We start from the raw sequence: 65,558 nt of genomic DNA, 5'->3' as shown, positions 1-65,558 counted from the left end.
GTTATGCTGCAGCTGTACAAAGCTCTGGTACGACTACACTTGGAGTATTGTGTACAGTTCTGATCACCGCATTATAAAAAGGATGTGGAAGCTTTGGGGAGGGTGCAGAGGAGATTTACTAGGATGTTGCCTGGTATGGAGGGAATGTCTTACGAGGAAAGGCTGAGGGCCTTGAGGCTGTTCTCGTTAGAGAGAAGGAGGTTGAGAGGTGACTTAATAGAGACATATAAAATCATCAGGGGGTCAGATAGGGTGGACAGGGAGAGCCTTTTTCCAAGTACGGGAACGGCAAACACGAGGGGACACAACTTTAAAGTGAGGGGAGATAGGTATAAGACAGATGTCAGAGGTAGTTTCTTTACTCAGAGAGTAGTAAGGGTATGGAATGCTTTGCTTGCAACGGTAGTAGATTTGGCAAGTTTAAGTGCATTTAAGTCGTCATTGGACGGGCATACAGACGCACGTGGAATAGTGTAGGTGGGATGGGCTTCAGATTAGTATGACAGCGTGGCGCAACATCGAGGGCTGAAGGGCCTGTACTGCGCTGTGATGTTCTATGTTCTATGTTCTGTGTTCTATGTTTTATGTTCTATAAATATAGGATTCTTGCCAAGAAATCTAATGGGAACATTGAGAGAAACCACTTTATCAAGTGTGTTAGTAAAATGTGGAATTTTATGTCACTTGGGGTGATTGTGATGATTAAATTGGATGTATTTAAAGGGACACCAATGAGTTATGCTGTTAGGGAAGATATAAGAAAGGGCTTTTGTCCGAAATTCGATTTTACTTCAAAAAAAGTTTATTTGGAAGTACTTCCAAATCAACTTGTTGAACTGTAACCTGGTGTTGTGTGATTTGTAACCTTGTCCACCCCAGTCCAACGCTGGCACCTCCTCATTTTGGACTGATGCAAGAATGAGGTTTCGTTTGATTTTTCAAGTGTGCATAAAAGATGCAAAACCATATTTGATGAAGAGCAGGGGAGATATTTCTGTTGCTCTGGACAATATTTCTCCTCAAACAACATTCCTAAGTCAAATCATCTAGACATTTTCACTCTAGACATTGCTGTTCATATGTGCTTGCTGTGCACAAATTGGCCGCATGTTTTCTAAATTACAATAATGAGTATGATTCAAAAGTATTCACTTGGTTGCAAAGTGCTTTTTGGCCTTCTAAGGTCATAGAAGATGCTATTTAATACAAGACTGTCTTTATTTATTTCCATTAGGAAATAAATTATTAGAAAGAATTACATATCTTTTGCTGTAGCTCATTGAAGGTGTTTTGTTTGTGATTATGCAAAATAAATTGAGCAGAAACATAAACAGTAACCTAACTAGTCTAATTTCTGATGCGGGTCAGCACAACTTCCCAACACAATCTTGAGTGGACCTCCGCACTGTATATATGTGCATTGTTGCATGCTGTCTTATACGTACGGGGATAATGTCACATAGATGGGTGATGTTGTTAGAGCAGGTAAAACAGATTAAACGTTTATCTAAGCTTATTAGTTCTGAATGGATACAAGATTACTTTAAAGGATAGAGAAATGAAAGCAGAATGCGGGAATCTGCCAATAAGCATTTCAATGTGGTGCAGAACATTTGTTATTTTGCCTCAATTGATTTTTTTTTGCACTGTTTGAATCCTCCTGAGCCATGTACCATTTCAGAGATAAAACAACTTAGCTGGCGATCTGTTCAAGGACTGTTGTAATACTGCTCCGAATCCAACTCTAAGGAATTGCACTATTGTACCATGGGATCTTATGGCCTTCAATCTCCTTCTCCCAAACAGAGAAGTACTTTGTTCAAAACATGCCCAATTCTCTGAGATCATAAAGCTGCAGTGCAAGGAAAAGTGGATGTCGGATTTAATTTCCCATATTGAAGTGCTTGCCTGATGGCTGCTTTTGATCCTTTTGGAGTTTCCACTTTCTTGGTGATTAATGACCTTTATATTGGAATGCCCATTCTCTGGGTGCTGCATTCTGTCAATGATATCTTGTGGCTGTTCAGACTTGCTTGTTTTAACTTCTTTATCTTTCTTTCTATTTCTGTCTTGGCAATTCATCCAATTTCTTTAGTTATTTTTTCCCTTGTTCACAGTTTCTTTATTTTGACACTTCCATCTTTTTAACATCATGGAGAAAACTATAATAGTTTCAAGTTTTGGGCATTTGGTTGGGAGAAGAGCTGTATGTCACAGATATTTGATAAATAATAGAATTTAAGTGGAGGTCCATTTTCTGAGTTCTCCTGGGATATTCCATTGCACAATTTGAAAGTATATGTAGAGGAAGTGCACAGAGGACAGCTAGAAGACAATAAAATTCCCAAATTCTCGTGTCAGTTTTTCTTCTCGTGGTCTTCTTCATTACTTAGCTGCCCAAGTTCCCCAGAGATCATCAGCAATACAAAACTAAAGGATTTTCTGGGTTATTCGATCAATGCCCATGAAGGTGTGGTAACTGAAAATCATGCTAATTGGCAGAATAAGACCCAGATTTTCTCCATGAGTGAGGTAGTGAAAATGGCAGAAGTGTCTGGAAATCTTTGTTCTGCCCCAAACAGAGCACTGCAAGAGGAACAGGTGAAATCAAGCTGGGTTTTGCATGTTTGATGGTGGTAGCTGACCAGCATATTTGCCAGCTGCCTCAATTGAAGAGGGTTTTAGACATTCCTGTAGCTGACTGTGCATATTGGAACTGTTAAGAACAGGACTGAACCTTGTATGTGCATTTGGATAACCACAGTACCCATTTGGAGATATAGGGTACCTCTTTGGTTGTGGTCCTATGGCACATTTTGCTGAGGGGGGGGGGGGGGGAGCAGTCAGGTGCTCTTTGGGGTGTCTAGTACCTTTTTTGGGGGTGGGAGGTGCTTAGGTGCCTTTCAATGGAACATCAAATACTAGTTAGAAACCAAAAGCACATGAGTGTCTGCAAAATATCAGAAATCCACTGAAACTGTCAAAACTGTCAAAGAACTGACAAGACTATCAAGAAATTTATATCTGTGAGGCTTATTTTTAAAAAAATCTACATGGAGTTAAAATATTCATTGCTAGGTATTTCAGTGTATCCATTGATATAAACCATTATAGGATTTCTGCTGCACAACTGATTTCCTGCCCTATCATTTTCAAAGTGGGATGCCTATGAAGTGAACAGTTTGCTGTACTGCTTCAAGTGTTTGTACAATAAAAATGTTTATTTCCATAACAGTTTCATTGAAGAAGATTCATTTCAATGTAGTGCTTTTTCTTTTTATCAATTGGAATTTTTAAAACAGTAATAGCATTAATAGACATGTAATTTTATTTTATGTCTGATTGGCTCCAGAGATTTTCCCATTGCAAATAGTAAGGAAGTTGGCATGGAGAGGAAATGGTTAAAGGTGATGGGTGAGAGGTATGGATTGATTTGAGGGTTGAAGAGTGTGGTGCTGGAAATGCACATCCAGTCAGGCAGCATCCGAGGAGCAGGAGAGTCGACATTTTGAGCATAAGTTCTCATGCCTCTCGGATACTGCCTGACAGGCTGTGCTTTTCCACAACCACACTCTTTGACTCTGATCCCCAGCATCTGCCATCCTCACTTTCTCCTAATGGATTGGTATGAGTTGATCATGTTGGTATAGAAGGTATAAGGACCACAGAGATGAATATGGGGCATTGATTAGCATAGGGGGTATGAGGGTATACGGGTGATAGGTAAGAGTGGCAAGGAGTGGCATAGGGGCTCAAAAGAGCATGGACATGTGCAGGGGGCATACAGTAACACAGGGTATATGAGGGATACTGGAGGTAAATAGGAGCATACGTTTGCATTGTAGGTGGGGTGCAGTCATGGGTTTGGCATAGGTGTGAGATGGCATGGATTATCATGGAGGATCATCGGGAATGTGTGTGGAGAAAGGAGGGAATATGAAAGGTGCAATCTGGAAGATTTTGTTCAATTCTTATCTATCTTTCACAGATTCCAGGTACATGGGTGCAGGCCTAGCACTTAGGCCACATCCACAACGAGCAGTCCTGGGTGACCAGCTCGAGTCCCAGGGAACCATGACATGAATGAAATTCCAGGCAGCCAGGCCAGTTTTTCCAAGTTTGCTCCCTTCTCTGTGAATGGAAATTGAGGCTTTTGTCTCTGTTAAGTAGAAATTTAACATTATATTGAAAATAATTTATCTGTGTAAAATGGTCCACCGTGCATTTACACAGCACCTTTAATATAGTAAATTATCTCAAGTACTTTAAGGAGATATATTGAACAAAATTTGACACTGAGCCACAGGGTATTTGGACAGGTACCTTTTAAACGTGCACTTAATGGAGGTGAAAAGGCATTAATGTGTACAGAGGGAATTCCAGAATTCAGAGAATAGACAGCTAAAGGCATGGCCACCAATGAGGAATATGGGAATGCGCAAAAATTCAAAACTGAAGATGCACAGAGATCTCACACAATTGTAAGCTGGAGGAGGTTACTGAGAAGGCAGGGGTGGATGGCATCAGAACACAAGGAAGAAAAGTTTTAAATCAAAGCAATTCCTGATTTCGGTGCTACACAGCTCAGCAAACACAGAGTAACGGTGAGTGAAACTTGGTGACATTTAAGATGTGAGCAACAGAAATCTGGAGAGTGCACATTTACAGACGATGGGAGGCTGGGAGAATATTGCAACAATGTAAATTCCATGCTATAGTACATATAACATCCCTTTAAAACTTCCTCAAAGTTTTAACAAAAATCTTAAGCTCAAATATTTCATCACAGTTTGTCAGTTTTTCTCTCATTCCCACAAAAAATAATGTTAAAATTAGTTCATTATCCGTGTGAGATCTGATTTTAAACAAAGGCATTCACTATTTTTATTCTTTTTTTATGTATCAGTTCTGTGTGGCTTTTCTTCAAATAAATAAAACATAATTTTGTTTCTGACATGCTAAGGCTCACTAAAATCACCAAATTTGTAAGTTTAGCATTCAGATCATGATGTACAATTTACATAAACTGAAACTCTGATACAAAGATTCTGGAAAGTGGTGGTTACCCACAACCGAAAGGATCTATAAAGGAAGGCACAGTAACTGCTTACAGCTCAGTTCCTGGAACCGCCTATACTTCAAACTTCATCAGAATGTGACTTTGTGAAAGGTTAGATTGCTACCCTATTTATTCCAGTTTGAACCATTTTACAAATAATTTCTGTTCAGAAGTACCATGTTTAAAGTATTTTAACCTCTCTAACAATTGCATGCAGTGGAAGAAGGCAACCCACTTTAACCAGCCTTACCTACCAACCATAGGTAGAAAGGAACAGGAGTGGTCATTCAACTCTTCAAGACTGTTCCATCTCTCAATGAGATCTTAACTGATCTGTACCTTAACTCCATCTAGTAACTTGACATGATAACCCTTTGCCCTTGTCTAATAAAAGTCTATTGCATCTGCATTTTAACATCCTAGTAAGGAACATCAACCACTCTAGAGATGACAGTAAGGGGACCCAAATTGCAAATGAAAGCACCTGAGGAAACAAGAGTGAAAATTACGCTTCTCCATCCTTTTACAATTAATTTATAACTAAAGTGTTGATTAACTACAAATTTGGCAACAAATAACGAGGTTGAATTAGCTTTTAATTTGGAAAGCTTCTAATATCTGATCTATATTCATGGCACAAAAAGTACATAATTCTATGCAGAAGCAGCCAAAATATGTAAATTGAAATAGGAATGCACTGGTAACCAATTTTGTGATCTTGTTTCATTGCCCTAGCTTTTCATATCTGGAGCTAGGATTCTTTAACAGTTTGGAGGACAAGCAGGACTTTGGAAAAACATGCTTCATTGCAAATTGGATGCAACACTTCCCATTGCTCTCTGAGTTAGCAATCCCTCTCTGTCTTAGTTACCAATTACAGCTATACAACTGTGAGAAAATGTTCAGTAAATTCAAACAATTGCTCATTTAACTGATGAAAGAATCACTGTGGGCCATATAAAAGCACTTCTTGGTGGTTGGTTTCTCAGCTATGCTGTTAGAAACCTTTAGAGCAACTTCTCTGTCTGCCATCTAACCAAAGGTAACATGCAGAACGGGAAGGCTGATAGAAAAAGGAAGGGCAGAAACCCAAATGATTAATCAAAGAAGTGGCTCAGTGGCTATTACTGCTACCTCACAGTGCTAGGGACCTGAGTTTGATTCCAGCCTCTAGTGACTGTCTGTGTGGTGTTTGCATATTCTCCCTGTGTCTGCATGGGTTTCCTCCTGGTGCACCGGTTTCTACCCACAGTCCAAAGATGTGCAAGTATGTGATTGGTCATGCTAAATTGTCCGTTGTGTCTAGGAATGTGCAGGCAAGATGGGTTAGTCATGGGAAATGCAGGGTTACAGAGATGGGGTGGGTCTGGGTGGAATGCTTTTTGGAGGGCCAGTGTGCGCTCAATGAGCCAGATGGCCATTGTAGGGGTTGTATGCAATAGGAGCTCCCATTTTCAATAAATTATGGACATTGTCCATCATTTTAAGGACTTCACCCAGTAATTTCATTTTTGACAAATTAATACAATGGGACAATGCAGACTCCAGTATCAGGAAAGAAATCAAGAAGGAAAATGCTGTATAAACACCTGATTAAGGATTCGGATGATTTGTCAAATTAAACAAGCAATAGATACCTGGGAAAAAAACTGTCTGATAAACTGCAGCAACTAAGTCCAAGCAATTTTTATGCATCTTAACGACTGACTGTATGGAGTTTGCACATTCTCCCCGTATCTGCGTGGGTTTCCTCCGGGTGCTCTGGTTTCCTCCCACAGTCCCAAAGTGTGCAGGTTAGGTGAATTGGCCATGCTAAATTGCCCGTAGTGTTAGGTCAAGAGGTAAAATGTAGGGGAATGGGTCTGAGTGGATTGCGCTTCGGCAGGTCGGTTTGGACTTGTTGGGTCGAAGGGCCTGTTTCCACACTGTAAGTAATCTAATCTAAAAAAGTGTGCAACTTCAACCACAACATTTGTTCAGCTCTAAGAAATTACACAGCCCAAGCCATTTCCTCTTCCTCCAAAAAAAACATATGCTGTGTTAAACCCCCACCTTCTCCTTCAATGGGTAATTCATTATCCATCCGGCTGTAGCAGTCGCTTTGCCCCAGGTGAATAAAGATAGTGGGTGAATAAGTTTTCTTTTACAAAGGCGAGACCAATACTCCATGATGTGGAAGTTCCGGCGTTGGATTGGGATGGACAAAATCAGAGGTCACACGACACTAGGTGATAGTCCAACAGTTTTACTTGAAACCACAAGCTTTCAGAGCGTTGACGAAGGAGCAATGCTCCGAAAGCTTGCAATTTCAAATAAACCTATAACTTGGTGTCATGTGATTTCTGACTTTGAGACAAATAAGGGCTGAGCATTCCTCTCTGGATAAAGATTGGTACTGGAGATCTGTATTTTCATATCATTGACGAGCTGATAAGCCAGATTAAGGACTTAGTTATGATCGAGGTCAGGTTTTTAAAAATCTGTTGCACTTGAAAAGGCTCTTTGGGTTGTGCCGGTATTGAAATAATCGTTTGGGAAATCTCAAATGATTTGAGCATTGGCTGTGCTATGTTTATGCAATATTTCAAGTTCATCAAAGGTAATTGAATAAAGTTTTGCTACCCGCTAGTTTTTAATATCAACAACTTGCATTTTTATAACACTTTTAAAACTACAGAATGCTTCACAGAACAAAAAAAGTCACAGAATGAAATGAGCAGACATATGGACCGATGGTCAAAGAGGTAATTGTAAGAAACACCTTCATTCAAATGCTACCACCCAGAGGTTACGCAGGAACAGAGGAACCTTAAGGTACATATTCATAAATCGATGAAAGTAGCAGGACAAGATGATATGTCAAGTAAGAAAGGACATGGGCTACTTGCCTTTTCACTAAAGGCTATGAAGAAAAAAAATGAAATTAGAGGAAAGTTCTGTGAATTCTGGAGATATGAAATAAAAACAGCAAGGAAGGGAAAATCAGCAAGTCTGGCAGCATCTGTGCACGTAGAGAAAGAATTAACATTTTGAGTCCAAAGGAGAGACATACTGTGAAAGGGAGGTGGAGGTGATCGATCTGGACTCAACTCAACCCTTTCTCACTCAGCACGTCAATTTAACATTGGATGGGCTCGCTGAGATGGTTTTTTAATATGTCACATTCTTGACAATCCCATACAGGGTCCTGCCATTGATGGATTTCGCATCTAGATTTCAACTGGCTTTGGCCTCAAGATCTTGGAGCAATGATTCAGACAACATATAGCACTGAGTCTTCTCAGTTATAGATCAGCATGAGTGAAATGGTGATAAAATTGGGAGAATCGTGTGAGTTTGACAATAAGGAGATTCCAAATGATAAATGGACAAACTGCTATTTTCCAACCAACCATGAAGTGACGAGATGAGATTCTCATCTATGAACAGTAAGAGGTCAATTTGCAAGCATGAGCATATATTGACATCTCGTTATTACATCATCTCCCTTCACTTAGATATAGTTTCCCGTTCTCTCACCTGCTGGATGGAAACTAGATGTCAACCATTCATGACATGAAAATCATTCTGATTACCCCAGTTCCTCTAACCCTTCATCTTAGACACAAGTGTCACCAACATATGTATGTTCCAGAGACAATCAACTATAGGCACTCCCAATGCAGTCCAGCAGGACATCCAGATTCGTGTCAGCAAAGTGGAATGCCAATTACCTTCTGCTTGACATGTCTGGGGTAATTGACAGAGCCGTGCAGGGTAGTTCCAGACTGCTCAATTTGGTACGTGTCTGTGCTTTAAAGATGGCACTGATGCATTGGCCAGTACTTGGCGAGTGGGGACACACAACAGGGGTCAGGGTTGGGTGGGTGGGTGCGGTGGGGTACAGAGAGTCGAGATGCATTGGTATTGAGGTGAATTTGGGAAAATCACATGGGAAAACTAGCTAGACCTCACAGGGAGAAACCTTCCATGAAACTTGCTAAAAATAACATATAGCTGATTTTGCTAAAGTTCACCCCTTAATTCTGCTCCCCAAGGTGTTTCTATGACTCGTTTTAGCAAATAGGGCGTCCCTGAGGGTTCTGAAGAAAGATCACTGGGCTCCACATGTTAACTCTGCTTTATCTCCAAACCTGCAGAGTTTGTCCAGTCGTTTCTCATTTGTCACTCAGATTTCATTCATTCATTTGTCCATTGCATCAGCAGTACTTTTGTTTTTATTTTAGTCCCTGGAGATTATTGATCCTACTCTTAATCTGGTTTGGGTTTGACAATAAGTAGAGAAAACCCCAACTTCATATTCAAGAGTTTGTAAAAGAGACCTACGGGGCAAATATTTCACACAGAGAGTCGCGATGCATTGGTATTGAGGTGAATTTGGGAAAATCGCATGGGAAAACTAGCTAGACCTCACAGGAATGTATGGAATGAGCTGCCAGAGGATGTGGTGGAGGCTGGTACAACTGCAACATTTAAAAGGCATTTGGATGGGTATATGAATAGGAAGGGTTTGGAGGGATATGGGCCAGGTGCTGGCAGGTGGGACGAGATTGGGTTGGGATATCTTGTCAGCATGGATGGGTTGGACCGAAGGGTCTGTTTCCATGCTGTACATCTCTATGACTCTAAAAGTGCACAGTTTGGACTGCAGCCTGGTGCAGTTTGCAACTGAGCCTGAACAGCTTTGGTGTCGCTCCTTTGCAGCGGTTCCGCAGCTTTCTGTTGAGGCTGTGATTGGTTCTCTCGGGGTGATGTCGCTTGGATCTCCGTGTTTTGATGCCTGGCCACGGCTTGTGTGTTGCTAGAAATCTTGGAGGCGTTGAGCTGAATGAAACCTCAGCTCCCAGACGTTCATTGCGCCGCGGACAGAGGCTGTGCAATTTCCCCATCGCCTGAAATTACAAGTCAGCAGGACTCAGAAAGTAAAAGACAGAGAGAAAAAAAAGCAAGAAAAAAAAAACCAATTGTCAGCTCCCACCTAGTGCACGAGTTGAAAAAGTGGAAGCTACTTGTACCGAGAAAAAGAACTGAATTCCCCATCGTATTGGACTGTCTGCAAGCTTCACTTTGCTGTGACTGATACGTGGGAGGTTTTCTTTTTAATTTTGTATTTCGAGAGCCCGCGACCGGTGGTGAATGCCCGAGACTACAATGATGAACCGCAAAGGGATGGTGGCCAAGATTTTGTCCCGAATAAGGACCGACTCTTTCCACAGTAATTATACTCTCCTGGGAAAAGAACTGGGAAGGTAAGGGTCAAAGGGATCCACCCGTCGAAAGTTCAGGTCTATCGATATTTATTCCAGTCAGACCATTTAGTACGTACCTGTGGTGCCCGAAATTCGACCTGACCGATTGCTGTAAATAAATCGCTGGGATGTATAAATAAATATTAGCAAGATGTATCGATATTCACTTGTGGGGGAGGACAGGAGTTTATACCAAAGGGTTAATTAATGACGATTTTTTTGGGGGAGTGGGTATGGGTATGTTATGCAGGAGTGGGCATTGTTTCTGAATTAATGTTTTGGCTAACGCAAATGAAAGGGTTATTTTTCTAGGTTGGTCTTCAAAGGGTTAAAAAGAGACTGCAGTATGAGGCGCCTGGAGAAGTTGCACGGGGTTAACTTTGCAATGTAGTGCCAGTAAATGTAATCACCAGTTCAGAGTCTTAATTGTTGTTTAGCATTTTGCACAGCCGTAGGTAGTGAACATTTTTTTTTAACAAGTAAAGCACCACAGCTACATTTAATCATAGCTCAACATTGAACTAGGATGCAAGCAAGCATTGAGGAAAATAGAGACTCTGGTCACTTTATGACTGGATAAATGCACTTTTTGAGAACAACCTTTTACATAATCATCCCTGGTATTATCAGACTTCAGAGAATATGTATTTTTTTTTAGATTAAATGCAACGAAGAATATAAATGTAACTATTTTTGCTCATGGCAGACTTACCCCTTTCATCCTTAGCAATAGTCAGTCAGATTGTTTTCGGTGAAGGCAGTTTTTTAGATGGTGGTCAAGTCAGTGACATTAAGCCTGCAGTATTTAGGAGTACATTTTTATTGGTGTTATGTGTTTTGTATCTCTATTGTACAAGAATTGATGGCTATTTGATTTTAAATGCATAATGTTTTCTTTATATTTGCCTTTTTTAGGGAATAATTGCTGTGAATTTGGACATAATTCCTATTTTCTGCAGATATTTGCTCAGGTGCTGTTCTGTGCACTTGTAATTGCAGTAATTTTCCCATGATTTCAGTCTCTTTGCTGTAACCCCAAGGGTGTTGAATGCCAAAGTCATTTGAGTTCAAATTGATCGAAGTTCTCTGCAGGATATTTGAGTTCACCCAGGTCAGGCTGATTTATCTGCAGACATCCAGATGAAGCTAAACTGCTCCTTCAAGTACCTTGAATAATTGCGAGTTTTTAGATCATTCAATCTGAGATTTACTTTAGAAAATCAGGGAATGATGCTTGAGACATGATTTTGTGTATCCCCAAATTAGACACCAATGTTATAGCGTTAATAAATAGACAGCAACCTTTCCCGAAGAAAAAGTGTAAGTCAGCAGCACCTCAGATTCCAGTGGTCTGTCTTTTGTCCTGGGATCTGTAAACTAACAATGCAACATTGGTCAGTGTATACCTTATTAATTGTCAGTTTATCTATTGTCTCCTAACCCTTCATAATTAATAGCTGTATATGGATTGACAGCAATGTCTCAAGACTAACTCTGACAAGAAACCTGTTTGAGAATTGGAGAATAGTGATATGAAGCAAGCTTAGGCCATTCAGCCCTTTTGAGTCTGCCCTGCCATTCAATAAACTCAAGGCCGATCTGATAGTGGCAACATTGTATTCCCACCTACCCAGTAGCATTTGATCTGTTATTATGTTTATATATTATTATTGTGTGTTGGGGTAGGAAGGGATGGCTTTGTTGGAAGCCTTACAACAAGTAATGAAAGTTTCATGGTAACAGTTTATCTGGTTTTGTTAATATCTCTTCAAGATTTGATTGTCTGAAGTACTGAAACTGAATAGATAAATGATAATAGATAATTATGTAGCCCTGTTTGGAGGATGAGCATGCATTTCCCACTTATACATACTGGGATACATTTGTAGCTCAAAATAAACTGTGTTTGTGATGTCCTCATCTGAGCAAATCTACTCTCTAGTAGAACTTGCAACTCCTTCCCTTACGCTTTCTTCTCACGTTCACGGAAGGTCCGAAGTCTTGCTGGGACATTGTTGCAAATGTGGTGTTCGAACAGTGACCTAGTATCCCATCACATCATTGTTCTTCACCTCAGAGTTGAAGGAGTCAACTATCAGGAGCTGAAAGGCCATGGCATTGAGATTGTTTTCATTTTCACTGCCATCAGCAATCCAATTTGGCAACTTTTAAGACTCTAATCCTGTAAGACCTAGAAGCAGAAATAGGCCATTCAGCCCGTTGAGTCTGCTGCTACGTTCAATGAGATCATGGCTGATGTGATAATCCTCAACTCCACTTTCCTACCTTTTCTTTATGCTCCTCGACTCCCTTACTGTTTAAAATCTCTGTTTCAGCCTCAACTCAGCCTTGACAGCCCAATGTGGCAAAGAATTCATAACCAACTGAGAGAAGAAGTTCCTCCCTAATTCTGTTCATACATACCAATCAATATAGTCGGGAAATAGAAGCACAGATTCCTATTAGTATTCTGAACTATTTTGGGCTTTTTGAATAATTCAGTGGAAATAATTGTCCAGTTTAAAAAAAATTCCAACAACAATTATGCAGTATAAAAGATCTGTCTGCGCATGTCTCTGAAGTGTTAATGAGGTATAAATAATAACCAGGTAGATTGACAAAAATAATATGTGGAATAAAATGAGGAAATATCTTAAAATGCCACATAGACAATTTTTGATCTAAAATGTAATGGGAACGCACAGGCAAAACATGGATTCTGCACTTTGTTTTAAAAATGGTGTTGTATTACTTTAATAAAGATCTTCTCAAAATAAGAATTGCATAGCTGGGGTTATCCAGCAAGGTGGTTTTAGAGACACCAGTAGCTTTTACAATAACAAAGTATTTTGGAAAGTTTCAAAAATGCTGACCGTATTGCTCAGTTTTCCAGGATGACGCACCCTTTAAAACAATTTAAATTTGTATTAAAAAGCTGAAAGTATTCTACTTTTCTGTGCAAACTGAAAAGAAAAACTTAAATGTTATAAGGGTATATATCTCTCTGATTTAAAGTTATTTCCTTGTGGTCAGACTGATTTAATTGCTAATGTGACTGAGCTTGAAGTATAGATTGTCTGTCTATCTCCAAAGCGCAGTTTGGAACTAAATCTTTATCCTCCAGTGAATCTCTGCAGTGTTACTTTTGTTGATCTCATTAACGCTCTGAATAAATCTGAGAAAATCTTTCAGAACATCTTACCACAACTTTCTTGTAATTCAGTAAAACCAGAATGTTGCTAAACTAAATAGAGCTTTGACACTTTTTAACCTGAATGTTTGGTGAAGATTACTAATCTGCAGAAGAAATTTGCTGCTGAAGAAGGGAAGGCAGGTATATTTATGGAGAGTAGCCTCTTCACAATAACACAACCTAAGAAGTCTTGCATTGTGCGTCTACAGGATTCCTTCCCATTCTGTGATCCGTATTATCCTCTACACAAGTTCTCTCTGTTGGAGCAATCCCCAGATTGGAATCTGTGGTGACACTGCCAGCTGTCAGCTTAAGATCAGCCACAGATTTGCTGGTTAGATCTGGGCGTTGCGCCAGGACAGCTCCTGTATCTTCCTGCCTCTGACTGCAAAGGCAGATCCTTGTAGATGAAGATGTAAATCAATTAATCTAATTAAAGTAGAATTGTAGCCCTTTATTCAGTCATCTTAGGGATTAAAACAAATAGCTTATAAAGTTAAGTACAAATCTGTAATATTATCACCAGTACAGTCGACGATTGCTTGCACTAATGTATATTTTTATTAGCTCCCATAGCAGGAAATTAGATTTTCTGCTTTTAGTTAATTTCCCAAAAAATTGACATTTCATATTTTTAACTCCAGTCCTGTCTAGGAACTAAGTAACGCTTTCAAGAAGTGGATTAAATGTACTGCATGTGTATCATCTCTTCCTTTTACTTAATACAGATTTAATCTTGCACATTGTCACACTCTAGTTAGTCCTATTCAGGGCCAAACAAGAGGCACAGATTTTGCTCCTGAAAGCTTGCAGATAGGGAACAAAACCTGAAAGAGCCCTATTTAGGCCTTCATTGCAAAATTAGCATCTGTTTTGAAGTTTGCTGCTGCATGTTAGACAGAAGCTGTTTCTGAACATCCTGCTCTTATAAAGCAACCCCCCTCCCCAAATCTCTCCATATTGGGGCATGATGTAAGCATTTATTTGCATTTAGGTCTAGTACTGTGTTTGGAATTGCAAAAGAATGTGGAATTAGTTTTCTGGTTTGCTGAGTCTAACATCCTTTTGGAATGCTGAATAATCCAGTACAGTTGACCCATGAGTTGTTCAAGACCTAAAAGATCTGACTTGCCAAAGGGTATGCTGGAAAGTGGAGTTATTAATGAATCCCATGCATTTTAAAAAAAAAAGCAGATGCTATCTACTCAGACTGTGATCATGTATACATTTAGTGCTCAAATTTACATTGCCCTTTTCTATCTCCTCCCCCAATTTGGCTAAGCAAGGTACTTGAGATTTCAAGAAAACCAAAAACACTGTAAATGCACAATGCATTGTTAACTCATGCACAATGACCTTATGAGGAAAACCCCATGCAAAACCAATTGTTTTCCTGCTTAGTGAGGGAAAGCACTGGGAAAAAGCATGAGCTGACTGCAGAGTTGGTGGAATGGACCGAGGAGGAACTGCTATTTTCCATCCACCTTGTGAGCTCCCGAAACCACCCGCAGTAGAATTTGGTTCTTTCAGCCACAACGGTGAACAGGAAATCTGCTTGCTGTTTTTCAATGCAATGAACAGGAACATGACGATAATAAAGACGTAGAACTTATTACAAAATCGCAATTGAAATTAAATTGTGGACAGTTGGTACAAAGAGGACAAGATATATAATGATGTATTTATGTGTTAAGAATACAGATGCAATAAAGTTTCTTCTATACATGGTGGTCGGTTTATCGTGAAATTTCAGCTGAGAATCTGTTGACCACAATCTGTGGCTATGAGGGAGAAATTGATATGCTGACACCAGACCGACACACCGGCTCGATGCAGATAGTCTGTGGGGGAAAAAGAAATCTGCTCGATCCTGGCAGGCAAATCATTTAACACTTCCTCACTGCCCCAGAGCTGAGATCTAAGGAGATCTGTGTCCATATCCTGGGCAGTCTCTTTCATTGTAGCATGTTCATGTTTCGAGTTGAATGCACTCTTCACCAGGATTGCTGCTGGGACAAGTCAGCTGAATATTTACATTAAACACGAAGATTGAAATCCTCTGACAAATACGTTCTTCAGAGCAGTGCAAACTTCTCCACAGATGAACAAAACACGACAGAGAAATGTTTGAGCAATGTAGGAACTTAAAGAGCATTGTTGTTGGGCTGGGCCTTTTGCAAATTGACTTATTTTCTGACAGTGCCTGCCAGAGAGCTCATGGTGAGTGGTAGTGGAAGTAGTCTGCCTGTTTCCTGATATCTTCTGTCTTCTGTCAGCCCAGTATTTTCCCAAGGTGCTTTCATTTAAAACTCACCCTTTCATTCCTGTGGTGATGGCTCAAACTGAAGTGCAATTCCAAGGAGTTATCAGCTCCTTACATCTTTTCCAAAGCAATCATTTTTCCCCTGTCCCATTAGAGCATGAATCATAATTCTCTCATGCACATAAGATCTCCATCAGGAGTATTTGATTCGTGATTAGGAGTTGGAATATTGACCATTTTTCCCTTCCTCTGAGACATTGCGGCATTGCGACCAAGAGACAACTCCACAGCTGACCTGGCTCTGATTACTTACCCACTCAGAGGAAGTGAAATTAAACTTCAAGATTCAATCATTTTCAGGCTATGCAGTTTCCCATTGACCAGGATGTTGCAAATTGTATGTTGCTCCTAATTCTAGTGGAGTCCGCATGCGATTAGTAAACACAGTGTTGAATGCCAAGATTAGGATTCTTGTGGTGCAGTGGTAGTTACCTCTGAGCCAGAAGATCCAGGTTCAAGTCCCAACTGCTCCAGAGATGTCATCACAGCCCTGAACAGGTTAATTGGAAACTATCTTGAATGCAAAAATCATGCCAATCCTTCAGGGATTTTTCTAAGACTTCACATTGAGGGTTTTTCTTCTTAATATTTAAAACGTAGGTTATATGAGCTGTAAAGGTTGCCTCCATTAGTACTGTTTTGTGATAAATGCTGTGTCATTAGATCATTCTTTCTAATGGTATAAGAGGTCAGCCCATGATATGTTCCAGGATTGTAATGAAGTACCAAATGTTTTAGTAATGTTGCACTCATTCTCATTGCAAAACTGCAGTCGCTATGTCTTAAACATTATTGAGTCAGTTACTTAGCCAGTTTCCTGTAGAGGGAAATTAAGCAGCAGCTAATCTGTACATTTCAATCATTGACACATAGCTATCCCCACTCTTTGACCTTCTGCCAGCCACCTGCATTGAAAATGTCTTGAAGACTCTCTATTGTCGCAGTGTTTGCTCCCCTGCTTGTAATGGATATTTGAAGAGTAGTTGGGGGCTGTTTATCTTGAAGTAAGTTGCAAATACCCTCACAATGCTTCGGGAGAGCATGACCTGAAATAAAAAGGATTAGACTTTTAGTTTTGCCATTCCTGGCACCTTAGTTTTCTTTTGAGCGTTTAAACAATACTTCACTCAAATTGAACTCTTTGCATTGATGATCATGCTAGGGCTCCATGGTTAATGAATTAGGAGGTGTTTTGCTACTGAACTATTTTGATTCTGTTTAGGTCTCCACAACTGGCAATCTTGTCATTTTATGTCAAGTCTAATTTCTGCAACTGTTGATGACTTTAACAAGGTTATTAACAGTAAAAAAAAAGTCACAATTGATATTATTCTTCACCAGGTTTAAACCCCTTTGTTCAGCTTTTCCAAGGTTTTCAGTGATTTTTTTTCCATCAAAATTACAATCGAAAAAGAAAAATCCCTATGGAAAATTTCTCTCTAGAAATCGTAGTGGTGCAACTGGAATTATCAGTTGAAATGCAAAAGTAAAGTTTTGTCAAGAGTTTAATATTCCAGAATTCTGGAAGCTTTAAAATCATATTTAGTGTACAAGATTAAATTCTTTAACTGGTTGGATTAGGACATGTCAACTTTACTGCCTGCAGCTCTCACTAGGGCCTTTTATGCTCTAAGCTACATCAAAGAGAAAGTGCCTGTGTGTGTCAGCAGCAGAAGAGATGCACACGTGGAACACAATTATGTCAAACTGATCACTGTGCCTGTTCAACAGAATTGTGTCATGGCATTAGTGTGCAAGACATATGTATTATTAAACAATTGCCACCAGTGCAGTGGTTTCATAAGGCACAATCCGGTCGAGACCAGGCACTAGGACCCAAGAGGTAAAAGGAAGTGGGTATTCTTAGCCTAAGCCTGAGACTGCAGGTGGCCATCAGAGCCAGGAGCCAAAGGACAATATAAAAGCAGCTAAAGTTACATTGAGTGTCACTGACCAGTTTCCCTCATTAACCTTCTGACCTTCCTTCAAAAGGAGCCAGACCTTGTGTGCTCCCAATCCAGCTTTATATCTACCATCACCTTCTGTATTTAGTCCTAGGAAACAACTGCAAATTAATTGTGTAAAGCTGGCTGTAATTTAATAGCAATTGCCTTCTTGTAATGTACAACTTAGAGTGGTGCTTAATTTAACAAATTAGATAAAATAGTTCTAACCAGTCTGAAAATATGAATTATCATCACACATTTTCAATGGCAATGGAGGAAGTCCCTGCATCGACCTAGAACAGTCAACTCTGTAACCTCTGTTCAAAGTCTGTCATATGAACAGGCTGCAACTGTTATTTGTGTGTTGTAAAAGTTTTTTGTTCATGTATGTCAGGAGGACTATTCCAAAGGCAAAATAGATTCTTAATCTTTGAAAGGGGGGGAACAGGCAGATGAATGAGCCTAACTGAAGAGGTCTTTCAAAGAGCTGTCACAGATATGATGGTTGAATGGCCTCCTTTGTGCTGTCATTTCTATGATCCCAACCTTGCCTCTGTATAGGAAAACACCATTGGTGATCCTGATATTTAACTTCGATTGTCACATTAAATTTCTGTGTATGTTATAAATGAATTTTTTAAAAATGTTTTTGGACAGGTTATGATACACCTCTGGGCTGGTGAGACTTTAGCTCAGATGTTCTGGCCCAGAGGCAGGGTATTGCCACTGCAGCATAAGACCCTCTGTTTGCATATTATATCCAATCATGGTAATTGTATTTTAATTTGTCTCAGTAGTATAAATGTGATGTTTTTAAAATTTCACCCCATTGAATCCTGATTGACTCGCTAATAAGTTGTGCAGGAACCTTTTCCCAACACTGGGGAAGATACTGGCTTCCTAGAGTTAATCAAACAAATATTCAAACAAAGCTGCTTTAACTATAGGACTATGATATGCTCAGAACATAAGCAATTCAACTTAGCAAATGTACCCTTTCTTGCTCTTGTTAATGAAGCAGGGAGGTGATGGCCTAGTGGTATTATCACTAGACTCTTCATCCAGAAATTCAGCTAATGTTCAGGGGACCCAAGTTTAATTCCTGTCACGGCACATATCTGATGACCTTTAAACCGTTGTCAGAAAAACCCATCTGGCTCACTAATGTCCTTTTGGGAAGGAAATCTGACATCCTTGTCTGGTCTACTTGTGACTCCAGACCCATAGCAACATGGTTGACTCTCACCTCCCCTCTGAAGTAGCTTAGCAGGCCCCTCAGCTGCATTAATCACTACAAAGTCTCAAAAGAGAAATTAAACCAAAAGGACCACTAGCATCGACCTAGACATTGGAAAAGACAATGATGGCAGAAATAGCACCTCCTTACCAATATTTGGAGGTTAGTGCCAGAATTGGGAGAGCTGTCTTACAGACGAGTCAAGCAACAGCCTGACATTGTCTGTAATGTATAATTCAATGAGTATGATCATGTCCCAGACACCATTAACACCATCCCTGGATATGTCCTGTCCCACTGACAGGACAGATCCAGCAGAGGTGGTGACACAATGATATGTTTTCGGGAGGGAGATGCCCTGGGAGTTGTGAACATTGACTCTGGATCCCATGAAGTCCAATGGCTTCAGGTTATACATGAGCAAGGAAACCTTCTGCTGATTATCATGTACTGTCCTCCCTTGCCTACAACACTCGAAGGATGTACTGGTGGCAAGGGTGCAGAATGTACTCTCAGTGGGGATTTCAGTGTTCATCATCAAGAGTAGCTCAACAGCAGGGCTACTGATTGAGCTGGTCAGATCTTAAGGGGCATAGCTGCTAGACTAGGTCTCCGGCAAGTGCTGAGGGAACCAACAAGAGGGAAAATTTACTCAATCTTATCTGTCTGTGATAGTATTGGTAAAAGTGAACACTGTACGCCTTCGCATTGAGAATATCTTCCATTGTGTTGTGTTATCACTGTGCTAAATGGGAAAGACTTCAGACAGGAGAAAGTGAGGACTGCAGATGCTGGAGATCAGAGCTGAAAATGTGTTGCTGGAAAAGCGCAGCAGGTCAGGCAGCATCCAAGGAACAGGAGAATCGACGTTTCGGGCATAAGCCCGAAGTGCTGAAGAAGGGCTTATGCCCGAAAAGTCTATTCTCCTGTTCCTTGGATGCTATCTGACCTGCAAAGACTTCAGACCGATCTAGTAACTCAAGTTTGGGCATCCTTGAGATGCTATGGGCTATCAACAGCAGCAGATTTGTACTCTAGCACAATTTGCAACCTCATGCTCCAGATATTCCCCACTCAACCATTACCATCAAGTCAGGGCAACAACCCTGGTTCAATAGACAGTGCAGAAGGGCATGCCAGCAGCAGCACCAGGTTTTTCTAAAAATGTGGTGTCAACCTGATGAAGCTACCAAACAGGAATACTTGTGTGCCAAACAGCACAAGCAGCAAGTGATAGACAGAGCTAAGTGACCAGTGGATCAGAGCTAATCTCTGTAATCCTGCGACATTCAGTCTTAAATGGTAAGTGGACAATTTAAACAACTCACTGGGTGAGGCTCCATAAACCACCTCATCCTCAATGATGGAAGAGTCCAACATATTAGTGCAAAAAATCATGCCAAAGCATTTGTAGCAGTCTTCAGTCAGAAGTGCCAAGTGGATGATCCATCTCTGCCTTCTCCACTGGTCCCCAGCATCATAGATACCAGTCTTCAGCCAGTTTGATTCACTCCACATATTATCAAGAAAATGTTGAAGGCACTGGATACTGTAAAGCTTTTGAGCCCTGGCGACATTTTGGCAATGGTACTGAAGACATGCTCCAGAACTTGCCCCTCCCCTAGCCAAGCAAATCCAGTACAAATCCAACACTGGCATCTACCTGACAATGTGGAAAATTGCCCAGATGGGTCCTGTACACACAATACAGTAGAAATCCACCCAGCCACTTACCGTCCCATTAGTTACTCTCAATCATCAATAAAGTGTGATGGAAGGTATCATCAGCAGTGCTATCAAGCAGCACCTGCTCAGCAATAACCTGCTCAGTGACGCCCAGTTTGGCTTCCACCAGGGCTATCAGCTCCTGACCTCATTACAGCCTTGATTCAAACTCAAACAAAAGAACTGAATTCCAGAAGGGAGAAGAGAGTTACAGCCCTTGATATCGAGGCTGACTTCGACCGAGTGTAGCATCAAGAAGCTTGAGCAAAATTGTTCCAGGGGCAAACTCTCTGCTACTTGGAGTCATAGCTGGCACATAGGAAAATGGTTGTGGTTGTTGGAGATCAGTCATCTCAGCTCTCGGACATTTCTGTCAGAGTTCTTCAGGCCAGCCAGCAACAATCACAAGTAAATTAGAAAAGTAAGTTTCTTTATCTGTCTAAGAGCTGATGATGATAGAACAATTCTTCTAAGGGTCCACATGTTAATTAGTTGTCTAGTTTCAATTGTGTTGACTATCAAAATACTGCTGGGGAAAGAGTCTGTGTGGGTGTGTGTATACAGACAGAGAATCAGGGTTGGGTGTCACTTCAGATCCCTAATTGGCAGAAGTGTTATATTTTCACTGCAAACAATTTTAATGTTGCAATATCTAAAGCTAGTCTATTTTTGTAGTTATTCTCTATTCATGCTGGTGATCATAAAGCATTGATAATGGTTAATTGGGTAAGTAGTATTAACATCACCCAGTTTTTGGCAAATGGTTGCTCAAATATATGTTGAGCAATGATCTGTGGATATGTTGAGTAATTTCATATCTGTGCGAACTTCCTCTCAAGACTTTGCAAAGGCTTGTTACATTTGCTGTGCAAAACATGATGATTTTACAAATAATGCACTCCTTTTCCTTTCAGGATTAATAAGCTCACCATAACCCACTTTCGAGATGTTGTTAATGGTGGTCTGATGGTATTCCCATTAATTGGACTATGTGTTGTAGAATGTGACACAAGACCTTGAGTGTCCCAGTGGTTTTGGAGACATGTATTTAGTTGGAGATGCATTGGATGTCCTCTTTAAAAAAAAATATAGAGCCATTTTTGAAATTTCCTTGTCCCAATCAATTATGTGTCTCTCGCCTGCAATAACCTTCATACCAGATTGAAAGCATAAAGAGGAAAAGCCCAACATTAGATTAGATTAGATTCCCTACCGTGAGGAAACAGGGCATTTGGCCCAACAAGGCCACACCGACCTATTCCTCTACCCTATATGTATATATATATACCCCTGACTAATGCTCCTGACATGCAGCTCATGGGCTTCCAAATAATTTGTGCCACATGGAATTGCTGCTGTAAACACTAACATGTCTTGTATTGGGTTCTGACCTCCATTTAATTAAGTGTCCATATCCTCCTCTTTTATTCCTGATTTCTCCAGTATGTTTCCCTCTCTATTGTCAAATGGTTGTTTTGTAAATTGCAATATCAATTCTGTAATTTGACTTTGTAATGCAGATGACAGGACGTGCCAAGGAAAGCTGATTTTATTCATCTAATTATTAAAGTAGAGTTAAGTAAAAGAAGTTGAAACTTCAACCACAGAAGCCCAGTTATGAATAATGTCTAAATTTATTGGAAACAAGTTACTGTCCTCTACATGTCAACAGGTTTTGTTCTGATATAGAATAAACATGTCAGTTAAAATGGAAATATTAGACTTTTCTTAGAACCTGAATAAGCAGTTTTGAATTTTAATGCACATCTGTTATTCAAAGATGTTGGTCAGAAGTGAGCTTGTATAATCATGTCATCTTAAGTACTTGTTCATTCTGAATGGATAGAAGGGAACTGGGCTTACATCATAGTAGCTTCAAGTTGCATAAATTCACTGTCAATTCATGTGCCGTGCCTCATCTCCTTGTCTTTTTAGGATAACTACATAATCCAAAAGGAACCAAAACCGTTCTCCTTATTCTGTCCTTGAGATTCGAAACTTAGATTGACCACTAACAATCCTACACTCACGGAAAAAGGCCTCAGATTTTCTGGTTATAAAACATGACAAAGACATACCAATTCCTGCTTGTAAACATAGGTGAGGACTTAGGGTCACAGAGTCATAGAGATGTACAGCACCGAAACAGACCCTTCAGTCCAACTCATCCATACTGACTAGTAATCCCAACCTAATCTATTCCCATTTGCCAACATTTGCCCCATATCCCTCTAAACCCTTCCTATTCATATACCCATCAAGATGCCTTTTAAATGCTGTAATTGTGCCAGCCTACACTACTTCCTCTGGTAGCTCATCCATACACCACCACCAGTAAAAGTTGCCCCTTAGGTCCCTTTTATATCTTGCCCCTCTCACCCTAAACCTATGCCCTCTAGTTCTAGACTCCACACCTCAGGGAAAAGACCGTGTCTATTTATCTTATCCATGCCCCTCATGATTTTCTAAGCCTCTATAAGGTTACTCCTCAGCCTCCGACACTCCAGCCTATTCAGCCTCTCCCTATGGCTGAAATAGGGATTTACTTCCTTGTAAATCTTTTCTGAACCCTTTCAAGGTTCACAACACCTTTCTGATAGGAGGGAAGTCAGAATTCCAATATTCCAAAAGTGGCCTAACCAATGTCCTGTACAGCTGCACCATGACCTCCCAACTCCTGTACTCGATGCTCTGACCAGTAAAGGAAAGCATACTGAACACTTTCTTCACTATCTTATCTACCTGCGACTCCACTTTCAAGGAGCTATGAACCTGCACTCCAAGGTCTCTTTGTTAAGTAACACTCCCCAGGACCTTACCATTAAGTGTATAAGTCCTGCTCTGATTTGCTTTTCCAAAATGCAGCACCTCATATTTATCTAAATTATCCATCTGCCATTCCTCCGTCCACTGGCCCATCTGATTAAGATCCCATTGTACTCTGAGGTAACCTCCTTCGGTGTCCACTCCACCTTCAAGTTTGGTGTCACCTCAATACTTACTAATAATATCTCCTTTGTTCACACCCAAAACATTTTAAAAAATGATGAAAAGCAGTGGACTGAGCCTCATTTGTGCACATTATGTATGGTACCCACAGAGATTTTCACTTAAACTACAGTAGTCTATAAAAAAAATCAATTCTGATTTTGTTTGTTAATCTAATTTTAATTTTCAGCATTGGACTTGTTTAGTTAACTTTTCCAGTGGGCCTTTTGGATGAGGAGATGTGTATGTTAAAAACTCCATTTAAAATGTTCTTCTAAAACTTTTGTGCAGACTTGTGATGACCCAATAGTTTCCAAAGATAGTGTTGTCATCAGTGACACAAACGTAACAGTAATAGAGATCTTATCAACACTCTTATCTGTCAATTCATTCTCATGTTACAGTAAATTGTTCTATTATTGCCCCGTACAGCTTGTTGCAAAGATTTGAACAATGTTCTTTGCCACACTATTTAAAAAAAAAAGAACTTGCTTTCACTCTAAATTACCTCTAGATGTACTGTGTCCTTTTATTTTTAGATTCATTCCTTGGAATATCCTGAATATTGTGATTTGTTCCACAGCATGTGCAGCCCATCAGTACCTTATTCAAATGCTCAGGCTATGTGTATTAACGAAGACCATGGGTATCAGCTCCCTGGTCAAGTGCAATGTAGTCGAGCCCTTACCTGTTCTTTCATGAAGTCTTGAATTCACTTCTCAATTGGGATCACAAAAATTCCAGACTAGATCTGGTGTTTCTTTTCTCTTCCTTTGCTCTCCTTTCCTCACCTAGGGATGGTTAGGCATGCTTTAATTGTTAAGTTTTAAAACCAATTAGATTGAAATCCGTTAACTCAGTACAGGGTGCTTTAAAAAAAACATTCCTCTCTCTTTCAATCTCCCCAGTATTCCCATGAAAGTCATAATACTAGACCACCGCTGTCTTTTGTAATGCTTTTTGAATCATTTCTTGACAGTTCTGTCCATTGAGGCATCTTTTCATTCCTCATCCCAGTTTTGAGTCGTTAACTTAAGTACAGTAAAATGACATAAGGCACCACTACTGCAATGAAGACTGATGATATGCTTAATTTATTAAACAGTTGTACTATGCATTTGGAGACTGCAGGTCCTTTGTTAATGCAGCACTGCATGAGCAGTTCAATTACAATTTCAGATTTCAAAGTGCGTTCATGTTAATTATCTAAAACATTTTGCTTGGGGAAGGAAAACAATTTTGTAGGCTTGTAAGGGCAAAGTCACAGAAGGGTCTGTGAGAAATCATGCTCAGCATCATTGATGCCCAGCCTGTGCTATCCTTCAGAAGGATAATCAGGCAGACATCCTGACAAACTGGCATTTCTCTGCAGCTGACTGTCCTCTTTGGTTTAATCCAAGTAAATGCAAATTCTATTTTTGTAATTTTAAGGAGGTAGAAGTAACCTGCGTTATCATTTCAAAATAGACTCAGAGCAAATCAGTATCTAACTTTATTTTTTGTTTCAATTCACCCTATCTTCTTTACACTGAAATTCACCAAACAATAATTTGTACTTATTTGGTTGACTAACTTCTGTCTCACTCACTTTTACTTGATTTGAAATTGAAAGTGTTGAAAATATGAGCCAATGGAAAAGAACCAGAGAGACTAAAAAAATCAGCTGTTATGTCCCTGTTAAATTTCACCCCCAAATGGAGATGATGTCAGGTGACTAATTAGATCTGCAAACATTAGAGGTTAAACTGTAGATCAGCATATTTTAAGAATTTTTAGTTTGTAATCTGCAGAATCACTTATTAACCTAAGACCATAGCTCACTGCACCTGGGCACCCACTGTAGAAGGCACTAGAATAAGATTATCATAGTCTGTATAATTTCATTTCGACAATAGACACATAGATGGGAGTTGAGGTGTAAACTCACACTGTGAGGTTCTATCACGGTGTGATAGAATGGCAGAACTGATTTGATGGACTGAATGTCATACCTCCTGTTTAAGCATCCACAATATGCTTGCCCATCATGATAAAGCCAAAGACAAAGCCCTTTCTAAGTGTCATTGGGTATACTGACCTTAATTTTCCATTCTGTTTGTATGTTGGATTTGGGCAACAAAAAATTAACCTCTGTCACAACAATATTACAAGACTGTTTTAATACTAAGCAACCAGTAATTTATTTAAAGTGAATTTCCATTTTCAGACCTTGAAACATGCATGGTGTTGGGACTGGTGTCCTGGCTTTAGAGAGAAATGAGCTGTGTATGAAAATCTTTCGCTTTACCTTCTGAGCTCAGCATTTATTATGAGTTACAGGAAGTCCGAGCATTTGTAATTTGACGATGGTTTCCACAGAATTTAGATAATCACTTGAAAAGCACACAAGCTGGATTAACACTCACCTGCAATTCTGACAGGCATAGCAACTTAAGACCAGCTTGGTGTTCATTAGCCAATTACCAGTGACCATACACACACACACACAAGAGCAAAATACTGTGGCAGTTGGTGTCCAGAGTAGTGTGTGTGTGTGTTGGAAGTGCTCAACACACCTTGAAGCGTCTGTGAAGAAAGAAGCAGTACAGTTCTGAAGTTTTATGAATTGAGCATTGATTCTGTTTCTCACTCCCTACCTGGTGCCAGGCCTGCTGAGTATTTCCAACACTTTGTTTTATACCAGTCATTCCAATGTTCTTATAAATGATGGTGCAGTTCTGGATCATTGCCACTCTCATCATGTATTTTTCATTACATTTAAGTGATATCATGTGTATTGAGTACAACTGTGGAGTGTAATTGGTTGGGCCAGAACAGTGTAAAGCTTCGTGAAATCACCATCATTATACAATTGACTGACAGTCACCTCTAGAATTGCGATAGCTCTTTAGAAAATGGAGTCTCTTTCAACATTGGTTTAGTGTAGTAGACACCCTAAAGACCTTGATTTTTGTCCTTGAATTCTTGCAAAACCGTGAAATATACCAACAGGTATGTAATCTAGATGGTTTCCATTTTAGTAAGAGGGCAATAAGCAATAAAACCTATTTTGTTTAATGCTTCAAGTTCTGCTTTCCCCAGAGATGAGTTGAATTTGGGTGAACCAGTGTGGACCTTCCCAATTACCTCATGGACCAGAGCAAAACCCTGTTAGATTTTCAGGGCCCATTTTCCTTTTGTACGGTGGCAATTTTTTTTAACTCCCCACTTTCCTGCATTTTAAACAGGTGAACATCATGTGAACAGATGTTATTCATTTTGTGCACAATCTAAACTGACTGACTGAGTTCCATAAACATTCAACAAATATCAAACATTAACCACAGTTATGAAGCCAAGGTCCAGTTAAAGGGGTAACTGGGACTGAATCTGAATGCCTCCTGGGAATAATTTTAGCAAGATAATTATGCAGGATGTTTTAACTATTCCCAACATGTGCTTGCTGCAAGGTAATTTGTCTTGTCTGCTTCATATGCCATCTTGTGGGGTCCATAATGCGCTATTAACTAACATGAGAGAGACAAATTAGTGTGAAGCCAAAACTATGCTGTGGTGGTTCTTAGTTATATTTTCAAGAGGATATGTTTTTGAGGCGAGCACCCAAAACCTGTTTTGTATCACAATATCAAATAAATCTAGTTAGCCATGAAAACCTGTTTGCTCCTTACAGTATAAACACAGCTCTGGAATTTGGCTCCCAGGTCAGATGCACAAAGATGGGATTCAGATGCACAATCTCTTGCAACAGCTACCATTGGAATTCACAGTCCCCTTTGTAACTGTCAAATATGAAATAGCAGGAACCCCACTGTGATGAAGGTTGGTTTTGAATTCAGTCATGCAGCAGTAATCCAGCAACAGAGCCCCCAGGCTTATGACAACAAATGTTGGGAAATAGCAAAAAAAAATTAACACTTTAAACATTTTTCACAAATCCAAGGGGCAGGATGTTTAAGTCTCTTAACAGTTTAACAGCTTCTATTGTTGAGTCCCTTTAACAAATCCTGTTAGCGCTTTCGATAAGTCCCTTTTACAGGTGTTCTTGACGCTTGAGTTTGATAGGTCTGTTGGCCATTCCAAAGGATTTAACAGTAGTGAGTTTATATGCTTTTTCTGCACATATATGCTTGCTTTAAACTATTCCACAGGCCACTTGACTGCCACCATAGGGCACTTTATGCCCTGTAAAGGTGTTCCAAGACCTGTTCCAAAGGGGTACCTCTCAAAAGGGACACCCTGTTCATTCAAAGAAATTCAAAGTTCTGTGCATTTCTTACCAGGTCTACGCATGAAGGCTACCAATGTCCCATTTCCTTGGAACCTGTTGATCGTTTGTGGCCAACTGCTGCTGTGAACTGCACATGCTCAAAATCAACCCTCCACAAAAGTGCAAAGTACTGTTTTCGAGGGAAGGGGCCTCCAGTTTCTGGGCTCTTGCTATTGTTGCTACAATGGAATGGCTTTCCATTTTGGCAAAAAGTGCAGACTACTGTCTCCTTTCCATTACTGAAGTGCAGAGGGAGAGTCTTGACCTATCAAGCTGGAGAACCTCTGCTGATCTATCTCAATCAAATAGGGCATTCAAATCTAGAAAATATTCCAGATATTGTTAACACATCATGCTGTCGGGCACAAGGGAGGTTAAATTGTTTCTGAGTAGAACCAAACAATGTAAATTAAGGAAACATCACATGCACACTACAGCACTTACTATAAAATAACCATTCCTGGCTGTCCCTAGGGCTCTCTTTGAATCAAGAAATATTTGTTTAAGACCATGCCTTCAAAAAAATTCCTCAGTGGAACATTCTTCCTTTAAGATAACAGACTTAAAAGAAATTTAATTTCTCTTTGTATTCCAGCCATGCCAATGCTGCCCTGATATGTGGAGTTTGCTTCCACATCTTGTACTACTTATAAAACTGTGAATTGTATGCGTGACAAACTGTGACAGCTAACAAACCTGCCCTAGCTTGTATTCGTGGGTGGAAAGTTTATAGGTGGAAAATTGCAACAAATAACTGTTGTGTTCATCGTTTGTCACCAGTGGAATTTTACTGTTGAAAGGTGAGGAAATAAACATTTGACTTGGAGCCAGGAATTCCACATCTGCAAAACTCATCTAATTTGTCAGTGATTATGAATAAGTAGCACCACCACACCAAGCAGGTGGGATATGGCGGTGGGTTTGAGCTGATGAGCATGGGTCTTGACTAGAAATGCCATTAAGATATGGGAAAAGTAATGTCAGACAAGAACTGATGTACTTGTAGCTTTGATAAAACTTGGAATTGAGGTGACAGTTTTAGTGAGAAGCTCAATCTTGACTCCTGGTAATCTTAGAGTAAAAAGACTTTGGAGGAATGAGTTGTGAGTCACGATCTCTCTGGACCTGATTTTCCATAGAAGTACTTCAGCTACTGAATTGGATGTTCAATGACCAGTATTTGCAAAGTAGAGTCTGAACATTGACATTAATTACCAACTGCCAACAGCGGGGCAGAACATGTCACCCAAACGTTCTGTTGAGATGGTGGATTTGCTAGTGGTCTTTGTTGGATGGAACAGCTAGAACTGCCGACAAAAGAATAAAAATAAATGGATGCTGGAAATCTGAAATAAAAACTAAAGCTTCAGGAAGCGGCCTGGTGGACTTTCAACATTAACTCTGTTTCTTTCTCCACAGATGCTGCCAAACCTGCTGAGTTTCTTTTCTTATTAATTTTGTCTTTTTTTCCCAGTTTCCTTTCTTTGAAGCAGGCAGGGTCTGGCCACTTTGATTCAGCTTGGCATCTGACCCAGTCAATATTTTTGAGGCCCTGCCCTCCAAGCGACATTGGAGAACCCATGTTGCAGCTATACAGGACATTGGTGAGGCTGTTTCGAGAATAATGCATACAGTTCTGGTTGTCCTCCTACAGGAAGGATGCTGTTAAATCTTTTCTGCACCCTCTCAAATTTATGAGGATGTTGCTGGAACCGGAGCGTTTGAATTCTAGGGAGAGGCTGAATAGACTGGGGATTTTTTTCTTTGGAGTGTCAAAGGCTGAGGGGTGACCTTTATTGAGGTTTATAAAATCATGAGGGGCACTGAGAGGGTAAGTAGACAGGTCTTCTTCACTGGGTGGTTGAGTCCAAAATGAGAGAGCATACTTTTAAGGTGAGAGAGCAAAGATTTAAAAATGACTTGGGTAATTTTTTCATGCTGAGGATGCTGTGTGTATGTAATGAGCCGTCAGAGGAAGTGGTGGAGGTGGGTACAATTACAACATTTAAAAGGTACCTGCATGGGTATATGAATAGGAAGGGTTTAGATAGAGGGCAAATGGGACGAGCTCAGATTGAGATATCTGGTCCATGTGGACAAGTTGGACCAAAGGGTCTATTTCCATGCTTTATGACACTATAAAGACCATCCATTCAGCAACCTGTCCTGTTCTCCCTTCACATTGCAGTGTTCCTTCTCTGAGATTTCCACTGTCCTTTCTCTGAACCTTTTCTCTTTGACTTCTCTCTCATTTCCTTGCATGCTGCAGTTCCATCCACAAGATCACCCTCCCTTCCATAACCATATGCCTATTCCAAGCTTTCACTCCTCAGGTCCTGACTTTTGACCACCCCTCCCAAAACCCTGCCTTATTGGCCAGTGATGCTAAGGAACGGCATCAGACACAGAATCTCCATGTTCTGGGAATTTGCTTCCTCACCTTCACCTTCCTCTTGCCCTGTACGAACTTCCTATAAACTGACCTCTTCAACCATAATTTGGTTACTTATCCTCATACTATCCTATTCCCATCTCTCCTACTTTTGATGCACCTTTTCATTGACTCTTTGTGAAATGCCTGGCAATGTTTTTGCTTGTAAAAGGCTATATGTAGATAGACGTTGTTGGATTAAAGAGATACATGCGTGAATGTGCACACACTGTAGAGATGTTAACAAGAAAATCTCACACAGGCCCAACTTCTCCACCACATTGCCATGCCCAACTGAATATTCCAACAATTAATACAGTTCAAATGTTAAAAGAGTCTATCTGTCCCATATGTCAGACCGGAAAGGGTAGTTGGTTCTCCAGGTACAAAGAATAATGAGCAATAGCAGCTTATCCAATTTTTATTCAGTTTTCTTCATCTCCAGTCCAAAGAGGTGAATTGGCCATGCTAAATTGCCCGTAGTGTTAGGTGCATTAGTCAGAGAGAAATGAATCTGGGTGGATTATTCTTCGGAGGGTCGGCATGGACTTGTTGGGCCAAATGGCCTGTTTCCACACTGTAAGGAACCTAATCTTATCTATTCAGGATGGCCATTGATTTGGCTACAAGTTAGTTTACAATCTGCGAAAGAGCAGATAGTTTAAAATTAAAACCCAAGTCGGCCACAGGTAATTTTCCCTTGCAGTTTTAGTGAGGCTTGAGGTTTGTAACCATCTCGACATCATCATCCACTCAATGACTCAGGTGCCTGACCTTTTCTTTGTGCTAAGAACACACAGACATGGAAGGGAGCTTGCACGCAGCTACTCCCGTCACTTTATCTTACAGAGTGATTATAGAATAAACAAATTGTGCATACATAACAATCTCAAGGTCTGTTAATAATTTGCTGATTGCTCCCATATTTCTGAAGGTTCAGAAATGGGATTTGACATAATTCTGAAGTATGATTAATCAGCATTTGTTTGGTTGAATTCAATTCAAATGAAGCAAAAAGTAGGCTTGAATAAAATGTGAAAATCGTCTAATATGGCTAGTATTCACTTCATCCAACTATTGTACAATGCTACTCAGTCTTGTCCTGGAGATAAACATATGGATTCCCTGCAACTGAATAAATAAGAATAATGTGATGTACCTGAAGTGAAATATATATAATTTGAATATTCAGTTTAATGCACAGTTGGCAACCAGTGACAAGCATGGTATGTCATATGCTTTAAATTAGGTTTTAACTGGTTCTATGAACATTGAAAAATATTCCAATTGTCTTTCAACCGGTGTTTCTTTTTGCAAGAAACCCACTAAAAAGACCCTGAAGATTCAATACAGTGTTGCCAAGTGTGAAGCACAGAAACATCTCTTAAGGAGCTTTCTTACAAAATAGCGTGAGATTAAGGTAAATGCTGAATCTTCATGTATGATTTTAGACAAGTCAGTTGATTAAAATAATAATTAAAACAGATGGCTGTAGAAAGTGCCTCACATAACTTGCTTCTCAACTTGTTTTGCTTTGAACTATTTGCGTCCCTCAAAGTACTACATTGTACTTTTGAGGAAATTCACCTACTCAGTTCTGGTTTGGGGATGCCTTCTTTGCCTACACACATTCACAACTAGAGAGCAAATGGGTAAAGACTTTAAGAGTAAAACTGATGACTCACGAGTCTCATGCTTGGACCAAATGACCTTGGGCTGAAACCTTAAAGTTTTCCTGGTGCTCAGTAACCCGATTAAACCCCTAAATGGATTCAGTGCCAAGTGCATAGCACGTCAACTAACTCGGGTAGATTCTGCCAAAAGTATTAATGCTAAAGTAAGAAATAACGTGTTGGCTCTGTCCTGTTAGGTGGATGCTGATGGAGGTTCAAGTTGTAATTCTGAGATTATTGGACCAATCTTTACAATTTTGAGAAGGTTATGCTGTTAGCAAAGCTGTAAAATTGGATGTATATTTGGTCTTTTTGTAATCACATCTGGATACTTAGCCATAACCCCACATAACAGACATTGCACATAAGTCAGAGCAAGTTGTGGCAGCTAAACCAGGGTTTAATATATGGAATGTGTTCCTCTGTCTGTTGTAATGCATTCTTGTGAATATTCAAACAAACCTTTTTACAATCCCTGTATCCATATGACATTCAGACTTTTAACTCAACGCATGTGAAATCTTTGTGTTTGCATAGTTAACGTTTGTGCCCAGTTTAAGAAATGAATTAAGTTGTTAGATAGAGTAAACGCTCTTTGTTTTTAACATTTTTATAGCTATTTTTAATCCCCCTGTTCAGAAATTTTATGAACATTGATCCCATAATGTGCAATGCGTTGCTAAGGTTGAGGAGTTTCTTATTCAATCACTGTTTAAATTTCTCCTCCCCTGATCAGAACATAACCTGATATAAAAAGAATGGTAGCACTTTCATTTGGTTAACAACTGTACAGCAGTGATGAGCTATTTAAAGTGCTCGTTAACCTGTTAATCCTCCCTAAGGACAGTTTAGCTGCCTATTAATAAAGCTGCCAATTTGCACTTGACTTATTAATAAAAATACAACTATGGCAATTGGCTTTAAATAATGAGAAACTGCCATTAATGTGGTCAACATAATGAGACTGCACTTACAACAATCTGTGATGGCAGGAGCAGATGGGGTTCTGGCTTTGGAAAGAAGCGTTTGGTTTTTAAATGATTGAAAATCACAAACGCTGTGTGAATATATCCAACCTACTTGTAACACTTTTTAAGTAGGATTACCCCAAGCAGATATGCAAATAAGTTCATGATTGTGCTGCACTGCAGTTCTGATTTACATTCACTTCTCCCTCGTGTCTATTTGGGGTAATTTTTGTAGCCCTGGTTTTTCACTTTGTTAGCACCTCTGATTATATTCTTGATGCTTGCTCTGCTTCCCCTCATTGATTTCAAGGGTATTCCTTTCAGGACTGTTGTGTATACCTCCTCGATTGTTTCTGTTTGTCCTGTTAACAGCAGCCTTTGGCTGTGATAGTCACACCATTGCTATCAAACACCATAGTTTGAAAGATGTGTATGAAATTTACATGAGCTCTGCTTTTGATAGCTGCACCACTACCTCTATTTGTATCTCGACATCCTGTTGATGGCTTAATCAGACCTTTTTAAAAGTTGCTAACATTTATGGGTCTTCTGGTACAGTGGTAATGTCCCGGTATCTGGGCCAGGTTCAAGTTCCACTAGTCCTGAAAGTATGCCTTAGCATGTCAGAACGATTGATTAAAAATGTTTGAGCGGATCTTGTATCACTTTGGTAGTGGCCCTACTTCTGCAGCAGAATATCCGGGTCTAATCACCTCAGCACGTGGCAGCAACAGTGAACACATTGAAACAGGTTGGCAATACATTTTTCATTGAAATATAGCAACTTGGGGCTCAATACATGCTCTATTTCAAACTATGCCTTTTTAATCCTGGTAAATCATTTGTAAAATGTGTATCTCATTCTGCATGTTGTAACTACTGAAAGATTGACAAAGCTAAACTAAATAATTAAACCCGCATGCAAACATAGCTGTTTGCCACATGCTGATAGGCAATTGTTTATCCCAAAAATATTTCATTGCCAAGGATGTCAGATTAGCAAATATTAATTTACATAAAAATACTGTAGTTTAGGCAACTAGCTGGTAATGCCATTTCTCTTTTTTTTAGTTACTATTGACTGCTGGATACTTTCTTTGGTTCTTAAATAGAGGAAGTTATTGCTATCTGGTATAGCCTTTCATGCTTTGTCGTGCCTATTTAACTAGCCACAACTTGACTAATGCATAATGAACCATTAGATTGAGGCGAGCTGTGTGAATGATTGATTGAAGTCCTGACCATACAAAGGCCTGTGGTTAACATCTATATCCATAAGACAATGCCGCACGCATCACCAGTCTAAACCAAAAAGATCACGCTACGTGATGGTCAACCGTTTTCAGTACTTAACTTGATCAACCTTTTGCTAACTAGTTAAAAACATGGATTTTAAGAGCAGGAGGAGGCCATTCATTCATTTTGATTCGCTCCATTATTTGGTAAATTCGTGGCTGATCTGATTGTGGTCTCAACCCTGCCGCCTTGTGTGGCCACTGAAAAGTTACCAAACTTTTAACCTGGAGAAAGCAACATTCTGTTGCTAGTCTCTCATCCTCCACCAGACTGAAACAAGATGGATGGTTGGCGAAGATAATGAAGGGAGAAAACTTGGCATTGGGTGGGCTAGCCAATGAATATCAAATGGAAATATGAATTAAATGCAACAGAACTTTTTTTTTGTCAAACCCATCCTCAGGCAGCATAATGTAGAACAATGTTCTGCAGCTCCCTCCTCTTCTGTGTTTCAAGTTCAAAGATATTTGAAAAGGTGCCAAGCCACCACATTCTACTGACTTGTGCAAAAGAAATCTTTAAGATGTTTTAAGGGAAAAGATATGGGGGCTTTAGGGAATTTGCTGCATTCTTCAAAAGCCAGTATGCAATACTTTGAGATGTGAAAAAGAACAACAAAGTATTTGAGCTGGGAATATTTTATTTTCGAGAAACTGCTGTAATCATTGCAAAATTATCACTGAAGTGAATTGCACAATTGACATACATCCTTAAAGGACTGTCTGTAATTTTTCTTACTTAAAACAGTATACAAAATCCGAGATTAATGGTTTCCAGAAAAAACCACAAACATCTCAAGCACCTTGGTATGAGCATAATCGAGGTCTCATATGCATGAATATTGGGAATTTCCAGCCTATTGAAACAGCCATTAATGTAAATGTGAAAAGATACTATCTGTAATTTCTGGCCTGTCACTGAAATGAAAACATGCTTCTCTGCTCTCCATTCCTGAGGTTTGGTTCTAAATGCACAGCCACATGATAAAGAGTTGGGTTCAATGCCAAAGAAATCCAGAGTTTGGAGCAGTGAATCATGGATTGTATTAAAAATGAGGAGTGAGACATTTCCTTTTTCCTCTGCTGGTTGGATATATTTTTGCAAATGTTGCCAGACTTTTAGCTATCTCAAGCCAATTTTACCCAGTTCTAACGGTAGTCTGTTGCAGTCAGAGTAGCTCTCATTTACCTTTCCTTCAGCACAGTGAATGGTATGCCTTCACAGTTGTACAGTGTCGATGCACAATATTTCACTGTATTCTGTTGGGATGGTGATCAGCTATTTCTACCACCAATGTTTTCAATTAGAATAAATACATAAAATTTTGGACAAGTTTAGCAATTATTGAAAATTATAGAACTTTCAGCAATATTACTTTGACACTTTCCCACAATGAATGATAGGAAAAGCTTGATGGGCTGAATGGTCTACTCCCATTCCTATATATTTAACTTCTATAAAGTGTGATCTGTAAATCTATAAGTCTTATGATAAATTGCTTGTTGTTGTAACAACTGTGTGTCCAGAAAGTATCAGTGAACTTAAGAGTAGTGACGCAGTAGTTCTAAATGTGATAGTTTCAACCTGAAATTTCGATGAAGACAATGTTGAACATGATTTTGTTAACCCACAGACAGTACCTAATGCAAGAATAATTTTTGCTCACAGGGGAAAATTTGCTGTTGTCAAGAAATGCGTGGAAAATCCTTCTGGAAAGGACTATGCCGCCAAGTTCTTACGGAAGCGAAGGAAAGGACAGGATTGCCGCATGGATATTATTAACGAGATCGCAATTCTTGAGATCGCAAAAAGCAACTCTCATGTGGTAGACCTGCATGAAGTGTATGAGACAACTTCAGAAATCATCTTGGTGCTAGAATAGTAAGTACTCTGCAATAATCTCCTTGTATGCGAGTGCGAAATGTTTGAGTGTTTTCTTTTCAGTGATATATTTTGTCTTCAGTCTCACGATGGAAGATTGCTGTGGTGTATGGTACTCCTGTTACAAAATAATACAAATATTAATGGTTTTGCTCATGATCACATAAAGTATGATATCTGCAAGAATGATGAGTGTAAAATCTTTTTATTAATTAGGTCAATGAGTTGACGTGCATCTTGCTGTATCATCAGTAATTTATGGACATTTTACCGTTCAATGAACATATGATACACATTTCTGATAACATGGAAGGGAAATACCCTTTTGTGTTTCATATTCAAAGATTCTGTTGGCTTGGCATTTTTACAAGGTTGCTAAAATGCTTGTGACAGCAAAACCTAATGGAGCACTTGAAGTGGCAAAGCATTTAAAACTGCAGGGGTCATTCATTAGTCCTCGAGCATACAATTCTGGAAAAATCAATTCCTACTTGAGAATCAGAAGGCAGTCAGTTTAAATTATTACTCCACCACTTGACCACGTAATCTAACCTGATACATAAGTGTGTAATGATAATAATGATGCGTTGTAGGAAGTGCTGCCATTTCCAGTGAATTTTTTAAACCAAAGTGCATTTTGCTTGTCCACATGCTTCAGAACAGCTGGGAGTTTTCCTAGTATCCTGATCACCCCATTAATCATCTTTAATCTGAACAGGTTGGATGATTGTTTCTTTCTTTACCTGCCAGTATTAACTATATGACAAAAGTACCTAACTTTCAGAAGTAATTCGATGGATGCTAACCTCACCAAAGCTGCTCTAACAGCAGCTTCCAAACCCAGAAACTGTACCATTTAACAAGATGGGAGCAAGAGATGCACGAGGACACAATTAAGTTCTCTCCAACCTACACACTGTCCTGATGTGGAACAATATGGCTGCCATCCCTTCACAGCACATGGCCTGCAACAATTTAAGAAGGTGGCTGAGCATCAACTTCTGAAAGGCAATTAGAGATGGGGAGCAAATGCAGGCAACATCCCTTGTAAGAATAAAAGCAACATCTTGAGATAAAATAATGATGTATAGGTACTGTATGAATGCAAGCCCTATAGTCCTTTAACTATAAAATGATTCTTGCCTAACTTGCCCTTACTTTTGAAGTTTGCAGATAGGACAGATCTGAGAAGTGAAACATCCATGACTGAATTCTCTTAAGGATTGAATGAATTCCTTAAAGAACAATATATCTAAACTCTGACTATGATGGTACTTGCACAGTATTTAAGGAACTTGAAGCAACATTTACTCGTGCATGATACGAGCTTTATAAATCAAAGTCTTTGCAACATGATGGGTGACACATTCTGTTGGCGGTCATGTTCATCACAGAATTAATTGAAGTTACAAAATAAGTGACATTGCCAAAGGTTATGAGGAAAAATAGTGATAGTAACACAGATAGCTTTTTAAAATTCCTGTCACCACAAAATGTGTTTTATTTTCAGTTGGCATTTCTTAAGCTACACGCCAGCTCTCTGGTTAATCCAACATTTGTTGCTTTGTACAACACTACAAGAAAAGTAGGGCATCTACAATATTGCAGATGAAGTTCCCAATCAGCAAGGCTATGACCCTTTGATGGCAAAGAGTGGTTGCTGTTATCCGCCTAAGATGTAAAAAATATGGTGGAATTAATTTTTGCCTTCATCTATTGGAGAGTAATGTAACAGGACTGATAGCAGTTCATTAAAGTATCCATTATTGAAATCAATGAGCAAAAACTGGTCAGGACAGAGGATCCAACATTTGCAGTCCAGGCCCTGCAGGTAAACATCTAATCCAGTGAATTGAAGGTGCTGCATTTTTGCAGAGTGAAAAAAGTCAACTCTGTGGCCTGAGTATCAATGGAGTTGGAGTTGAACACAAAACTTCAGTCTTGTTTGGAAGCTATTCAGAAATTATTGATATTTCTTGCCTTATTTACTATTTCATTAAGATAATACTTGGACTTTTATTCATTAAAATGCTAAAATATAGAATTGAGAGGCTTATGAGAACTTTAATATTAATTACTTGAAACAGCTGTAGCTTGCACGCATTTCCTGTTGCAAAAACAGGCAGAATTGTAAAGCCACATCCTCAGTCTGACTTTATTGGTCAGACTATCTCCGGTAACTGTCAACAGATGACTCCAAATGATATTGACTGCAAATCATACAGACTGTTGTCCGTATATGGTTATGTGAAGTGATCGTAATTTAATGCTGGTCCTTAACTAGATTTATGAGGTTTTCTCTGGTATTGCTGGGAGAAAAAATGGTATAACATTTGTAAGCTATGATTGAGCTGGACAATGTTGAAATAAACTGAATGCAAATTGCCTTGGCTGATATTCCTGGACACCACTTCAGCATTGCAAGGCCATGTACATGGATTAAAACATTAAAGGAAAATATTTAGAATTCAAGGGTATAACAATAGAAGGACTAGCTCCTGATGGCAAAATGTAGGTTGGGTGGTGGAAAAGCAGTAAATCAAAGGGAAAAGAAGGTACAGTATATGACTGGGCATGGCTAGGATAGATGTGGCTAGGCAGAGGCAATGAAGTTGGTTGTATGGGATTCAGGGATCCTATGTAACACAAAAAAAGGATAACTGACTCTGATCACCCAGTAATCCAGTAGTGAAAATGTGAGGTAAGTGGTTCACTATCAGTTCATTCTATAGATTGAGCTATTTCTTTGTTTTCAATAGAATCCTCCCTATCGACTTCAGAATTCAATGTAATTCATATATGGGAATGAAGTTATCCATTTTATAAGCATACTGCAGATATTAATGTAAAAACAAAGTGACGTTATTGTATCTATTTGCTACATTTTGAGATTTTTAAAAAATTTCAATGTCTTACATTTTCTTTTGGAAGTCGGTTCTGGAGCACAGTTTCACGTGCTCTGAGTTTGCCCTTCCTCAGTCAAGTGGGAGCAAACATTGACTGTCAATTTGGTTGTATTTGAGAAATTAAAACCTAATCTTGCCCTTCACTCACCAGTCTACGTACAGCTTTCAAAGGCATTCAGTTGATAGCCATCATTTGTTAGTACCTTTGCACACTATAGGACTCTTACTGCCCTGAAGTCATTTGATGTAATTTTGACCAAGAATTAAGGCATATGATCAGAAGCAAGCCATTCAGCCCATTGAGTCTGCTCCACCATTTAAAGAAATCATGGCTGATCTGATCCCCAATTCCACTTTCCTGCCTTTTCCCGATTAACCCTTGATTCTCTTACCGATGTAAGGTTTGTCTATCTCAGCTTTAGATGTACTTAAGCCTCAACAGCCCTCCAACTTCCTAGTCTTTATTGGCTACATCTACATTAGTCAGTGCACTTATGAATGGATAGCAAGGGGAGTTAAAGGATTATTTCTAAAGTTGTTCATCAAGATAGCTTCTAACATTAAAATTTATATATTGTTGAGATTACTAAAACCTTTTTTGTGTATAGGATTTATTTTCCAGTCTAAGCTGCAGTATTCAGACTGCACACTCTCTGGATATAGTCTTTCCATTTTCTGTGTCTCCGATACAATATTCTTTCAAGCTTATGGTCTCCTGTGTCTTACTTTGAGCTGAAAGTACCATCTAAAACTATCTAAAAACAGAACGATTCTTTATCTGGAGAGGTACACTTGATTGGGATTGCCTTCAGGTCTTTTTCTTTTGTTCACTTACATAAAGTAAAAGTTACATTTTCCAGTCTCCCAGTCAACATACTGACAGTACCATCAGTCCCTATCTTTTACAATCAGGTTGGTAGAACATTAAAAATGGCATCTTTCAGTCTTGCCTTTAAAATTTAAGAATGCATCAGATCAGCATTTTTCAAGGTGATTTACATTTTGAGAGAGAAGTTTATAAAGTAATGCACTGAAAGGTAGGTGTGTGGTTATGTGGTCTGCCTAGACATTCATTCTAAAAGCTAGCTTGAAGCATAAGTTCTTGTTTCACACGTAACTTGTCATCCGGTGGTTTCATCTGGTACCTCAGCAAGTATCATTCGAGAAAATGTGCTCAAATAATGAGAATTTGCACGCATCCTATGCACCAGTTCTTTGAACTTCAGCATTTTGCTGTAAGATTCTGAACTTTACAAATGTTCAGCAACATGCTAACCAGTGAAGTGATCTGACTTTAAAAGGAAGAACAATTGTATGGTTATTAATGGTTAGAACAGGGAGGGTTTCTGAAAGGAAGCAAATTGTTGCAGGGACATATGGATGGCCTTATTGCATTTGGATGAATTGTGTTAAGTGGGCTGACGTAAGGTTCGGTTTAGATACATGAGCCAAACTGAGCATGTCCTCTCATGAAACTTTCCTTTTCCATCATTCCTTAACCCCATCGTTGTCAGCTAGATCACACCGTCTAGATGATCATGCAGGAAGTACCTGAAGGGAGGAAGCAGATTGTAAGGGTAGTATTCTGGAGCTGGATATTTCTGAAAAGTCTCAGCCAACAATTTTGGAGCAGCTAAAATCAGGAATGTACAAGCTACCAGAATTGGAGAAGCCCCTCTGGGCTAAAGGTGGAGGAGGTTACAGAGATGAAGACAGACAAAGTCATAAGAGGAATTTGAAAATGAGGATAAGAATTTAAAAGCTGAGGTATTTCTAGCGTCAATGTGAAACCGGTGAGCAGAGGCTGATGGGTGAACAAGACTTTGGTGCAGAGCAGGATAACTGCTGCAGAATTCTGTACGAGTAGGAGTTTATGGAAGGTGGAAAGTAGAATGAGGGTGCAGTGACAACAGCATTTGAATAGTGATGTCTAGAGGTGGAGAACTTGGGATTGAATGTTTCAGCAGTTGTTAAATTGCGGGAGGAGTGGAAATCTGCATTATTAAGGATGTGCAAGTTGGGAGTTTTGTTGGGAAGGATATTGGGTTGAGAACTTGGCTCAGCGTCAGATAGGATGCTAGGCATGATGATCCTTTCAGTTGATGTAAAATACATGCGTTTTAATGTTTGGTATTTATTTCATCCATTAGTGACAGTAATTCTCTCTCTTTACTGTCTGCTGTAACTGTGTCCTGGTGACTCTTGTGCATATTTGAAACCTGTCACTCACTGCGATGTGCATTGAAAATATATAACTGTAGTTCAGTTCACATGCTACCATCATCAGATATTCTCATGAAAATAGCTTCACATGTATATGGAGAGTTGCATAGGCTTTTTATATTGCATTTATATCACTTTCAAAGACCTAACACACCCCAGGTTTCATACGCCAATCATAAATTTCTAAATTCACTCTTTAACTTTATAATGCCATCTGAACATGTCAAAGAGTGACACACCCCAATCTTCACATTATCCAGGGCTAATTAGAAAAAATGTTTGGCACGAAGTAGATACTATTTCTTTTCCAGCACAGTTAATGACCTGCTAGTGAGGCGTTAGAGCACACGCTGCTACATTCACAGTGATACTTAATACATGCTGCTGGCTGATAACCATGCAGCAAATGATTGCCTGCCACTGACTGAAAATAACTGCTTTAATAGGAGAGTGAAAGCCAGCACCTGCAAGATTCAGGAAATGAATCTCACTTGGGCAACTGGCAACCATCTCTACTGCTTTAAATAGTCAGATAAAATGTCTTTTTGTTCACCAGTTGTCTCAATAAAAAAAACGTTTTGCATTTCTATCATGACTACTGGCTGTCTCAAGTGCTTTATTGGCTATGAAGTGCTTTTTTGAAATACAGTCACTGCTGTGAAGTAAGAATAAAGCAGGAATGTAATGGAGTTTGACTGTTTATGAAAGTTACTAACTTTTTTTTTTGAAGCTCAAATGAAGACTATTTATAAGCTGCTGTTGCACTGTCCTGACTTTGCTTTTGGATCAGAACTAAGGAATGGTAGAGACCAGGAGAAAGTGAGGTCTGCAGATGCTGGAGATCAGAGTCGAGAGTGTGGTGCTGGAAAAGCACAGCAGGTCAGGCAGCATCCGAGGAGCAGGGGAATCGACATTTTGGGCAAGAGCCCTTCATCTGAAATGGTAGAGACAAGTTAGGCTATTTTAATGTTTTCTAGTTCTGATCAGGCAAGGGGATCTGAAAACCTGTTGTTCTCCCTCCACTGGGCCTGTCCTGCTGAATCTCTCCAGCATTGGTTTTCACTTCAGCAGTGGTACATTGGTTAAATATTGCTGTGGATAACAAAAGTCTCAGCAGGTTTCCAAAGGTTGATGCTTTGCTCCTGGTTTTACCGAGAAAATGGAATCTCTGACCTTATGGTATATATGATTCATTTCTGTACCACCTCAAAACCTGCCAGATCATTGGAAAGCTTAAATGTTACATTTCTTTCCTGTTGAGAATTAATTCACAAGTCTAACTGTTTTGAAATAGTACTAAGACAGTGCTACAATCTCAAGGACATATTCAATGCATACCTACAGCTCCATGATTGAAAGCCCTCTAAAGCAGTTGGTAATATTGATAACTTTTTTTTAAAAGAAATCCAGTATCAAATATACCAGAACAGGTTTTGCAATATTTGAATACACAACTGTAACTTGAAACAAAACAGAAACTCCAACAACAGGATTATTGAGCCTGTGATTAAGTATGTCAGCTGTCTTAAAAGGATACGCATAATTACAAAACACTTGAATAAGGATGTTGATCATTTTTAATACAAAATAGAATGTCACGGCGGTTTTCCAGTGTATAAGAGGTACTTTGTTCATTACTGACTTCTGATCGATCAAGAATGGGGCCAGTTATTAAAAACCTAAACGTGTGACCCATGTTAACTGCGCTATGACCAAGCCGACTACATCCTGCCTACATTGGGCCTGCTCTGCCACTTCAATAAATGCACTGCCAAAGGGAAAGGGGGTCTGCCTTGGTTAGCATTTAGTGCATTGTTAAGGGCACAGTGTATTAAGAAGCAGCACTCGTTTCCTTTTAGTCAACTCTTCCAGGGCACAGGTAGCCACACTCTCTGGTTTTTAGAAATGTAGAAAATAGGAGCAGGAGTAGACATACTGTAAATTACCCTGTATCCTCAACATTTTGTGTGTGCTGCGGTGCTCTCCTTGTTTAATTGGTAATTTAATTCTGTGAAACCTGTAAACCACGATTTTGCCCAAGCATTAGAAGTGTGAAGGAATATTCTCTAATTGATGCGTACAACTCCAACAATCCACAGACACTTAACACATCCAAGTCAATGCAGCAGCTCATCCACTACCTAATACATTCACTCCCCTCTGCCAGTGGCATGCAGTGTGTGCTGTCTGCAAGATGTACTGAAGCAACCTGTCATCAAGTTCCTTGAACAGCACCTCCCAAAGTCATGTCCTCTACCACTTAAAAGGTCCATGGCAACACCTCCACCTGTTACCACCCTGGGAATGTATCAATGACGCTATCAAAATCCTAGAGCCCTGTCCCTAACTAAGATTTGGAAGGTGATGTCTAAGGAACCTGGTGTGTTATTGTAGTTCCTTTTTATAGACTGTGTAAAGCTGCCAATCAAGCTGGCTGGTGACAGCTTCCTTGTGTGTTGTTGAAGATCCACTGCTCCAGGTAGGTGGGAAGGATTTCATCAAATTCCTGACTTGTGTCTTTTAAATGATGGACAGGCTTTAGGAAGTCAGGAGGTGAATTACTCAGCACAGGATTCTTAGCCTCTGACCTGGTTTTACAGCCACAGTATTTACATAGCCAGTGTCATTCATTCTGTGGTCAGTGGTGACCCCAGGATGTTGATAGTGGAGGAATTCAGTGATGTTGATGCCATTGAATATCAAGGGGTGCAGGATCGATTCTCTCTTGTTGGTGATATTCATTGCCTGGAACTTGCGCAAATGTTATTTATCAGCCCAATCCTGGGTGTTTTTTGCGTCTTGCTGCAGGTGGACATGGACTACTTTTAACAAAATAAGAAGCTTTAACATGCATTTTGAAAAGATGATTTCTGAGCAAGTTAATTTGCCCCTTTGATTAGAAAGGAAGTGGTGTCTATACTTAGCGGTGGCTAAGCTTTATATGAGGAAGCGAAGTAGACTAATTTTGTTCATTCTGTATCATTTGATTTCTGTTTGCTGTTTCCACACTCTGGTCTGGTTTTGGTAGTTGATAGTTGAAGTGATCTCTCTGCATTTTGAGTACATATCTATGTGCAAAGTCAGATTTTTAGGTGGTGATATCCCAATAGTTACCATTGATATGAGATTCTGTTAATTGGTGGGAGAGAGAGAGAGAAGGAGAAGTAACAAACTACCTAATTAATCATTCTTAAATGAGCAGATAGCATTTGAAAATACCATTTTGTTTTTCTCATTTTCCCGTAACATCGCTGAAGTTAACTTGAGGTTTGCATCTATTTTGGCTTTCAACAATTGCACAAACGTCATTTTTTGGAATTGCTTTTCCATAGTAACTTTGTGCTTGGATGATAATTCTCTGCTGGAATTATGAAGCTATCTGGAGTCTGACGTATAATTTGGGGTCGAGAATCTTGACAGAAAATTTGCTTGGGTTATGATGAAGTTCAGTGAATTGGTTGAGTCAACGTAAAGTTCCCAGACACATTAATATGTACAGATGAAGATTAAGGAATTCATCACATTGGGTCTTGAGTAGAATTGGATGATAAAGGGCCAAGTGGTGTGTATCTTTTTCTACAGTCTTGTATTTGCATTCGGCACTTTTTGCCTACAGAAGCCACAATGTATTGCAGTAGTACATTAAGCTCTTAAAACCAATGTATTCTGTAGCTCCTTCTATCCAATTCAGAGCCATTGTTTTGACAGTGTGCCAGTGCAAGCATAGTACTTCAACTGGCGAAGTTTCTCCTGTAGTTTTTACTGTTTATGGCTGGCATTACTTTCCATGTGGGACTAACTTTTGTTGAGTTACATCCAAGGGTAAATACCAACAGAAACCTCTCTGTGAAGAGTATTGAAGACTGAAAATTGTTGTATAGATTTTGTGGTGAAGATAGCTATGTTCTTTCAAATTTAAGTAGATGGCAAGGTGGAGACCATTGTAGAGATTTTTCTGGGTGTGTAAATTGATGTGGACCAAATAGCCTCCCTCACTTGTATTTATTTAGGAAACACCAGTCTCTGGTGGTGCCCTGTCTGTTGTTTCTGTAGACAGTTTACAGTCAGATAGTGGGTGCGTTGGGGGTAGGGAAGGAGTGGATTTGAACATTACGACAAGAAATGACCTTGTTATCTAATCCAGTGTTTGTTTTTCTAAGTCACTAAGACGTATGTTCACAGCAGCCATCTCACCAAACTCCGCAAAGTGTAATTAGTGCAATTTTGTGCAGCGATTGATTTGTACTTTACATGAGGACACTGTCATTCAGGACTCCAGCTAATGAGCCAGCTCAGAACAAGGTAAACTCAGCCAGCGATTGGCCAAGTTACAGAATAAACATGCAATATGTTTACCGGAAAGCCTGGTTTCCTTCTGCTATTGGCCACGGTGTTAATCTGTTGAGTGAACAAATGTCACCACTAGAGAACAGAAAGAAGAATTTAGTATTAATGCAATGCCATTTATTGCTGCTAACTTCACAGGATAATTTCACTGCCTTTGGAATAAGAATTGTTTCCTGCTGGGTAGGTCAAATAGAAATCTGTGGTCTGTTTTCGCTCAGCTGAAACTGCATTCCGACTGCTAACTGATTCCCAGCCTTTTGAAAGCGACACCACTCTTTCCCTGAGAGAGATCTCTGCAATATCCAGGTAGCTGCAGAAACATAGGCCTATAAACCCTTTGTCAGTGACTGTTAAGACATAATCTGTTTGTGACCAAAGTTTAAAAATCGAAGATGGACGCCTATAATACCACAGAATGCACATTCCTGAGCGAAAATGATGGCAATGTATCAACCAATGAAATGTTCAAGGAATTCTGCCTTGGGTAAACATCCTACTTCTATCAGCTTGGTAGCAGATTAATAATCTTTTAATACCCTGCACAGACAAGAGCCTGTATTTCAGGATAAGCCATATCTGAGCAAAAACCACAGCCAAAAACAATAAGACCAAAAGATCTGCGGTGCTATTGATTTTTTTGATGGCAGGCAACAGCTTTATATTGCCTGCAACTTTATCCTGTTGAAATATTTTATGAAAGCTCTTTTCTTAAGCTATAATTAACTATTTCTTTCCCACCCCCTGAAGTTTGTTAGTCTTCCTTAGTGCAACTACTTTGTGGTATTTTTCTGCAATTTAGGCCTATTTCCTAGGGACGTTGCTCCCTTTTTATGTAAAGAATCTGAACCTGGAAAATAGATGGAAGTTGACTGGTTGAATTCCATGCTGGGTTACTGATGTACTGCACTGTGCAGTGTTGAGATACAGATCTTAAACAATCAATCAAGTATTAGGAAAGCTGATACGCCTCCTGCCTTCAAGCGAGGAAATAGGTGACAAATCTATATTTTTATTCAGTGAGAAGCCAAGGTGAAATTTTCGAGGCAAAGATATCGCCAAGCTAGTAATAAAATCAAGGACAACATAAGTCTGACAGTAGGGTTCAGTGACTGTCAGGTTTGGGTTTTAAGGAGCTCGAGGAAGGGAAGACTGTGGGATGTATAAGGTTCCCCGATTTTTGAGCAGGAGATTATGGAATCGACCCCAATTTCAGTACAGTTAGGATGTGGATCCTGTGGGTGGGACTGTCTTATCTTAGAAGGACGTAAGAGGGACAATCAGAGGAGTGTTGACTGTAGTTGTGGAGCTGTAGCACAGTTGGTCTCACAGTAAGCCCTTGGTCAGAAAGTTGAGAGTTCAAGTCCCATTCCAGGACTTCGTACTTTACTACACCTTGATTTTTGTGCTGGTGTGTTGAAGGTGCCATCTTTTGGCTCCCTCTGTCCTCTTGAGTGAATGTAAAAGGTCCCTTTGTCACCATTTTGAAGAAGAGAAAGGTGTTTCAGGTGACCTGACCAATATTGATCCCTGGGATTAATTGGCTAAGAGCAGGCAGCACTGGTTCAATTTCTTTGGTGACTTAGGGTTTATCTCACCTTGCCGCATGGCGATGAAATGGTACAAGGCACAATTAGCAACACTAAGTGGACTGTGGTAAAGGGCAAAAGCAATGAAACAGCCAGTCCTGGGTGTCTGCTGTAGGTGTCCAACTACCCAGCTATCTTGGCTCATCCTTGCCACTGGGATCATGTGTAAATAATCAAGGAAACGGAGGCAGCAACACAAACCTTTCCTCCAGATAATCAAATTCCTTTAGCTGCAAAAGGTGTATGCTGTGAAATCACTCACTGCTGGAGCATGGAGCCTACCACTATTTATTTCTCAATCATCAGAAAAGCAGAATATCTGGTCCTTGCTATTTGAGGGAGCATGTGGTTGTACTTGCTGCATTTAAAGCAGAAAACAGACTTCAAAAGCGTTCATTTTGCCTTCTGGCTGTGAAAGGTGTGATATAAATGCACTGACAACAGGCTGTTCTTATCTCCAGACCATAAATAAATACATATGGTCATTCCTTTGAGTGGGGGGTGTTTAAAAAGACCAAAATGGATTCGGTAAATCACTACAATGGACTGGCGTGCAGAATTAAATTGAAACAATAACCAGGAGAAATCTTTGAAAAAAAAATACAAAAGCACCTTACACCATTTTTTGCTGCAAAGATGTGGCATTACATTTTCAAACAGGTGATATTCCTTTAGTTTCAAGCAGCTTCTGTTCCTTGAATATTTCCCACCCCAGTCACTTCCAATTTCCCAGCACACTGACCCAGGGACTGCGACATGGAAGTTGCCATTGGTCAGTCATTGCCAGCAAAATAATCCAGTGGGTGAGCTTGGAGAAGATTTGTAGCTCCGGTTGAGGTCCTGGATGTAGGTTTGCTCACTGAGCTGGAAGGTTCATTTTCAGACGTTTCGTCACCATATTAGGTAACATCTTCAGTTAGCCTCCGGACAAAGCACTGCTGATGATTCCTGCTTTCTATTTATATGTTTCGGTTACTTTGGATAAGTGATGTCAATTCCTGTTCTTTTTCCCAGGGGGTGGGAAATAGGGGCCAAGTCAATGTGTTTGATGATAGAGTTCCAGTTGGAATGCCATGCTTCTAGGAAGTCTCATGCGTGTCTTTGTTTGGCTTGCCTTAGGATGGATGTGTTGTCCAGTGGGTCATGACAGCTGGGTCACACCAAGTTGACCATGTTGCCAGGGTTGGAGGATTTCAGCTATAGGGAGAGGCTGAACAGGCTGGGGCTGTTTTCCCTGGAGCGCCAGAGGCTGAAGGGTGATCTTAAAGAGGTTTACAAAATTATGAGGGGCATGGATAAGGTAAATAGGCAAAGTCTTTTTCCTGGGGTCGGGGAATCCAGAACTAGAGGGCATAGGTTTAGGGTGAGAGGGGAAAGATATAAAAGAGACCTATGGGGCAACTTTTTCACATAGAGGATGGTACATGTATGGAATGAGCTGCTAGAGGAAGTGGTGGAGATGTATGGAATGAGCTGCTAGAGGAAGTGGTGGAGGCTGGTACAATTGCAAATTTAAGAGGAATTTGGATGGGTATATGAATAGAAGGGTTTGGACGGATATGGGCCGGGTGCTGGCAGCTGGAACTAGATTGGGTTGGGATATCTGGTCTGCATGGATGGGTTGGACCGACGGGTCTGTTTCCATGCTGTACATCTCTATGACTCTATGAATGCCCAGTTTCAGGATGCAAATGGTCAGTTTAAGCCATTTGAAGACTGCTTGCATGTTGTGAATTGAAAGAAAGACTTGCATTTAGGTAGCATCCTTCACGAATACACACACCATCCCAAAGTATTTTTTGAAGTATCCTCACTGTTCCAGTATTGGATTGGCAGCAGGCAGTTTGTGCAAAACAAGCTCCCTCAAACAGCTCTGTGATAATGACTGGACAGTTTACTTTGTTGATTGAGGGATAAATATTGGCCAAGGCTTTAGGGATAGCCACTACTCTTTGAAAATAGTGCTGAAGATCTTTTACCTGAATATGGGGGGGTATGGGACGAGACATGATATGGCCTCCGTTAACCCTCTCATTCAAAACAGTGGATGTCTAATGTGCAGCACTGTCAGTGTATGAAAGTGTCAGCCTTATTTTTTGTGTTCAAGCAGTAATATTGAACCTGTACCCACAACCCTCTTAGTCAGAAGTGAGAGTCCTGTCATCAGTGATGTGGTTTGAATCCTGTATGGGTGTGTGTACCTATTTGCAAGGTGAAGAAAGAGACCACATTCTGCAAAAAGGTGTCTGTGTCTTGCTTGAGCTTATCTTAAACATCAAAATTATCAGATTAACTGCTTGTTAACAGCAAGATGAGCATTTTGCATGCATTTAGGTTGACTGTACATTGCAAATTGTTAAAACTTTGGATAATGAAAACATTTTAAAAAGTTAGCTTATCTAATTTTTATAGACACAAAAACTGCAGAGACTGGAATCCAAAGTAGACAGGCAGGAAGGACACAGCAAGCCGGGCAGCATCAGGAGGTGGAGAAGTCAATGTTTCGGGTTATGAAGAAGGGTTGACTTCTCCACCTCCTGATGCTGCCTGGCTTGCTGTGTTCTTCCAGCCTCCTGCCTGTCTACTGTCTAATTTTTACAGCATTGTACTGATCTTGATTTAGATGTAGAATTTAACAATTAATCAAGATGTTCTTGATTAAAACGAAGGTTTCCACTTTCACCTGTCACATGATGTGATGGTCTGCATTTGCTCAGCTTGCATTGTTGACCATTCATTTATCAGGGCCAAGTTGGCCCAGGAACCAAGGGAACTTGAGATCAGTGAGTCAGATTTGAAATTTGTCCCATCACCAAAAGTGCATTGTCCAGTCACCTATCACTGCCAGTAACCTTTAGCATATCTACACTTCTGGGAAGCTTCTGTGTTCTAGGAACATAAGAACAAGAGTAGGCCATTGAGCCTGCCCTGCTGTTCATAGCTCAAGGAATGCCTCAATGCCTCCATGCCTTTATGCAGCCCAGTCCAATAACTGTGTATGGACCACTGGCAATGAAGTCATGGGTTCCAAACCGGATTTGAAGATTTAAGGATGGACACTGTGTTTCCCCCATTAGAAAGGAAATGGATTATCAGTTGCTAATGGAGTAGGGCATTGCCTTTTTTGACCATGGCATGCATTAGCAAATGCCTTGATTTCTTCAATAAAACATGTATAGAATTATCTATCATTACACTAATCTTGGAGAAATTTTTAAAATTCCTCTAGTGGCTGTCAAGCAATTCCGAAGGACATAATCAGTCTATAATCAAATCAAAAATAACTGTTTTTTCCCCTATTTTGATGTTTCCATGAAAATGTCTTGTTTCTTAAATTTTGCCACAAGTATTTTAGAATCTAGTGTTTACGCGGCCTTCAGCTGTATAGTTCTCATCATTGGCCAGAAAATAGTCAACATTTTTGAAGTTCTCCTCCATTCATTGTGTATGGGTAGATTTGTCAGGGTGAGGGAAAGGGAAGAGAACATATGTGAAAAAGCAAACATTTACAAAAGTCTTTTGTTTCACGATAGTTAGTTGGTAAGTCGAGCAAAGCAGAATATTGCACAACAGTTTAAGGCATTTCTACAGAACAACACCAATAAGCTAAATAAAATCAGTTACAAATAATAATTCCTGAAAAATGAAACACACCATTTGTTTGTATAAATACTGATGGATGATTCAGACTCTGTATTTCAGGAGGAACTATTTGCCTTCAGTTATTTTAATCAAAATTTTGGATCAGTGATGGAGGGGAACTAGCCAAGATCATGGTCTTAAAGAAGCAGCTGAAGATTGTTCACCTGTTTAATAGTTCACATCAAATTGCTTCTGTACTGTGCCCCTAATGGAAATTAATTTTTCAATTTTTGATTAAAGTCATCTTCTCCTCTCCAGTAATCACGAGGTCGCTGAAGAATGTTTGTTTGTGGTGACATATCTCTCTCAAATGGAAGAGTTAGCTTAATGGGGAGTGTAAGGTGTGACAATTTTTCCACATCAACATTTTAAAATGCAGGGTGTGGCTTGTTTGCCATTGATGAAGTAAAGTATACCTTTGTCACTGTTCTGTGAGCTAAAACATCTAAGCCTGGCATTTACTGTTGATGATACTAACTGCGTAGTATGTTGGCAGAACGTTGCATCCAGTCAAGAGAATCTGAAGAAAAACTAGCTCCTATGCTAAGCTTACTAACATACTTTAAGGTTGAAAGTAGTTTGACAAGTGATAAACATTCGGTACTTATTAAGTTGCCATCAAAGCGTTTCGATATCTATGCTGTACATCAGGAATTTTGAATCCCTTTATGGGAGGGCAGGAAAACAGTTATGAATAACATCCTTCAGCATTAGATTTTGCTTTGTTCATTTAATAAGCTTGATGTTAATGATTACTTTACCTTACCCCATTTACAGTGCTGCAGGTGGAGAAATCTTTAACCAGTGTGTTGCTGATAAAGATGAGGCTTTCAAAGAGAAAGATGTCATCCGTCTTGTGCGTCAAATCCTAGATGGAGTCTCCTATTTGCATGGGAATAATATAGTGCATCTAGACCTAAAGGTAAGGCTATTCCTCAGCATATTAAACTTGGAGTAATTTGATGTCTAGAGTTCTTTGCTGCCAATTCTGAACAACCAGAAAGCACAGGTTCTGTGGTTTGAGTAAAATTGTCACCTTTGCACCATATGTTGCAATTATGCAATGGTTGACGTGTTTTTGCACGATTCTTGCTTGGGCTGTACCAATGAAAACAGGAACCCATTCCAATAATTTAAAAGCTGCTGAGATTGAGGAAATCTCTTGGTTTACATCTGAGAATTATCTATATTGGCCAGGTATTGCTTTCCAGATTTTGTGGTGATTACCAATGAATGAATGGAATGATAAGGCCATTTGCTCTCATTCAGTTGTCAGAAGTTGAAAGCAATGGCCTCACAGTGCTGCACTGTTTCATTAGACAAATCAAAATGTGCCAGCAGAAGCTTTCTTTCCACAGACAAGGAGCAGCGGGATCAATATACATCATGACATTTTATTTTGTACGTATGAAACCTTTCCCTAATTTTCTTAAGTATGTTCCACTAAAGGTGCTTTATGCTCAAATACTAACCTACATGATGTTGACTAAGTTTTCGTAACATGGACGTCAACTCACAACATCACATTGAGATTATAGAGGCATCTCAATCAAGGCTTGATAGTGTGCCTGCTTGTACATGTTACTTAATTGATGGATTTAATGATCTAGTGGTACATTATGACACATTTGTACAACAAGACACCACATTGACTCTCTCTGACTTTACAAGATTGCTGCCTACTCATTTCATTTCATCTGTGGCTAAGTGGATTTTACCTGAGGTTCCACAGGATACTCGCCAGATTGTAATTAGCTGCTGATTCCTTGTTTTTTTTTTTATTTGGCAACTGTTCAGCAACTACAGATACAAGTGCAGGTCTTGACTGGTAAACAGTATGGATGCAGTTCATAGGAGTTAACAGTAGACCATTTGTCTTATGTTTTCCTATCTTGGCTCGTTACATGTTAGTTTAATGCTGCAATTAAGAATGACTTTTTATTCATGTTAGTTTAAAATTGACAATATACCTGGAATTGAATCTAAATTAGGAATTTAACTCTATTGTGACTCTTTTTACTTTACTCGACTGTCATCTGTTGAAGAAAATTCCCCTTCAGAACAAGCAGCGTAGGGTTAGAATGAGTGAAAGAATGACTCTGTATGCACCTGAACTTCAGATGTTTCAAATGCTTTCAATACATTTATCAACTGAGAGTCCATTTTGAAGCTTGAAAATTGCCAAGTTAGACCTGAGAGAGTCAGGTGGTAATGAGCTGGGACGTGGAGGGATGACCAAATGCTTAACCTACGGACAGCATTTCAAATCAAAAATCACTAGCTTTGTGAGCAGGAATCCAACCTCAAAGATTTATCTGTTGTCCAGTGCCCATGATTCTTCAAAGAAAAAAAATCAGGATTTAAATGGACCTCTCAGCTGTTGATGCTCGGTCAGAGGTCACAGCAGTCATGGCTGCCTTACAATTCTCAACCCCAGAATGTCACTTCAAAACCCCAGTGAGTGTCGCGACCTGTAATCTGGGATGCCCTGAACTAATGGGTCAGATTCAGGTCTGTATTTGTGTAAAGTGAAACTGTGTTATGGTGTAACCAATGTATGCAGCACCATCATGTGCAAAATGGGAATCCACAAAACATTGCCAGTGGCTGTGGGGAACTGATCTTTCAACGTGCATGTGCTTCCCTATTTTGTTAACATACTGCATTCTGAGGAGATTTAATTTCGCAGTAGTCCATTCTATTAATTGAGTATTAATTCTTCCAAAATATAAAATATCATAATTCCAAGAGGCAGAGATCCAGAAGGAATATTGATCATTTTGATCGTGATTACTTGAGTCATTAGTAGCACAATCTTTTGTTACCAATTAAGCTTGCAACATCACATCGAGATGATAAACAACAAAAGAATTTCCAAACTTTTTGTTCATGAAGAATGTGCTCCCTTAAACATAAATAATTGTCAATACACATCAAGTTTGTAGTTGACAAAGCGATTTGTCATCATTGCTCTCATACGATCCAGTTCAATCAGCGTCTAGCACACTTTACCCATTCTTTCACTGCCCTGTTTGTAATTATAAATCCACTTTGAACTGAAGCTCTTTTGTTAAGATGCCCTTGATGCTCTATGGGTTACAAGACTGGACCAGCAACACAGATCTCAAGGGCAAGGTGTGAAATTAAGTCAGTAATTCTGATAACCAGCAAAAGAAGCAGAGGAGAAATGCCTTTTTATTATACATAAGTAAGTTATAGTGATCTGCAATCTACTGCCTGAAAGAATGAAGACAGCAGTTCAGAAATAATTTCCAAAAATAAAATGGATAAAAAGATTAGATGCAAAAAGATCAGGGGTGTGGAAAGATTCAAAGTGAGTGCCTTAGGCAGAATGGCTTCCTCCTATATTGTGTAATTCTTTGATTCTGTGTAACTCTAGCCCGTGCCTTTTGATTAAAATTATTTGGCAAGGTGTGTAGTTGTTTTTAAAGGTCCAGAGTGACTCAGGATGGGCGATAAGTGTGACTTTTAATGTTACCTCCATTCCAAGAGCAAATAGGTTTCTCTTGAATATGTTTTGCTAATTAAAGTTGCTAAGTCTGGTGTTATGTGACCTTTTATTACTTGCAAGCAATCTTTACAAACTCAGAAACTGTAAAATTTTGACTATAGTGTTCCTATCAGCGTGCTAACTATATAATAGCTTGGCAGAGCAGTCGTACATTTAAACACCTATGTCCTATGTTCTTGACAGTATTTGTGCTCTGAACCTGAAAATCAGTGAACAGTGTACTAGAAACTTTATTTCTGTTCTGTTCCCCCTCTCAGCCTCAAAACATCTTGCTGACCAGCTGCAATCCATTGGGCAATATCCGGATCGTTGACTTTGGGCTATCCAGGAGAGTGGATAATGTTGAAGAGATTAGGGAAATTATGGGCACTCCAGAGTATGTAGGTAAGTGCCAACTGACAACACATGTCTTCGCAAAACTGTTAGCAGTCTGCTAAGAATTGAGAATTAATATTAAAATGTATGTTTGCCTAAAATTCAGGTAGCATAATATGCTACATTTACAGTAGCTAATATGTTTAGAAATAATTGAATTCTTGTATTTTAATTGAATCACATTGTGCAGAGAGTGAAACCACTTAAAAGTGTTGTTAAATGGTTAGTCAAGTGTGCATAGACAACAGATCCTCAACTTCCAAGGTATCTAATTGTGTTTTCAATTCCATTAGCTCCCGAAATATTAAATTATGAGGCAATCACAACAGCGACAGATATGTGGTAAGTGCTCTTTTTTGCTGTATTGGTAGGTGTGGATTTTAGTGGTATTTTCTGACCAATATGCAAATTGAAATTCATTTATATGTGTACCTAGTCACTGATATATAATACCTATGGGCTTGGGTAGTTGCCAAAAATGTAAGGTCAATATTTTATTTTTAAGTCATTCTCTGGATGTGAACATCACGTTATTGCCCACCTCTAATTGCTTCTCAAAGGTTGTGGTGCACTGTAGCCTTGAATACAACTGAGTGACTTGCTGGGCTGTTAAGGATCGACCATATTATTATATCACACTGTAGATTAGACTGGGCGAGGATGGCGGATTTCTATCTGTAAAGGACAGTTGTGGCCCAAAATGGGTTTTTACACCAATCCAATAGTTGACCACCGTAATCTGCTAATGATGGGATTTGAATTGCTAACTACATAACATTAATCCAAGCCTCAGGGCCAGTATTCCACTAGGCTGTCATGTCCCAATTATATATTTAACCTGGGTAGATGTGAATTATGAAATAAAACAGCAAAGCCATTCAGTTAACAAAGGCTTTTGTACAAACTAACCTCAAAGCACTTGATGGAAAATTCAAAACTTGAATATTCTTGCTGCCCTGACCAGCGTTCTCTGCAAGTGCAACACTTCATGATAAACAGTCAGTTAAAGAAGTGGCATCATTAAAAAGGTTCCAATATAGGCTTGCCTGAACGTTCCATACCATTCGTCCAAGTTTCTGCTATAGCCTTGGCAGAAGATGGGTGCATCACTCAAGTCTCATGTCTCTCCTGACATTGCAGTATGGATTTCCACATGGATTTCACATTTACAGCCAAGTGAAAATAGCTCTACCAAAGTTGTTGTGTCAACAGTAATGTTGAATTGTTTGATTCCTTCGTTACCTTGATTTGGAAACAGGAGTGTTATTGTGGTTCATGCATTGTCATCAAGGGTTGGTTTATCTTCAAATGAAGAATAAGAGCTCCATTATGCTTTTTGTTTGCTGTTTTTCAGGAGTATTGGGGTGTTGGTCTATGTCATGTTGACGGGCATTTCACCTTTTCTTGGAGATGACAAGCAATCCACGTATCTCAATATTTCCAAAGTGGACATTGATTACTCTGAAGACATCTTTGAAGGCATCTCCAATTTGGCTTTAGACTTCATTCAGAGCCTTCTTATTAAGGACCCCAGGTATGAGATTAATATGCCTTTGAATAACTGTCTTTGGTGTTAGCTGGTCATGACAATAATATGGAGTTAAAAAGAGACAGAAAATCAAAACTTGTTAATCAGCAAAGTATCAGATTCTTGGAGTGCTTGGGATTCTGCATAAATCACACTCTCTGGTAAAAATAGGTTGGAACTGTAATGAAATTACAAGAAAACAAACTCTCCTCCTTTCCCTATCTGTCACTGGGAATTTACTGCCAGTGGACCTCATGTTAAAAGAGAAACTTTACATCACCTCCAATTGGAAACAACTACGTAAAGCTTCTTTAGCAGTACCTCCCAAACCCCTGAGTTCCTCTGTCAAAGGCAACAGATATCTCAGAACACCACCATCCACAAACCTCCTGTCTAAAACATGCACCATTCTTACTTAGAAACACATTGCTGTGCCTTCATTTTTTTGCAAAGTCAAAGCCCTGGAACTTTCTCCCCAGCAACACTGTGACAGTTCTTTTTATTTCATGGGATTTGGGCATCACTGGCAAAGACAGCATTTAACACCCAGAGGATAGTTAAGAGTCACCCACTTTGCTGTGGGTCTGAGGTCATATGTAGGCCAGACTGAAGTCACATGTAGCCAGATCTGGTAAGGATGGCAGATTTCGTTCCCTAAAGGGCATTAGTAAATCAGATGAGTTTTTACAAGTTTAGATAGTAATTACCTGGTTAGCGCTTCATTCCAGATTCTCAGAGGCGGTGAGAGATGGACAACAAAACTACACATTCTCTGTGCATAACTATAAAATATAACATTGTTTCTCAACCAAATTGTCAGAATTTAGGTTGTCAACCATATGCCAGATGGACCTACACAGAAGCAGAAATTAGACTGTGCAATCCCGTGGTCTTCACCCAAAATGTAATACAGTAGATACGCTCTATTGGAATTGGAGCTTATTTTTACTTTGACCTCCATTTTGAGGTTCAATGATTGATAGACGAGTAATGGAAAATATTTTCTAATGTCCCCTCAGGCCCAATTACTCATTGCTATAAGTGAAATTTAAGGACCTTTTGGAAACATTAGTTCATTTGGAACCTGCTCTGGTACTTTGCTCAATTTCTTGATGTGTCTCACTATTTTCATGTTGTAGAGGATCAGTAAGGCAGAGAGATCTAAAATCATTAAGTTTCTATGCAATAGAAAGCTATACTTGATCAATTTTGTGTCGCTATGTGGCATATTGAGCATAATATCTTTTGCCTGAAACAGTCTGACTGGATAACTGGTCACTGATAAAGTTGCAATTGCATTCTGGCTTGCCAATTTAAAAAATATCTCGTAAGGTTGCTGGCTAGGAAATATTTCATTTCTAGCAAGCGTACAGTCCAAGTGGACATTTGACTGCACATCACAAGGTCCCTGGTTCAAATTCATCCAGCTACTTTGTCCATCATTTATTTCACCTCTGTCATTCTACTGAGTAGTAAGGCCCCTATCTCACTGATCTGAGCAGTGCAGGGTGCCTCTTATTGAAGTCCAGCTCTTGTATTCATACATCATTTTTCCAAGTTAAGTTATTGTTTTAATAAATTTACAAGTAGGCCCATGTAGAATTATTTGAACGGTTCAGGTGGAGAAACAAATCAATCCTGAATTGGTTGAGCCAAATGTCATTGGCACAATATATTTCTGTGTTGTGATCAAACTAAATTAATGAGTATCTTTGTAGTTTTTAGAAAAGCAGTTGGTGGTCTTATTTTTATCTTTGACATCTCATAGAATTTTTTTGCATTGTTATTTCTCCAAGCAAAATTCAAAACAACACAGTAAACATCCACAACATATTTTAATGGGAGTCTATTTAGCATCAATCAAAAAGAAAATATTCTCTGAAACAAAGGTTAGCCGTGAAATTGTGTCTTCAGTGTTGAATACTTTTCCCCCCTGTATTTCTTTCACTCATTGCTTATTTGGAGTAACACCTCCATTAAAATAGCAAACAAAGGAATGTCATACGGACACTTGTAGTATTAATACTGTAATTTTCATCCAGCAAAGTCTAAGCCCTTGCATCAGTTGTTTGGGATTTACCTTTGCAATGGAATGCATTAAAATTAATTTTGCAAACTACAGTAATTTTTTTTCTCTCTGGTAAACTTAAATCTGCATACAGATTAAAGAACACAAAATTGTGAGTAATTAGATAAAAGTTTGGAACACAACAGTATCTGTATTAATTTTCTGCTTTGTCATTAAAGGAAACGAGCAAAAGCAGAACAATGTTTAAACCACCCGTGGCTTTCATCCAAACTAGAGGTGCCAAAATCCATAACTGAGTCGGAGGAGGAACAGTCTGAGTCTGAACAGAACAGCCCGGATTCCGAGGAACTAGTGCTCATGGCCTCCTACACCCTGTGTAGGCAGTTGGACAAGGACATTGAGATCGAGCGAACAGCAGTGCGCAAACAGTTCAAATTTGAGGAGTCTTTCACGACATTGCGAGATTTTCTGAGTGCTTAATGTAAACTGGACTTGAGAGTACACCGGCTTCAACTAGCTACACCAAGCACTGCATTTTTTTCGCTGCTCTGAGTGCCACATGGCTGAATGCTCTGCAGGCTTTCATTACTTAGGGCAATTAATTTTTTATTGGGCATAAGCCTGGTGTAATATAGAGCGGATGGCCTGAATTGAGCACCTGGTTTAAGAAGAAAAGTGCAGTTTTTCTGGAGAAATAGTGCCCTCTGAGGTTTGCTGATAGAGTTGAGAGATGTGGTTAAAACCTTTGCTAATTAAATCTGTGAATTCTGCATCTCATTATTTAACCAATGAAAGGTAAATTTTGCGATGGTTCGAATGGGCAACATGGAAATAATTGTAACAGAGAGCACACTGTAGACTGCTTGTGGAAGTTACAATCTTGCATTCATCCAGTGTTGTTGGGTTTTCTCTGGCAACTCTGTATTGTCACTCTGTGGTTCGAGAAACCTTTCTTTGGTACTGCTCCTTTAGGCTTTTAAGAAAAAGCTTGCTTTATTTGAGTTTAACTCACCTATTTTGTGGGAGGGATCTCTCTTCACAGTGTAGCTGCAGAAAGCTTCTTGTTCGGGTATACTGATGAGAACGTCCCCGACTATTCCACATCCACTTTACCCCCTTCATGAGACCATTTCATACTTGCCTTGATTCTAGTTGGAAATGAAAAATGAGAAATTCAGCAAAATAAAATTGATCTTCTAAAGTTGTCGAGAAAATGCCGAAATTGATAATAAGTATGATTTTTCATTTGCTTTGAAAGCATGCAATGGTAATTTTGCATGTTTTGTATAGTAAATAATTCCACATTGGTTCTCATTTCAATTCTATTACAATGTCTGACTTTTCACCCTGCAATTATACAATATCGAGCTTTTAATTCTTTATTGAATTGAAGGAGAATCCTAAGATTTGGGTTGGGGGGGTTGGGGGGGTCAGTGGAGTCTAAAATTCAAATCATGAAGTTAAGTAATAATTAGAGTTCTGTGGGCTGCAGGACATCTTAAGAAAAATTCCTTGCAATACTATACATTGGAATGTGTCAGGCTGCAATGAATTAATGGCACATAGAGCATTAGTGCACATTTTTTTTGTCTGTATTGGGTTTAGGGACTAAGTGTATTTTTTTTCCTTATTTATTATATCACGATTATCAAAAGAATTTTGTCAGGGGTTAGAATGTAGTCATTTTCTAAAGAACATTCCAGGAACATATCAGAACAATTATTGAAGCATTTTTGACATTCATCTTGCTTATTCACTTGTGCGTCCCTTCCTTTAGTTGTGCATGCAAGCACATGTTGTAAAGTTCTCGTGACGGAGAGACATACAAATATAGATATATAGTTTAAAAGATTTACAGTGCCTTGATACTTGGTTAAATATTGAGACCACGTGTATTCAGATGTTTTGAAATTTGACGTGAATTTTTGAGTATCATTGAGCATCGCTAGACACAAGAAACATAGGAAAACCCTTCAGGGTGGGAAGATGAGACCGTGACAGTGGGTGGTTGAGAGCAGTGAGCAACTTTTCTGGCACATGTAGCAGACACACAAACCGTCACTTTATTTTTCTATTGATATAATATAAGGAAATTCAAATGTAGGCTATTGGAGTAATCTAGTCTGTGCAGTAAACTGTGTGAATGCTCTTTCCAACAATTGAATGATCAGAAATGTAACATTTTGCTAGTAATGTGCTGTGTTTTACTTTTGGTTTCTGATGTACAAAGCCTTATTAACAAAAGGCTACTGCCTGTGCTTCCTGACAGTGGTCTAATTCTGACATTCATGTTTGCACATTTGACATAGACATAGTCAGAGGAGGGAGGGTGGATAGAGGCACATAATATTGTCTTTCTGCAATGGAACAAATCATTTACTTTCCATTACACCAGCCCATGTTGTCTGCATAAGAATACACAGCGCCTTCCTTTGGTTCATTTTGTTTTGAATCCTGACTAATTTAGATCACAATAACATGCTGCACTGCAAGAAGTGTTAAGGCATTTACAGCAAAACTGAGTTAAGCACACAGCAGTGTGACCTTCAGAAGTCAATTGCCCAACACAAGTGAAAAACTGTTTCACACAGTATTCCTGTTGTACATTAGAGTTCAAAGACTTTTGAGATAAGGAGTATTGTATTCTCAACAATTGATTGGAGTTATGAAATAATTATTCAGATGTGTTCTTCAGATGGAGACTGTTGGCCAAGTGTAAAGACTGTGCTGAACTGATAAGGTGTAATTTTGTTTTATGTTTCTTTGGGCAGCTCCTGTTTTAAAGTGAGATTGGGGTTATTCAGTGCAAAAACTGGCAGCCAGTGCTATTATTATTCATTTTCTCTTGGATCACTTCTGTTCAGTAAAGAACAGCATTTCCCAGAACCATATCAGCATTCTAACATTCTATAGAGGTGCTCGAATGTATCTGTTTTGCACTGTGGGAAGAACTAAGTTCATGTGATGGAACATTACTGCCACATTTCAATGCCAGATCACCGCAGAGAGCATTATGGGCAGAATTACTCAATCATATTGGTCTTGTGAAAATGAGATTTATTAGGAAATCTTTTGAAGTCTACCTGGAAGTCTGCCATGTTTTCAGAAGTTTTTGACAGGACAATTGGAGGGATAGGCCATTGTTGTTTAATTGTGTAAAAAAAGGTTAGATAAGGTAAAGCATCATTTTCCAAGTGATGCCACTTGTTTTGTGAATGTTGGCGCATTCGATCTACTGTTCTAATGGTCATTAATCCAGTTAAAATAAACAAGTTAATGATGTAATAGTATGATGTAATGATGTAATAGCAGCCAGATGTGGGCTGACTGTTGGAGGCGTCTGTTCCCGTCTCCACCTCTGTCCAGGTTGCAAAGTGAATTCTGCTCTAATTTGGACTCTTAGCACAGACATTGCACTCTGCACCACTTCAGTGACATTATTAACACATCTAGGTATTTGTGCATCTTTAAACACTGAGGAACAAAGAATACCCAATTTCAGTGCTTAAATGGACAAAATCTGAAGATAGGAGAATAGAGAGAGAGAGAGAGAGGGAGGGAGAGCACAATGGTGAAGGAAAAGTGTGGAGCTGAAGGAGTGATTTTGGGATTGAATGAATGGAACATGTGGAGAATAACTTTGCATTTTTGACCCTTTGCTTGAGTGGTTTGGAGTTAGCAGAAAACATTCCTTACCTTCACATTGCTATTATAAAACATATTTGTTTTGTATGATAAGTGTCACATTTTGGTGTACAAAGCAACAGCATGGACACAGGCTTTATAAAGAGCATAACCATTATATTAAATAATCGGATGGATAAATATTAAAACTTCATAAACTACTGTAATTTCACTGGATGACTGTGTAGTTGATAATTCCTTGAAGTGCGACGTTACTTGGACTAGACTTTTGAAATGTAATCATTGTAACTATTTGTCTTCTGAAATGCTGCCAACTTTATCAGTACCTCCCCAAACAAGAATATAATGTACAGTTTCTTTACTGCGATAGTTTTGACAGCCGAACTGATGACAAAGGTACTGTTTGACATTGTCCACATAATGTGCTTTTTTTTTACAACAATAAAACATTATTATTTAAGTTCAACAACTGCCTTTCATTTATTGAAAATCAATTGTCATTAAACCATTAGAAATGACACTGGGGACTAAAAGAATGATTTTTGTGAACTGGGTAGTTAGTGTCATACACGGAAACAGTCCATGGTTACCATCATCTCAGACTACCTGGCTCATATCCCTCCAACATTTCCTATTCTTGAACTTATCCAAATATGTTTTAAATGTTGTACCCACATCCATCACTTCCTCTGAAAGTTCATTCTGCGCATGAACCACTCGATGTAAAAAGGATTGCCCCTCGTGTCTGTCTTAAAATCTTCTCTCACTTTAAAAATATGCCCCTTAGTTTTGAAATCCCCCACCCTAGGGAAAAGACACCTGCCATTCACCTTACTTATATACCTCATGATTTTGTGAACCACCTAGGCTCCAGTGGAAAAAGTCCCAGCTGCTCCTCATAACTTAAACCCTCCATTCCCAGCAACCTCCTGGTAAATCTCTTGGAATCCTTTCCAGCTTAATGTCCTTCCTATAACAGGACGACTGAAACTGAACACCGTACTCAAGAAGAGGCCTCACCGACATTGTATACAACCTTGACATGATATCCCAACTCTTATCCTCAAAAGGTCTGAGCAATGAAAAGGAATCATACTAAACACCTTAACCACCTTGTCTACCTGTGATGCAAATTTCAAAGAATTATGCATCTGAATCCCTAGGTCTCTCTGTTCTACAACACTACCCAAAGCCCTACTTTCAATTGCATAAATCCTGCCCTTGTTTGCTTTACCAAAAGGCAAACTTTATATTAATCTAAATTAACTCTAGCTTCCATACTTGAGCCATTAATCCAAATGATCAAGATCTCTTTGTAATCTTAGATAACATTCACTTGTCTACTTTTCAGATGACACCATAATAGTTGGCATAATTATTAACCATGCCTGTATATTCACATCTGTAATCCACTGAAGCTGGAAGATTAAGGGATGAATGATGATGAAATGCTTAAAGCATTTGATGGATTGGATGGAGCCAAACTCTTTCCTTTCGTTAGGTGAAATCCAGTATAAAGAAGCGCAATGCTAAAATCACAGCCAGATCATTTAGGCTGACGTTGGAAAGTATATGTTACCAACAGGTATATGTACAGTGATAAAAGTATGACATCCTTGGAATTGTGATCATCCCAGATATTGGGTTTTCCTGGATTTTGGACATTAAAACTGGCGTGTTCGCGTAACCCATCTTGTTGCCACGGAATGGATTCAATCAGAGTTCAATATATTCTGTTTGCATTCAGTTCACATGCAATATCAATCTTCAGTTAGCAGTTTGATAACATACTGTATTTTTTAACTTAGTGCATTGCCAATCAGAAACAATCACAAATTGAGGGTATAAGCAATGATTATCTCCTTGCACTGGTAATCTAGAGTTAATTCTGTGTGAGATTCGACCTGTAGTGCCTGACCAGTGAGTGAATTCAAAACTATCTACTTACTGAACATCCTTTACTCAAATTGATTTATTGTTCTCTTTGTGGATAGTCATGACTGAGGAAACACCATCACCTTCTCTTCCACCACCCATCCACGCACACACAAAGGCACCTGATATTGGTGAGCATGTCAATTACCAGCCTTTCAGCATACTTGTTCCTGTTTAATTCCAAGAAAGCATTTTCAAGCGAAGAATGTTGTGCAATACCTCAAACAGTAAAGTTCTCTATTACAAAAATGTCCAATTATTGCACAGCTGGATTTTTGAGTATGATATCTGTAGCTGAAGTCGGGAACACTTTCCTCCAAACCCCTGCTGAAGCTGCAGTTACCTGAACATTTCCAAAACATAATTGCCAGTCACGGAGTCATACAGCACAAAAACAGACCCTCTGGTCCAATTTGTCGATGCCGACCGCCTTTCCCAAACTAAACTAGTCCCATTTGCCTGCATTTAGCCCATATACCTCCAAACCTTTCCTATTCATGTACCTGTCCAAATGTCTTTTAAACATTGTAACTGTAACTGCATATACCACTTTGTCTGGCAGTCCATTGCACATACGAACCATCCTCTGTTTGAGAAAGCTGCCCCTGATTGCCCATTTTAAATCTTTTTCCTTTCACCTTAAAAATATGTCCCTGGTTTTGAACTCACCCCAACCAGGACTGATTCCAGTCCTGCTAAGGCCTAAGTGTTCAGCGATATTTCTTCTTTTGGTCTGAAAACTAATAATCGTTTGGAGATTCAATAGTGGAAAAGGCTGCAGATTAAAAGCAAATGGAATTCTAACATTTGATTATTAAAAGCAAGAAAATGCAATTGATTTAGCACAAAATATCAGTTAAGCCACACTTGGAATACTATATGCAGTGTCAAAAAGCCCTTCAGAGGAAATATCTAAGTCAATGAAATGAAGGCAGCGAAGAATCATTTAGAATTTATTATTTAGCACATTCCAAAATCTCTGTGCATTCAGCCATTTTAGAATATTATCATCAGATACATAATATTTTCATCAGATACGAGGTGCTGGAAGACTGGAGGTTGGCAAATGTGGTGCCACTGTTTAAGAAGGGTAGTAAGGACAAGTCAGGGAACTATAGACCAGTGAGCCTGACGTCGGTGGTGGGCAAGTTGTTGGAGAAAATCCTGAGGGCCAGGATGTACATGTATTTGGAAAGGCAAGGACTGATTAGGGATAGTCAACATGGCTTTGTGCATGGGAAATCATGTCTCACAAACTTGATTGAGTTTTTTGAAGAAGTAACGAAGAGGGTTGATGAGGGCAGAGCGGTAGATGTGATCTATATGACTTCAGTAAGGCGTTTGACAAGGTTCCCTATGGGAGACTGATTAGCAAGGTTAGATCTCATGGAATACAGGGAGAACTAGCCATTTGGATAGAGAACTGGCTCAAAGGTAGAAGACAGAGGGTGATGGTGGAGGGTTGTTTTTCAGACTGGAGGCCTGTGACCAGTGGAGTGCCACAAGGATTGGTGCTGGGTCCTCTACTTTTGTCATTTACATAAATGATTTGGATGCGAGCATAAGAGGTACAG

At 39.4% G+C, this 65,558-nt stretch overlaps 1 protein-coding gene across 1 annotated transcript; it reads left to right on the top strand.

Moving 5' to 3' along the window:
• Positions 1-9,800: 9,800 nt before the first annotated feature.
• Positions 9,801-62,515, top strand: stk17al (serine/threonine kinase 17a like). The gene is made up of 7 exons (XM_043674985.1): positions 9,801-10,308; positions 36,024-36,236; positions 51,718-51,862; positions 54,730-54,856; positions 55,141-55,189; positions 56,202-56,381; positions 58,623-62,515. Exons 1-7 carry the CDS (start codon positions 10,196-10,198, stop codon positions 58,882-58,884), a joined length of 1,089 nt encoding a protein of 362 aa, XP_043530920.1. The 5' UTR covers positions 9,801-10,195; the 3' UTR covers positions 58,885-62,515.
• Positions 62,516-65,558: the final 3,043 nt, after the last annotated feature.

The sequence above is a fragment of the Chiloscyllium plagiosum genome, chromosome 33, assembly GCF_004010195.1.
Source record: "Chiloscyllium plagiosum isolate BGI_BamShark_2017 chromosome 33, ASM401019v2, whole genome shotgun sequence".
Lineage (NCBI taxonomy): Eukaryota > Metazoa > Chordata > Chondrichthyes > Orectolobiformes > Hemiscylliidae > Chiloscyllium > Chiloscyllium plagiosum.
Note: the sequence above shows the minus strand (reverse complement) of the source record. Positions and strands in the feature narration are given on the sequence as shown.

Excerpts from the sequence above, each read along its gene's own strand:
- stk17al (XM_043674985.1), top strand. The coding sequence starts at position 10,196 with ATGCCCGAGACTACAATGATGAACCGCAAAGGGATGGTGGCCAAGATT. Across the intron at positions 55,190-56,201 it reads ACAACAGCGACAGATATGTG|GAGTATTGGGGTGTTGGTCT; the intron begins GTAAGTGCTCTT and ends GCTGTTTTTCAG. Across the intron at positions 56,382-58,622 it reads CTTCTTATTAAGGACCCCAG|GAAACGAGCAAAAGCAGAAC; the intron begins GTATGAGATTAA and ends TTGTCATTAAAG.